At 45.0% G+C, this 60,948-nt stretch overlaps 3 protein-coding genes and 1 long non-coding RNA gene across 4 annotated transcripts; 2 read left to right on the top strand and 2 right to left on the bottom strand.

The window, feature by feature from the left end:
* Positions 1 to 4,031: 4,031 nt before the first annotated feature.
* LOC116515182 (heat shock cognate 71 kDa protein-like) lies at positions 4,032 to 23,015 on the bottom strand. The gene is made up of 9 exons (XM_032227086.1): positions 22,874 to 23,015; positions 17,259 to 17,468; positions 14,327 to 14,532; positions 12,923 to 13,075; positions 9,888 to 10,443; positions 7,580 to 7,782; positions 6,226 to 6,424; positions 5,237 to 5,469; positions 4,032 to 4,581 (listed from the first exon to the last, which is right to left on the bottom strand). The coding sequence occupies exons 2-9, from the start codon at positions 17,461 to 17,463 to the stop codon at positions 4,390 to 4,392; spliced, it is 1,947 nt and encodes a 648-aa protein (XP_032082977.1). The 5' UTR covers positions 17,464 to 17,468; positions 22,874 to 23,015; the 3' UTR covers positions 4,032 to 4,389.
* Positions 23,016 to 28,925: 5,910 nt separating this feature from the next.
* On the bottom strand, positions 28,926 to 30,423 carry LOC116516194. Its single transcript, XR_004256318.1, has 2 exons — positions 30,296 to 30,423; positions 28,926 to 28,969 (listed from the first exon to the last, which is right to left on the bottom strand). It is a non-coding gene; the product is annotated as an uncharacterized LOC116516194 (long non-coding RNA).
* Positions 30,424 to 30,568: 145 nt separating this feature from the next.
* On the top strand, positions 30,569 to 35,912 carry LOC116516193 (interferon-inducible GTPase 5-like). The gene is made up of 2 exons (XM_032228607.1): positions 30,569 to 30,799; positions 33,916 to 35,912. The coding sequence occupies exon 2, from the start codon at positions 33,929 to 33,931 to the stop codon at positions 35,147 to 35,149; it is 1,221 nt and encodes a 406-aa protein (XP_032084498.1). The 5' UTR covers positions 30,569 to 30,799; positions 33,916 to 33,928; the 3' UTR covers positions 35,150 to 35,912.
* Positions 35,913 to 49,058: 13,146 nt separating this feature from the next.
* On the top strand, positions 49,059 to 57,634 carry LOC116515191 (phospholipase A2 inhibitor and Ly6/PLAUR domain-containing protein-like). Its single transcript, XM_032227094.1, has 6 exons — positions 49,059 to 49,081; positions 50,288 to 50,406; positions 52,441 to 52,557; positions 53,509 to 53,667; positions 56,109 to 56,249; positions 57,391 to 57,634. The coding sequence occupies exons 2-6, from the start codon at positions 50,352 to 50,354 to the stop codon at positions 57,603 to 57,605; spliced, it is 687 nt and encodes a 228-aa protein (XP_032082985.1). The 5' UTR covers positions 49,059 to 49,081; positions 50,288 to 50,351; the 3' UTR covers positions 57,606 to 57,634.
* Positions 57,635 to 60,948: the final 3,314 nt, after the last annotated feature.

Raw genomic sequence — 60,948 nt, forward strand, 5'->3', positions numbered from 1 at the left:
TGGAACCTCTTCTGTAGGTGTGTCCTGCTTTCCAGGTCCACTGGTGGAACCTCTTCTAACCGGTTCGGTAGATTTGACAAACCGGTTCTACCGAATAGGTGCGAACTGGTAGGAACCCACCTCTGATGCCACTGATATTATGCCTACGTCTCTAAATTTTCCTGAATGGAAAACAATTATGCAGGCAGAAATATTTTCATCAGCTTTGGCTGTGTGTTTGAAGAAAAAGTTGAAGTAATTCAAATAAGATGAGCAATAAATAATATTAGGACTCCCACTCATTGCCTGATTCTTTTGATTTGATATAGGGAAAAATGTTGTTTTCCATTGTTAGAGATATATATATCAAATGTAGAAACTAGCCATCTCACAGGGATTTGGTTTATCAAGTAGTATATGTTATTTTATTGAGCAGGTGTTTATTTTATTTTCTTCATGCCATCTCAATCCCAAAGAAAACTGTCTGCACAATCATTTTCCTTCTTCCCAGTTTAGTCTTTTAGCCCTGGGAGTTTCTCTAGGGGTCTCCTGAACAAGAAACTTCATGAACACATCTAAAGAGGTGGTCTGACTCAAACGCACACATGCACAAAATGAAGAAACTCCACTCTTAATCACTGAGCAAGTACCATCCTGGCAGTTTGTGCTGCTCTCCGAAATTCACACAGCCTTCCGTTAACATTTTTACTGGGTTATCAAGTAATATAAAATACGAAATTCAAAGCAAATAGGAAAGCATTGGGGAAGGAAAGGGGAGGGAGAGGTGAGGTAAGGTAAGAAAGACAAGCATTGACTTCCGACTCTCTCTGTTCCAATAAAATAAGGCATTAACAACAAATCACAACTTTTTCCTTTTTCCTAGTGGTATCAACAAGCAGTTTCTATAAAGACCTATCAGTCTAATCGGTAAATCTCAAAGGCAAAATTTCATTTTTCTCCATACCAAGCATGAAGTTCAGAAGTGGTTTCCATGTGGAAACAAAAGGATGAACGAAATTCACACAGCTTAACTGATCCACTTAATCAGTTACGTTATATATATTTTTTTCTTGGCTACCTCATGCCTGACATTGGAAAACCAGTCTTTCTGTGGCTAGAAAAATAATCATTTCATATTAATTATTTGGTAAGCATAAGTATAGGTGAAGTGCAGTAGAGGTCTCACGTATCCAGATGCACACGTGCAAAAAAAATGTTCCCGTTTTCCAGATTTGATATCAATTTATTTATTTAGCATATGTATGGTACCTAGAGACATCATGCAATTACTCATGTAGAGATATAGTTTAAATAAATCATATAAACCATATTAAAATCACCCCAATATTTGCGTATGGAATTTCAATGGGATAGGTGCTATAGTGCAGAGGTTTTACAGCCCTAAGCAACATATGGGACCCAGGAATCTGGGTCCTCATTTCACCCACCTCGGAAGGACGGAAGGCCGAGTCAATCTTGAGCCTGGTGAGATTCAAACTGCCAAATTGCAGGCAGCCGGCAGTCAGCAGAAGTAGCCTGCAGTACTGCACTCTAACCACTGCACCACCATGGCAAAATGAAAAATACGTATGGACATCTGATCATGAAAATGGCACTTTTTGCAAGATCCAATCTGGATTAAGTCACTGGGACCAGAGGTTTTGTCTTCCGAGCTTTGACTTGTGTTGAAGCCTCTTCACTAAGAGCCAAGGTGGCGCAGTGGTTAAATGCAGCACTGCAGGCTACTGCTAGATCAGCAGTTCAGCGGTTCAAATCTCACCGGCTCAGGGTTGACTCAGCCTTCCATCCTTCCGAGGTGGGTAAAATGAGGACCCAGATTGTTGGGGGCAATATGCTGACTCTCTGTAAACCGCTTAGAGAGGGCTGAAAGCCCTATAAAGCGGTATATAAGTCTACTGCTATTATTCACACTTCTGGTGAGTCTCCAAAAGCTTGTTAAGAATAAATCTGTGGTCTCGGTGACGAACCAAGACTGGTTCTTGCAGCGTTATCCTGGGACATGTACATTGGCCTTCATTACTGCAGTTTTTGATTTGCAAAGGGCACATCCCTGATTTCTTAAGACGGCCAAAGTACATTTGGCAATAGGAAAGCGGGACTAAAGATGATGAAATTGCAAACGTCGGGACTTTCCTCTGCAACCTCTTCCACAAAGGTTTTGTTACCCGGTTGGTGATTACCAACCATGTGTTGGTGATTACATTTAAAGCCCTACATGGCACTGAACCTGGATATCTGAGAGACTGTCTCCTGCTACACATTTCCCAAAGTCCGATAAGAACTCACAGGTTAGGCCTCCTCCGGGTGCCGTCGGCCGGACAATGCCGACTGGTGACCACTCAGGGGAGGGTTCCACCACAAAACCGCGTTCGACTAAACCGCACTCGATGAAACCACGTAGCTGACGTCAACAGGGCGACAACAGCGCGGTTACAGCACGCTGTAAACGCTAAACCTAAAATTAACCCCTAAACCTAAACCTAACCCCCTAAACCTAATCCTAATCCTAACCCTTAACCTAACCCTAACCCTTAACCGAACCCTTACCTTAAGTTGAATCGGCTTGCTTTCAAAGCGCTATTTAAAGCGCCCTTCTTTCTCCCCGCTGGCTGTTGTCGCCCTGTTGATGACGTCAGTGACGCAGTTTAATCGGGCGCGGTTTTGACGGGTCACGTCAGGGGAGAGCCTTTTCTGTAGCTGCTCCGGCTCTGTGGAACAAGCTACCAACAGAGATCCGGACCCTTCCCACCCTTGCGGCCTTCCCAAAAGCCACCAAAACCTGGCTGTTCCGGCAGGCCTGGGGTTGCTGATTCAAATCAGGTTCAACCCCCAATTAAACCGGATGTATGTTGTTTTTAATACTGTTTGTATTCTCCCGCTGTGTGTTATTTCATTCGTATTTGTAAGCCGCCCCGAGTCCCCCGGGGATTGGGCAGCATATAAACCCATTAAATTGCGAATTACAAATTTTTTTCTTCACTTTGGACACCCATAAATTCTACGTACTCCCCTTTTCTGTAGTGACCATCCAGCAGCTCACATTCAACGCAGGGTCAATGGCTTACAACTATTTCACTTTCGTGAAGTAATCCTCGACTTACAATCGAGCCCCAAATTTCCATCGGCAAGACATTTGAATTTTGCCCCATTTTACCACCTTTCTTGCTGGCCGTTAAATGAATCGCTGATTTAGTTAACTTAATGGGTTGTTAAGTGAATCTGGCTTCCCCACTGACTTTCCTTGTCAGGTCTCAAAAGGTGATCCCATAATCCTAAGACACTACAATCATCATAAATATGAATGTTGCTGATCTGAAAAAGTTGCAAATCCTTCCTTTTCAGTCCCGTGGTTAACTTGGAGCGGCGAAGAAACGAAACTATTACAAGTCAAGAACTGTGTGTAAAGCCATTCCATATATACATAGCTGTTAGCCTTTGCATTTTGTTGTTTGGAGATTCAGTTCTCAGGCCGGAAGAGACCCGTTAAACCAGTGGGATAGAGGTTGCCCATCATGGAATTCTCCCCTTGGACTTCAATAGTACTTAGCTCAGTGTTTCTCAACCTTGGCAACTTGAAGATGTCCGGACTTCAACTTCCAGAATTCCCCAGCCAGCGAATGCTGGCTGGGGAATTCTGGGAGTTGAAGTCCAGACATCTTCAACTTGCCAAGGTTGAGAAACACTGACTTAAGACGTATACACCGCTTTGCAGTCCTCTCTAAGCGGTTTACAGAGTCAGCCTATTGCCCACCATCAATCTGGGTCCTCATTTTACCCACCTCGGAAGGCTGAGTCAATTTGAGCCGATGAGAATCGAACTGCTGGCAGTGGGCAGAGTTTGCCTGCAATACTGCCTTCCAACCACTGCGCCACCACGGCTCTTGTGGCGCCGTCAAGTCCTCCCTTCTAGATAACATCCAACTCTCAAGTGCAATTGCGTCACACCTGCCCTCCCCCCCATTGAACGGCCATTAGCTGTGCACGGCAACTTGCCGTTTTCCAAAGACAAAAACAAACCACAGTGGCACGAATTTGGTGGGTTGACCAAAGTGCAATAATTTATTCACATGAACGTCATTTGGAAGTCTCAATTTGGCAGTCAGGAGAGGGAGAGGAGGAGGAGGTGGAGCTCCGTTAACGGAGTGGTGAAAGAAGACGGGAAGGGGAAGAGAAAGAAGAAAGCAAAGTTGGGAAGCTGTGTGAAGGCACAGAGAGAGGGAGAGACAGACGCACGGACACACAGAGACAATCTGAACAGGCCCGCAGGCAACAGCTGAAATGAAGCAGAACCAAACGATGGTTCTCCTTGGAAAAAGGATGTCTTGCGTTTCTTCTTACGTCTTCGCCCACCCCGTCCCTCTCGCAGGGCCCTTCAGAAGAGGCGGGAGCTTAATCCACCTCCTCGATGGTGGGACCAGAAGAGCCACCCCCGGCGCCTCCAGCTCCGGGGAAGCCCCCTGGCATTCCACCCGGCATGCCACCGGGCATCCCTCCGGCTCCTTGGTACAGCTTGGTGATGATGGGATTGCAAACATTCTGGAGCTCTTTCTGCTGATGCTCGTATTCGTCCTTCTCTGCCATCTGAGGAAGGGAAAAAACGGGACCATTAAATGCAAAGAAGCAGAAAACGACTGTCTCGTTCTAACGTCCAATAAGAAATAAGACTAAAACCTTCAAAACTCAGAAAGACTTTTGCCAATCAATCAAGGGAGTGCATGTACCATATTTTTCGGACTATAAGACGCACCATAAATAAATCAATATATTTATAGGAACGCCTTGAGCAATTTCAACCAAACTTGGTACAAAGATGGCTTTCTGTCTGGAAAAAAATACTGTGGGGGTAAGACACACCTCGTGTGTGTGTGTGTGTCTGTTCCAGCATAATTCTGGAACACCTGGGCTGCTGAAATGAAAAGGAATAAAGTATATATCTAATGTCAAATCACAGTACTTTTGACAGTGATAGTGTGCCTTAATGTGATAGTGTTAGGATACAGCCTGTTGTGCCTTAAGATGGCGTCTACTGTACAGCACAGTGGAGTTGCCATGGTGACAGCTTCACAATACTCCACAAGGGGGCTCCAACCTAATACAGAATTAGCATAAATGGCTGGTATAACTATAAAGTCTGAGATCCTACACTTCTGTGAAGAACCCCCATGGAAGCAATTAAACAGGAAAGATCTGATTTAACCATCACCCCCCCAAGCCTTTCCCTGCTCCCTTCACTCACCTGGTTCCTGTCCAGCCAGGAAATGACCTCATTGCATTTATCCAGGATCTTCTGCTTGTCCTCGGGAGACAACTTGTCCTTCAGCTTCTCGTCTTCTGCTGTGCTCTTCATGTTGAAGGCCAAAGACTCCAAGGAGTTCTTTGCAGCTATCTTCTCCCTCTGGACCTCGTCCTCAGCTTTGTACTGTTCTGCTTCTTGGACCATACGCTCAATCTCCTCTTTGCTAAGACGGCCTGGAGTGGAAAGGAAAAAAAGGAGTTAAATCGGGAGATTGAAGCCACACCAGGCTCGCTGCTGTTCTGACCGAGGTTTCGTCAAACCACAGACTCCTTGTCCAGACAAAACCCGCTTTTATTAAACTAATGTGAATTATTCTCTGTCACTTCCAACAAAGCCCTGGCAAACAGTCTTTTTCAAGGGTGAATTCACCACCACAAACCTTATCAGGCTTGGAGAGCTGCCAAGCCGATATCTCCCAAACGCAACCCAAATACTTGGCAAGGAGTCTCTGAGAGTCACGGATAAATCTTCACACTAATTAAGGGAACTAATTGTCTCCAGCAAACTCCACCCTTTCACTCTTCATTCTCTATGGGAGAAGCCATTCACCGTCCACCTGTGCCTTTACTCTTGAGTTGACCCTTGGTTCCTTAACTGTTCCCTTCTCCTGGCAGCTCTACGCATGCGCACACTGGGAACAGGCTCCAGATGTTCTTCTGCCGCACTGATGTCCGACTCCGAAGGCAGCTGATAACTGTCAGATGGCCTTGGCCCCATCTCTGCCTCGGATGCAGAGCCCTCATCAGAGCCTTCCCCAGAATCCAGAACTGGCCCATGTCCCTCCCCAACCTCCTCACTGTCTGAATCTGCTGCCAGCCATACTGGCGGGCCACAACAGCTGCGTACAACCCTTTCCCAAAGCTGGTACTTTCTGGTTGGGCTGGATTTCAATTTCTCAAACCGATTGGGTCCATGGACCAAAACCCCACCTTTATCGTTGGTGATGGTGATCTTGTTCTCCTTGCCCGTGCTCTTGTCCACCGCGGACACGTTGAGGATACCGTTGGCATCGATGTCAAAGGTCACTTCGATCTGGGGAACGCCCCGAGGAGCAGGCGGGATGCCCGTCAACTCAAACTTGCCCAGCAAATTATTATCTTTGGTCATGGCACGCTCACCCTCGTACACCTGTGGGCACACAAAAGAGCAGGGTAGAAAGTCAAGCTGGAGGCCCTTATTTCCAACGCACAATTGATAAAAGAAAACACCGGAATTTGGCTTTAGGGATGGCCCGAGTCCACCGTACAATCCAGCATCTTGTTTATGGCTTCCTTAACCAAGATGACAAAAATATGGCTCTCTGGATAAGACTCCAATGCTGGGAAAGGTGTGAAGAAAGAGGAAGGGACAGCCAGCAGCCAAGTGGATAGATTTAGCAATAGCACTAAAGACTTATATAACGCTCCATAGTGATTTCCATCCCACTCTAAGCCTATTGCCCCCAACAATCTGGGTCCTCATTTTACCCACCTTGGAAGGATGGAAGGCTGAGTCAACCTTGAGCCTGGTGAGATTCAAACTGTCAAACTGCAGGCAGTCAGCAGAAGTAGCCTGCAGTACTGCACTCTGACCACTGCGCCACCATAGCAATAACACTTAAGACTTATATACTGCTTTTACAGCGCTCTCTAAGCCGTTTACAGAGTTAGCATATTGCCCTGACAATTTGGGTCCTCACTTTACCCAACTTGGAAAGGATGGAAGGCTGAGTCAACCTTGAGCCTGGGCGAGATTCGAACTGCCAAACTGCAGCCAGCCAGCCAGAAGTAGCCTGCAGTGCTGCATTCAAAACACTGCGCCTTCGTTATGCTGACTCTGTAAAGCGCTTGGGGATGATTGGCCCCTCCCATAAGGCATAAAAGAGGAGCGAATGGGCTTTGAGCCTTTGCAGGACGCAATTAGTTCATCTGGTTGGTTCAAGCTGTGAGAAATCCTGACTCTGTGCTAGCAAAACTAATAGGCAATTAGTTCTCTTGGCAGCGTTTCAAGGGAGACAAAGGTGGGTGCTTATCAACATTACCCTGAAAGACTGTGGCAACTCGAGCAGGCATCTGTCGGAATCTTCGCAGACTGTTTTGAGAGTCATTATGGGCTGCGAATGACCATAATTCACAGCCGTATAAATAAAAAAAGAGGGTTTCGGGGACTAAGAGTGTGATTTATGATTTCCCAGGAAGCCTAGATCAGAACAAGTGATCTGTGGTCTTCAGCTTGATAGCAAATCAACCCATATGTTCTTCCACCCTTCCTAGCCCCATTGTGCCACGATCCAACGTTGCTTACCTGAATAAGCACTCCAGGCTGGTTGTCAGAGTAAGTGGTGAAGGTCTGGGTCTGTTTGGTGGGGATGGTGGTGTTTCGCTTAATGAGGGCTGTCATCACCCCCCCTGCGGTCTCAATACCCAGGGAAAGAGGGGTGACGTCCAAAAGTAGAAGATCTTGCACGTTTTCAGACTTGTCCCCGCACAAGATGGCAGCCTGGACAGCTGGAAGAGCAAAGCAGGAAAGTTGGTGAAGATTTAACCCTACATCCCCCTGCAAGAGATAACTTGGATCTTCCTAAGAAGCAACAAATGCAAGACAACTGGATTTTGGTTTTTTTCCTTGAAGATGTCTCGCCTGTCATCCAAGAAGCTTCTCCAGAACTGAAGAATATTAATTAGTAATAATAGATATAACTAAATAAATAATTGATAATGATAATAATGTATACAATGTGTAGTGTTATGCTAATAACTGGATATGAATATTGAATGGTACCCATGAAAGGAAGATTAGAAATCCTTTTGGATTATATACAAAAGTTAATAAAAAATGAATTAAGTTAGATACAGTTAAGTTTTGATTATTAGGGGGAAAATGTTATGATACAGGATAGAGTCAAATAAAGGAGGGATAATGATGACAACCTATATATATGTATGAGTATAATATAAAGCAGTGGTTCCCAAACTCCAGCAGAGCTGGCTGGAGAATTCTGGGAGTTGAAGTCCACAAGTCTTAAAGTTGCCAAGTTTGGGAACCACTGATATAAGGAACTAGATGAAAATTGCCAACAGTGATTCGGAAAGGAGGATTAGAAAAGTCTGTTATTAAATATTATGGATGTTTAGCTAGAATAGGACATAAGGATTCAGTGTTATTGGGAGGATTTTAGAAATATTAAATCAAATGCCAATATGTGGTCATGTATTAAATTTCGGTATATTTTATGATGAAGGACGTCTAAACAATTATAGTCAAACATAAATGGAGGTATAAGAGTAACATGTATAAATATTTGAGTTAAAATACTTGAGTTAATATGAATTATGCTTGATGACTGTGGAAGAGATGCACGAAAACCTTTTGTAACCAACTGATACACTTTCTACAGTATGTATAGATGACAATTTTTTATGGTTTTTTTATGTTTAAAAATAAAAAAATGCAAAAAAAAAAAAAGAACTGAAGAAGCTTCTTGGATAAGAAGCGAAATGTCTTCAAGGAAAAACTAAGTCCAGTTTTTTTTTTTTTTTAAAGCATCTTTGGGGCAACCATGAACTGGATGACTTGAGATTCTCCATAAACATTCAACAAATCACTAGGTTTCTTCTCCATTTATTCCAGGGGTGTCCAATAGCAATAGCAGTTAGACTTATATACCGCTTCATAGGGCTTTCAGCCCTCTCTAAGCGGTTTACAGAGTCAGCATATCGCCCCCAACAATCCGGGTCCTCATTTTACCCACCTCGGAAGGATGGAAGGCTGAGTCAACCTTGAGCCGGTGAGATTAGAACCGCCGAACTGCAGATAACAGTCAGCTGAAGGGGCCTGCAGTACTGCACCCTAACCACTGTGCCACCTCGGCTCCAGCCTTTTGAAACTTTTAACACCTGTGAACTTCAACTCCCGGCATAGCTGGTTGGGGAATTCTGGGAGTTGAAGTCCACACGTCTTAAAATTTGCCAAGGCTGAACCCATTCCCCCTGGTTTACACCATACAACAGGTTTACCTACAATCAATAAAGCATGGCTTAACCAACCATGCCTTCACATATCATGAGCAAGGTCGCCTCCTAAAATGGATGTTTCGCTGAACTCTATTGGTATTCTCCAGCCAAGCGGAAAGGCAACGAACCCATATGCCTAATGTAAACACGGCTCTACTACAATCTTTACAAGGGCCGTTTTTTCTACCTTCTCCATCAATGAGGTCTTTCCACAAAGCTCAGATCTGACTGTCAGATTTCCTAAAAATGTCCTAACTGATTCATGAATATCGAGCCAAGTTTCAATACAAAACTCGTCATTTATTTGGAGCACCATTAGGCAAGGCCTTTTTGCAGTCAGATCTGAGCTTTGCTTGACTTATAGCTGAATTTTACCTCCCCTCAGTCTGTGTCATAAATCACATTCCCCAATGAGGTGCACCCCTCCCAAACCTGCTGCAGTAATCTAGCCGAACATATGCGTGGAATGCACTCCTCCCCCTTCCCTCACCATGACAACTTTAGTTGACAGTAATCTCCTGAAGAATTTGCAGAAGGTCCCCACTTCTTGTGTTTCTTACTCCGCCACCACACCCTGCCGCTTTCTATGACCCCCCTACCTGCTCCATACGCCACCGCTTCGTCTGGGTTGATGCTCTTGTTGAGCTCCCGGCCGTTGAAGAAGTCCTGCAAAAGCTTCTGGATCTTGGGAATGCGGGTGGAGCCCCCCACCAGCACAATGTCGTGGACCTGGGCCTTGTCCAACTTGGCATCCCGCAAGGCCTTCTCCACCGGCTCCAGGGTGCCCCGGAAGAGGTCGGCATTCAGCTCCTCAAAGCGAGCCCGGGTGATGGAAGTGTAGAAGTCAATGCCCTCGTAGAGGGAGTCAATTTCAATGGAAGCCTGGGTGGAGGAGCTGAGCGTGCGCTTGGCCCGCTCGCAAGCTGTGCGCAGCCGCCGGACGGCCCGCTTATTGTCCGTGATGTCCTTCTTGTGCTTGCGCTTGAACTCCGACACGAAGTGGTTCACCATGCGATTGTCAAAATCCTCACCGCCCAGGTGAGTGTCTCCAGCCGTCGATTTCACTTCAAAGATGCCATCCTCAATCGTCAGAATGGACACATCAAAGGTGCCACCGCCCAGGTCAAAAATGAGGACGTTGCGCTCGCCACCCACCTGAAAAAAAAAAAAAAAAGAGAGAGAACCTGATTAATTGAGAACGGGAAACTGATTTTGCAAGGGTATCTGTATCCTATGACAAAGACCACCAATACGAAGTAGATGAAGATTGGCTCAAATGCTAGTGTAGCAGCAGATTTGAGGTTTGTAATCTACTTACGAAAGAGCAGGACTTGAGACCACGAAAGTGAGAGAAACAGGTTTATTGGATGCATCGAGTTCAGCGTGTTCACACACCGAAATCTGAACTGCCTGGGCTCTGCCCAAGATCCTACTTTTATGCCGTGTTCCACACGGTGCATTCTCAAGGCGTTTCCATACACGACACAAGCATGACATTTCAAAAAGCAGAAGTTCATTTGGAATGTTACAGCAAAGGACATAGGAAAAATATAAAAAAGAGAAGTTCCTATTTCGTCTTAAGCTGTCAGCAGCTTTTACCTCTGTTCTATCTCTCACCCACGTCTGGCTTCCTGTGCCCCCACTTTACAGGGTTCTTGCCACACAGTTCAGCCCTATTTGTAATACCTATGAGGAAGTTGGAGAGAAAAGTTCACTGCAGCTAAAAGTCAACTTTTGGACTCCAGGGCACTAGAATGAAAAGCCAAACTAAAATGAATTTATAAGGTCCATTCTATTAAGACCACCTAACCTGGCCAGCCACTGGTGGGTTTACCTGTGCAATCCCTGCTGCATCACTAGAGATAATTTTCTATGCTAGTACTCTGCAGGTATCTTGGTCTGCCTCTTTAGCCGATTCATCTAGCAAATCAGGATCTGGGCTCTCTATAAATTTTTTATTTTATTCTTTTATAAACAATCCCATTTTCAATTAACCAGTGTGTCGTCTGGGTATAAATATTTTCTGCCAACATTAAAACATGCATTCTTATTCATTCTTTAATCTCATTTTAGCTTAATTTCCAATACCTTAAGTATCTGATATTACAACAATCCCATTGTAATTTATTTAACTCTATTAGTTATATTGGCTATTAATACACTTTCTATACTTTAGATAACTTCTACCTATTAATTCTTATGTCTATTCTCTAACCACCGGTAGAAAGATTCCCAAATTGTATAATAATTGGTTTCTTCTTTCTCTTTGATAGAGACAGTGTCAATCTGTTCATTTCTGCACATTCTAATATTTTCCTAATCGCATTCTCCTCTTTGCTTCTCCAATTTTGTGCAAACACCATCCTAGCTACTGTTATAACACTAATAATCAAATATACATTTTCTGCACTATAATTTTCTGGTAAAATCCCCAGCAAAAATATTTCAGGTTTTAAGTCAATTATGTTGTTTTGTTCTCTTTTCCAGCCACGTATTATTTTAGTCCATTATTCTTTTGCTTCTGCGCAGCTCCACCACATATGATGGTATGAGCCCAGTCCCTGGTAGCATTTCCAACATTTAGTTGATTTAGGAAATCAGGATCTGATTAAGGGCAGCATACAAATTAAATAAACATTCCAAGTGCGAATAAACTCATTTTGTCTTTAAAAAACCTCAATTAAAAAACCTCCTGTCATGGCTGAAACATAGCTTGCAGGGAAAACCTCATTCACAGCCCAGACAAGAAGCAATGGTGGGAGGGAATGATTGGACTGTAAGGGGGAATGTGGGGAGGGGGACCAAAAGGAATGCAAGAACGCCCACTGGAAGCTTGCAACTATGTCAACACCTGAAGGTTAACCAGCTGTTCGTCTGCCTCGAAGGAAGCTGATAACTGACATATGGCCTTGCCCCCCTTCTCTGCCTCCGACACAGAGCCCTCGTCCAAGCCTTCCCCAGACTCCAGGACTGGCCCATGTTCCTCCCCAACCTCCTCACTGTCTGAATCTGCTGCCAGCTCAGGCCACAAGTCCTTGAGTGTTTTCATTTTTCTGGTCTTTAACAATAGCAGTTAAGACTTATATACAGCTTCATAGGGCTTTCAGCCCTCTCTAAGCGGTTCACAGAGTCAGCATATCGCCCCCAACAGTCTGGGTCCTCATTTCACCCACCTCGGAAGGATGGAAGGCTGAGTCAACCCTGAGCCGGTGAGATTAGAACCGCTGAACTGCAGATAACAGTCAGCTGAAGTGGCCTGCAGTACTGCACCCTAACCACTGTGCCACCTCGGCTCCTGATAACTGGCATACAGTCTTTGACTGTAATAAACTCGATCTGATTTGAATTATGCTGTTTGGCGCGGGAACATTTTCGAATTGGTTTTGATACTTCCTTGTCCATGCCAGCTGAGTATATTGTACACCCGGAACACGAAAACTGCCCCAAATGAGTCTTTTATTTGCCAAATGAATTGCGTGGGATGGTTGACAACTCCAAAAAAAACCCCATCGAATCAGTTTCAAAAAGGGATCGAGAAGTTCTTAGGAGATCTTCCGAGATCTCCAGAAGTTTCTTTCTGGACTCTTATATAAAAGTCAACCGATCGCATGGAGGAACAACACTGTATCCCTACCTTTTTATCCAGCCCATAGGCAATGGCTGCTGCCGTCGGTTCGTTGATGATGCGAAGAACATTGAGGCCCGAGATGGTGCCGGCGTCTTTGGTGGCTTGCCGCTGAGAGTCATTGAAATAGGCTGGGACCGTGATTACCGCATTGTTAATTGTCTAGGATGGAGGGAAGGGGAGATCAGGTCAGCAAAAAGCAAGGTGGTGCCTCTCCCATGTCACTTCAGACAAAGAAACCAACAGAATCTCACTATTAACGTCTCCATCCCACAAGCTGTTCCTACTTGCAAGCATTACCGTATTTTTCAGAGTATAAGACGCATCAAGATTTTGAAGAGGCAAATTAAAAAAAAAAGTTTTTGCAGACCTCCTGAAAATGGGCCCGTTCTCCCCCCCCCCCCTGCAAAAGAAGCTTGGAGGAGCTTGGAGAGTGCTTCTGGGGGGTGCCCCCCCTCCCAAAACAAGCAAAAACCACCAGTATTTTCGCGAAAACGGGCCCATTTTTTGTCAAAAAAGGGGAATGCATAGCCTTTAAGAGGCTTATGCTGGGGGCAAAATTGAGAAGAAAAAAAAAGAGAGAACCCAGCCTGTTTTTCAGTCATTTCTGCCCTCCCCAGCCCCCAAGAGCACTCTGCAAGCCTCCTAAAGGCTCTGCATGGCCATTTTGGTGAAAGGGGGCGGGGTTTCGGGAGGCAAGAAATGCTGTATTCAGTGTATAAGACGCACCCAGATTTTCAGCCTCTTTTTTGAGGGGAAAAAGGTGCGTCTTATACTCTGAAAAATACAGCAAATCTCCAATTGGAACCTCCCCCTCTTCTCTTAAGTTAAAAACATGATTCAAGAGGTGGCCTCTTTATCCTCCAAAACCCCCTGCTTCTTCCTAGCCCTTCCTGGGATAGAATGTAATTTGCAACACGCCAGAGGTCAGTTCTCTTGTCTTTGAACTGATAAAATTCCATTTTTTTTAAATCAGGAGAGGCAGAGTATAGAGGCAGTCCTCAACTTACGTCCACAATTGCTAAGCAAGACGGCGGTTAAGTGAATTTTGCCCCATTTCACAATCTCTCTGGCACGGTTGTTAAGTGAACCACTGCCGTCGTTAAGCAAATCTTTGGTTTCCCCAGGAAGAACTTGTAGGAAGACTGCAAAAGGCGATCACATGGCCCTGGGATACTGCAAATGTCATCAATATGAGCCTGAACTTTGATTACTTGGGAGAGGTTGCAACGGTCGCAAGTGTGAAAAATGGTCATAAATCGCAATTTTTTTCACTAGTGTCTGAACAGTCACTAAATGAACTGTTGTAGTTACAGGGCTACCTGTATACTGAATTAATGTCTCCTCTACTTCATTTCTCCTGCGTGCCAGATACACCCATGGCTTGAGACGGCTGCCCTTGTATCCACTCACCTTGCCCAGGTAAGCCTCTGCAATCTCCTTCATCTTGGTCAGCACCATTGAGGAGACCTCTTCAGGGTAGAAGGACTTCATCTCGCCCTTATATTCTACTTGGACTTTGGGGCGACCCCCATCATTGATGACGTGGAAAGGCCAGTGCTTCATGTCGCTGTGCACAACCGGATCGTCGAAACGTCGGCCAATTAGGCGCTTGGCATCTGAGAACGGGGGAGATCATTCAATACACTGAAGGACTTTTATCAGAAAGACATATAAGGTCAAGGTTCCCCTCGCACATATATGTGCTAGTCGTTCCCGACTCTAGGGGGCGGTGCTCATCTCAGTTTCAAAGCCGAAGAGCCAGCGCTATCCGGAGACGTCTCCGTGGTCATGTGGCCGGCAGGACTAAACACCAAAGCCCCACGGAACCAACAAGCCCACTCCCATCAACACGGACAGGGCAAGCCACTAAAGAGCGAACGTCACTCACTTCTAGCACTGATGATGTTACCTAGTTGGGCAATAAAACATCGGCAAAAAAAACAAGCTGAGCACCAAGGACCCAACAGTTTAACCCTGAGTTACAAATATGTTCTTATCTTAATAAACTCTCAGTAACTTTTTGATAACAGCGGCAGAGGACAGCTAATTTCCAGGGTTAAGTTCTGTGCAGAAGTTTCCCAGCTGAAAGCCCAATAGGAAAGTTTTTTTTTTATTATTAAAGCCTGGCACAAGGACTTCATGCCCTGTGGTCACAAAGCTGCAAGACGTGACCTTGGATGGGTGGGCAGGTGTTTTCTGGGATGGGAACAGAACGTCCCAAGACTTTCACTGATAAGATAAGCTTTGCAGCCAAAGATTCCTTCCCTCCTTTACTCAGCAAACAGGTCAGCTCTGAAAGAGCTCAGAACTTCGCTTTACGGAGAAATTAAATCTGCCACTTCTTGATTTACAATGTCTGTCACATTGCCACCCCGCTGGCATGGTAAGATAGCTTTTTCGATTCCAAGTATCTTGTTTGCTTTTCACTGCTTAATCAATCTGGTGAGGGCTAAGCCATAAAAAAACCAGGCTTAAGACACAAATTTGGAACTTGCCCATGCCTGCTAGAAAAGATGGACCATGGGCCGGGTAATATTCGAGAGACTGGCAATTTGAGGTAGGCTATTTGTCTCTGCTTCGGGCAACCTAGCAGTTTGAAAGCATGTAGAAAAATGCAAGTAGAAGATAACAGTGTTCCCAACAAGCCTTGATTGCCCAAGTCAACTCCCAACACTGATAGGGCAATCTACTAGTATATAAAAACGAGAGCAAATCCCACTCCTTTTCTAGCACTGATGATGATTGAGTGTATGAAGTGATCTTTTAATCTGTTTTTATTCTCTCTATTTTAATTTTTGAAATGTATTTCTGTAAGCCGCCCGGAGTCCTTCGGGATTGGGCGGCCTATAAATTTATTAAACAGTTAAACAGATGACACGGAGTATGGTAAGGGAACGTCTCCAAGAAAACCACCAACCTCAGAGAGCAGCAAGACGCCCCCGTTTATGAGAGATTTGGGTATCATCTTGTTTTGGTATGCGGTGGGCACCCCAGTGGCTAGAATGCTGTATTGCAGGCTAACTCTGCTCACTGCCAGCAGTTCGATCCTGACCAGCTCAAGGTTGACTCAGCTTTCCAAGGTCAGGGTAAAAAGGAGGACCCAGGTAGTTGGGAGCAATATGCCAAATATTGGCATATTGCGTATAAATAAAACACTTAAAGAGAATGCGGTAAAGCAGGGGTCTCCAACCTTGGCAACTTTAAGACTTGTGGACTTCAGCTCAATTCTGGAAGTTGAAGCCCACAAGTCTTAAATTTGCCAAGGTTGGAGACCCCTGCTGGAAAGCACTGCAAAGTGCTGTTGCTATTTATGCTTTTAACTCTGTTTGCTTGCATTAGCAATAAAGCTTAAAAGTTCTTCATTCACTGCTTTGAATCCAAAAGAACCAATTTCCTGGACACCCAATCACTGTCTTGACCCTTGGCAAAAGACGCTTAATCCTTTCAAGACATTCTCATTACTTCTATAGCCATTTGCCAACTATTACTATTATAGCTTTGTTGATTAGCCTATAGGCCATATCAAAGCACACGGTTCAAACATCTATCACCAAATTAAAATCCTATACAAACAATTTAAATAAAGAGTAGGGTAAAACACAATAGTTATATACGATAAGATAACAATGTAATTTAATACATAAATATGTAAAAGAGAATAAAATGACATAAAATTATATTTCGGTGTCACCCTTACAAACTACCTGTCAACTCTCCCATGTTGTCATGGGGACAGAATGAGTGGGACTGCTGGAATGGGATCTCAGATTACAGCTGCTGGGTTGGGGAGGGGTGTATCTATTGGGTAACATGATTTATGACACAGAATGATGGGAGGCAAGTAAGAAGCAAATAAAACAAAGCAAAGATTTGGCTGTGAACAAATCTTGCCCGATGAAGCTATCAATAAATCACTGGTTTTCGTATTAAAATATTGGCTCGGTTATTATGAATCAATTACAGCATCGTTTGGAAACTTGACACTACCCCAATCAGGCCCACGTATGCAGATCTCAACCGAACCGTTTTGTTGGAAGTCCTGTGCTGTGTTAAATGTTATTGTCAGGTTCTGGTTGCATATAAATTAAGTTGTTTTGATATGGGGGTCCTTTGTTTGGTCTATAGACCAACGTTATCCGTCTCTCACCCCCTCATACAAGCAACAATCAAATCGGAGGTGAGCCAGGTCTTCTAACTCTGCCGCTCCGCAGAGATGCTCATCCTTTGCCAAACTAAGTGGCACCCAAATTTTTTTGATTCTCATCTCCCCATAATTTCTTACACCTATGGCCTCGAACCCTGGTAGTCCCGGCAGAACCAGGCCCAATTTCCCCTCTCTTACCAAAGACGGTGTTGGTGGGATTCATGGCCACTTGGTTCTTGGCAGCATCACCAATGAGGCGCTCCGTGTCCGTGAAAGCCACGTAGCTGGGCGTGGTGCGGTTGCCCTGGTCGTTGGCGATGATCTCCACCTTGCCATGCTGGAAAACGCCTACGCAGGAGTAGGTGGTCCCCAAATCAATGCCGACAGCTGGACCCTTGGACATTTTGCCTGCAAAAAAAAAAAAGAGGCACGTGACAGGTTAAAAACACAGAGGATGGGGTTCTCAAAGAGAGGATTCAAAAGAGCACCATGGCCTAGAGGTGGAGCTCTCGCCTCACAATCCAGAGGTTGTGAGTTCAATCCTAGGTAGAGGCAGATATTTCTCTCTCTGGGCACATTGAGAATATGGCTGAAAAAAACAAACTCCGCATCGGCAACAGGAAGGGCATCTGGCCAGTAAGCACACAGCTCCATTCAGTTACCCAGAACCCACTCCACAAGGGATTACAGAGTCATTAAAAGAATAGGATGAGTTCTCAAGAGAGCATTCTCATGTCTCAGCCTTCCTATTTGCAATTTGCAAACTTGGAAGGTTGGTTAGGCGCGATTTCGACATGCTCTGCCAAGCCCTTGTTTCACAATTGGCTTTCTTGGAAGAAAAAAAAAGAAGTTTCTGTACCTTTCCATGAAATTTTAGTAGTTGACTGGTGTTTTCTAGGTAGAAAGTAATATTCACTTAGCGTCAAGGTTGTTCTGTGGCTTGGGTTTTATAAAGACTTCTTTTGGTAAGCTATCTTTTTCTTCTAGAAACAGGAATGCCTGGCCCCCCAAAAATTATAAGAGCCAAGGTGGCGCAGTGGTTAAATGCAGCACTGCAGGCTACTGCTAGATCAGCAGGTCAGCGGTTCAAATCTCACCGGCTCAGGGTTGACTCAGCCTTCCATCCTTCCGAGGTGGGTAAAATGAGGACCCAGATTGTTGGGGGCAATATGCTGACTCTCTGTAAACCGCTTAGAGAGGCCTGAAAGGCCTATGAAGCGGTATATAAGTCTACTGCTATTGCTATTATCACGAAGATTTGGAAAGAGCAGGAAGTGTATCTTTACAAAGATTCTCTTTTGAACAAGATAAAATAGTCCTTTTTTTTTTTGTAATTTAGGCCAAAGTTCCAGATTAAGGGTTCATTTATATGGGGAAAAATAGTTCCCATTTATGTTTATCTAGGGAGCTCTCGTGGGACACGGCGGCTCAGTGGCTAAGACACTGAACTTGTCGATCAGAAAGGTCGACGGTTCGAATCCCTAGCGCTGTGTAACGGAGTGAGCTCCCGTTACTTGTCCCAGCTTCTGCCAACCTAGCAGTTCAAAAGCAGGTAAAAAAATAGGAACCACCTTTGTTGGGAAGGGAACAACGTTCCGTGCGTCTTTGGCATTTAGTCATGCCGGCCACAGGACCATGGATACATCCTCGGACAGCGCTGGCTCTTCGGCTTTAAAACGGAGAAAAGCACTGCCCCCTAGAGTCAGGAATGACTAGCACATATGTGCAAGGGAAACCTTTACAGGAAGCTATCATTCCAGGATAAACAATAGGCTAAGAAACTCAGTCAAGATGCAAATGGGCCAAAGTCTCCAAGATGAGGGGTAAGATATGGATTAAATCTCTCAAGCCTTTTAAAAAGCAGCCATTCAATTCTCCCATTTTCTCCTTAAATTGCAATATGACTCCATGTTTAGCTACGGTGCAGCAAATGTATTGCATGCCCAAAGTATTTTTATTGGCTGGGGCCCCCTGCAGGAAATATTAGGAAGGGCATATATTAGTCCTCGGCTTACTAACTATACTGGCGATGGAGCTAAAAAAAAAATTGGAAATCCTAAATAACGCTTTTCATTTTAACTGTGCAAGAGTTTAAAACAGCCAAAGAATTCTGCACATGCTCACAATCCGGTGTCTTTCCAAATATGCTGGATTTTGGAAGTGAATTGTAGACACAGACGCCTAGCCGTCCTTAAAATTATTCCTGCATGCCGCCACGTTTTAAAACAGCAAACGCAGGACATGCTTTTTAAGAATGCGATGGAAGAAAAATGCAATTGCCCAAACTTGTTAAAGGCGAAGCTACAGATGTGGTTCTTTAGAGCGTGATTGTTAATTGGAAGAATCTTTAAAGTCAGATGTTGTATCGTTGGAAGGGTTGGGGGGGCCCTGCCTTTCCAAAAAACACAGCTGCCAAACTGGAAAATAACAGAAGACGTTTTTAGCAATGGTAAAGATCTAACTTGTAGGTTTCCAAGCCATGTTCATGTTCCTCTGGGCGGGAGAGACGGTTTTAAAAAAATGCTGTTGGGTTACGCAAGATAAGATATGGGGGAGGGAAAAAAAAAACCTCAGCTTTGCCAGGGACTGCACTTAAAAAAAAAAAAAAAGACTTACGCCACTGAACTTGGCGTCAGCCTCTCCCCACCAAACCCGTTTCTCGAACAGGAAAGATTTTTCTAGAACTCCACCAGTGGACTGGCTTGGGGAATGCATGCTGCAGCAATTCTGATCAGCTACAGAAGCCCCAGCAAGATTAGGCAGATCATTCTACAACTTATCTGACCTACCCTGGACTCCCAGCCCCCCTGCTTCGAAAGGAAAAATAACCCCATTAATAATTCTGAAAACTAGACAATCCCACCCCTTAAAGGGGCTTTATAAAGAAAAAAAAGGCAATTGGACTTTCTTGTTTTTTTTTCCTTTTGAAAATATTTTCTCATCAAAGCTATTTCTTCTTCAGTTCTTGGATAAGAAGCGAAAAACCTTTTCAAAAGGAGAAAAAAACCCATTAATGATTCTGAAAACTAGACAATCCCACCCCCTAAAGGGGCTTTAAAAAGAAAAAAAAGGCAATTGGACTTTCTTGGAGTTTCCCCCCACTCTTTTGAAAATATCTTCTCATCAAAGCAATTTCTTCTTCAGTTCTTGGGATAAGAAGCGGAAAAACCTTTTTCAAAAACCGAAGGAGAGTCCAGTTGATTTTTGGGAAAAAAAAAGAACACCTTTAGGACAAACCATGTTCTGAGAATGTCCAGACATTCAACCCAACTTTCTTGTATTGCTGGCAAGTTTCTGGAAAGAGACCTATAGATCTCTTGGTAGATCTTTCATAAACAGCCCCCAAACTAGATGGAAAGGCTTACAGAAATAGCCAACAGGGTCAAATCTCCTGACCCATTTTTCTAAACTTTTTAACTCAATTTCGGGACTTAGCCTTGTGTTTGTATTTCCATAACAGAGCCTAAACTGGGAAAGCCCTAAAGAACGAGACTAGGATAACAGGAACGACAAGGCCGAGATTATAAGATATGAACAGAGAAATGTAAGAGGAAAGTAAGATTCGATCACTGAACATCGATGGATATAAATTCTCCCCTTCATAAATTACAAAGCTACTATCTGGATATAATAGCACTACAAGAAAGGCATATAAAAGACCACCAAAAACAGGTATTGGAGCCACCACCCCCACCAAATTAGGGAAATTATTTGTATCATTGGCACAATAAAAAAAAGAGAGGTAGCATTGTATACAATACAGGCCAAACAAATTTATAGAGATAGAGAGGGTAGGATTTTGATTGTGGAAATAATATTACGGCAAATCAAAAGCGGGTCCTTTTAGTAGAAATCTACACCCCTAATGGGGGACAGGAAGAGTTTTACAACAAACTGCATAATATTATCTGAGACATAGAATGTGACAATCTCTGTATGCTAGTTAATTTTAATGTGATACTAACCCACAATGCTCCAAACCAACAAGCTTGCTTCCAAAATAAAACCTTACAATTAAGTTCTGAAAACTTAATCCCTGTAAGGAGGAGATCATAACCTCACCCCAAATCTTGTAACCTTATTTTAGAAAGAAGTTAGGTCCCAAAGAACAGCCCAGAGGTTTTCTTTTCCATTGAGTCACTTATCCCAGTGGAAAATATTTCTTTTTCTGGCTTAAGTGCGTCATAAAAATAACTTTTAAATCATACAGAAACAATGAAGGCAAACGCCTGCCGTTCAGGCTCTGAGCTTTTAAAAACAAACAAACACGGTCTTAAGTTTCAAAAGAGAGGCAAGATTTTAAGCCAGGGATCCCCAAACTTGACAACTTTTAAGACTTGTGGACTTCAACTCCCAGAATTCTCCAGCCAGCAGCTGACTGGAGAATTCTGGGAGTTGAAGTCCACAAGTCTTAAAAGTTGCCAAGTTTGAATCAAGACCTCTGCTTTAAGCTAAGCCGATGGCATTGAGAGGATAAGAAAATTAGTAAAAAATGAATAAAAATCCAATCCCCCCCCCACAAGACAAATGGCACAATCTAACCCCTCTGCATATTTACTGATGAATTAAAATATTGGTTTCAAGCAGTTCCAGGCAAGTGTCATTTTTATTCCCACCCGGGGCTGATCATTCTGAATCAACCCCTAATAAATATATATATAAATATATGACTCTGGGTTGGAATTATTCTGGGCAATTAACCAAGATGTTTGAACCCAAAATGACTTAAAAGGAGAGGGGGGGGGAGGAGAGAGAAAGGGAGGGGGATTGTAGTTCAGACTTGATCCAATAAGCTTGGATACCAGCCCCTTTTTTGGAGGGGGGGGGGAGAAAAGCTTCCCAACGGACAGAGACCAGACCTTCTGGATGCTTCCTCTGCATTCCTCTGCCAAAGGGTTAAAGACTGCAAACAACTAAACTGCGTGCAAAAAAGGGAGGGGAGAAAAAAATGCACTTTTGCAAATTAACCGTCCCTTCCCCTAAGGCTGCAAGTCCCTTCTTTTTTCCCCGATGGGTGGGTAGGAATCTGGGGGGGGGGGTAGCCTATGTGGCACCCCCTCCCCACACTTTTCAAAGTCTCTCTTCTCGGGGAACAAACAGGCTGTCTTTAGCATTCCCACGACGTATCCAAAAAAAGCAATCGGGGAGTTTTCCGCGAAAAGTGTTTTTAAGGATCACACGCGTCCGAGAGTCACCCGTCCCCACGTTACGCGTCTCCCACAACGATGCTTAAAGCCCAGCCTAATCGGTAGAGGGGACACCACAGTCCCCTCTTATTTATTTTTTGCCCCCCAACGCAACAGCCCTTCGATTCCTCAAGACCCGCAGGAAACGCGCGGGCCAACCTTCGCTAAACTCCACCTCGCCCGCATTCACACGACACGCTTCTCCCGGACCAGTCCGCTTTTTTTTTTGTTTTAACCGTTAAGGGAGAGGTCCCAAGCAAACGGGGCTTGGCTTCCACCCCGGGAACGCCCAACTTGTGCAAAGCAAAAAAAAAAAAAAAAGGAGAATCAGACGGTCCGATTTAATGCACAACGGAGCTGGCGCGTCGTGGGAACGCGATCCCGGCAGCCAAAAGCGGAGCGGGCGATTCCGGCGGGCCAGTAAGTTAACCCGCGCGCAAAAGGCTTTTTGCACGGGCAGGGAAAAAGCCGAAACCTTGCAAAGAAAAAAAAAAAAAGAGGGGAGCAAAATACCCCGCGCCGTGCACGACTCTTGCACGGTTCTTGGGGGTGCAATGCAATGCAATGCCGAAGCCTCTACAATTTTACTCCCCTAGCAAAAACTTGCACGCCCAAGTTATCAAGTACCTTTGGCTCGTTGCAATCGTTGCTCTCGCCGAATCTCCGAAGCGCTTGGCGCCTGCCTTGTGCTCGTCCACCCGCCGGGCAAAATAACAATCCTTCCGTGCGCTCCTTGGACACGCTTCCTTCTAATCCTCTGAACCCGACGGCCCGCCTCTTGCACGACTTTATAGGCAAGGAGTCCCGCTCCCACCCCGCCCCTTCTAGTACATTCTCCCCCGTCCTCCTCCTCCCATCCTCCTCCTCCTCCCCCCCCCCCCGCACTTTACAGAACCTTCTCGACTTTGGCTGCTTCCCTCGTCCAATCCGGGTTCGCCTCTGGCGGCGGGTGCTTTGCAAAAAAAGGCGCGTTCCCGCGGCCGCCGCCGCCGCTTTCCCCGGGCCGGAACGGGCGCGCGCCTCGTCTGGAACGTTCAAGAAAGGTTTGGGGAAAGCGGCGGGGCGCGCTCCCGCGTTTCCCTTGCACGCGCGCGGGAGGAGAGGAGATTTGGGGGGGGGGGAGGAAGGGGGGGCGATACAAAACCTGCTCGTCGTCTCCAAATAAAGCTTCGCCGCTGGAAACATTTCAACCCCCCCCCCCCCGTCTCCCTCCCTGGGGGCCCCTCTGACTTCACTTTCTAATTTTATTCGGGTGCGGAGAAGAAGGGGGAAGGTTGCAAAAGGAGGTCGAGGGCAGGGGAAGCGTGTATAGAAGGGCAAACGGTGGCGCCTGCGTGTTCACACGACCCCTTTTGACCCGGACCCAAGAGAAACGGGGCAGAAAGCCTAAGCTGCTTGGTTGGGGTTTATCTTTGCAAAGGTTTTTTTTTTGGGGGGGGGGTGAAGCCAGCCTTTTATACCGCTTTGCAGAGGCTCTCTTAAGCGGTTGACAGAGTCAGCATATAGCAGACAATCTGCCCCCCCCCATTTTACCGACTTCAGAAAGATGGAAGGCTGAGTCAAACCTTGAGTAGGTCAGGATCGAACTGCTGGCAGTGGGCAGAGTTAGCCTGCAGTACTGCATTCTAACCACTGCGGCGGTCATAAATGCACTAGCACTTAGACTTATATACCACTTTACAGCCCTCTCTAAGCGGTTGACGGAGTCAGCATATGGCCGACAATCTGGGTCTTCGTTTTACTGACCTCGGAAGGATGGAAGGCTATGTCAATCTTGAATAGGCCAGGATCGAACGCCTGGCAGTGGGCAGAGTCAGCCTGCAGCACTGCATTCTTAGACTTATATACCGCTTTACAGCCCTCTCTTAATCAGTTTACAGAGTCAACATATTGCCCCCAACAATCTGGGCCCCATTGTGCTGAGCTCAGGATGGAAGGCTATGTCAATCTTGAGTAGGTCAGGATCGAACTCCTGGCAGTGAGCAGAGTTAGCCTGCAGTACTGCATTCTAGCCATTGCGCCGTCACACACACTTAGACCTATATACCGCTTTACAGCCCTCTCTAAGCAGCTTTACAGAGCAGTGGTGCAGTGGTTAGAAGTATGGCGACCTAACTCTGCTTGCAGTCTGGAGTTCGATCCTGACCAGCTCAAGATTTAACTCCATTTTCCTTCCTTCTGAGGTCAATAAAATGAGGATCCAGAGGGTTGGAAGTGATATCCTGACTCTAATCCGCTTAGAGAGGGCTGTAAAGCACTGTAAAGTGGTATATAAGTGCTATTGCTATCATCTTTCTCGAACCTGACCACGTTAAGACAAGCGGACTTCGGACAGCGCTGAACTCAATGGCCTTGAAACAGAGATGAGCACCGTCCCCAATAATCGCCAACGAGCAGCGCAGTAAAATCCACAGGGACCCCTCTACCATTTACCCCCCCCCCCACATCTACTCTTCTACAGCAGGGGTGTCAAACCCGAGGGCCGAATCCGGACCTCGGGTGCTTAAATCTGGCCCATAGGGCCCGCATGGAAAATAGCAAAGGAAAGGCCCTTGGTGTTTCTGGCAGGCAAAATGAGACATGGCCGCCATCCGCCTCCCCCCCCCGCCCCGTGTCCCATTTTCAGTCTGGACGGCCTCCTGTGCACTTGACTGGCCACAGCAGGGTGCGGGGTGCGTGCACTGCCCCCTCATGCCGTTTTTGGCCTGGATGCCTCTTGCAGCAGTTTGCCAGCCAAAAGCAGGTGCGGGGGGAGGCCACATGCATTTTGGAAGGGTGGGGGACTGCACGCACCCCCTGTGCCCTGTTTTGGCTGGCAGGGGGCTGCAGGAGGCATCCATCCTGTCTCTCTCTCCTCCCCCCCCCCCCCAGCTTTCCACGGCCGTCCCATGGATGAGAACCACAATGCTGATCCGGGCCTCAAAGAAATCCAGTTTGACACACCCCTGTTCTACACTTGTTGGCTTTTGTTCCAAGGATGGAAACTTCCAAGGGCCAAACTGCATCATTCACACCGCTAAAAAAAGGGAGCAGCTGAAATTGGCAGCTGTTCTTTGGAGAAGCCGGCTAACTGAGGCCCCGGTTTGGCACATGAGCCCCTCTTCTGCAAAAAGCTCGGATCTGGCCTCCTGTTTACAAAAAAGCAACATTTTTGGACCTGCTGGATGTGATTTTACTCAAATCTTGCTCGCGGGTTTAAACATCTAAAGCCTGCATTGCACAGAGCATCCCAAAGATGCTGGCCGTTTAGAAAATGGCCGGTGAAAGCCAGTGTCCTCAGTTAACCCCTCTCGACCTTTTCAGCCTGTGGAAGCCGATCTCGGCTGGGAAAACTTTATAGCTCTCTGGAGAGATTCCCTCTTGTTCTTTCAAAAGCGGCGAAAGCTTTAGTAATAGCACTTAGACATATACCACTTTACAGCCCTCTCTAAGCAGTTTACAGAGTCAGCCTATTGCCCCCAACAATCTGTGTCCTCATTTTATGCACCTCAGAAGGACGGAAGGATGAGTCAACCTTGAGCCCAGTCAGGATCAAACGTCTGGCAGCGGGCAGAGTTAGCCTGCAATAGCAAGCAGCAGAACTTAGATTTATATGCCACGTCATGGTGCTTTACAACCCTCTAAGCGGTTTACAGAGTCAGCCTATTGCCCCCAACAATCTGGAGTCATTTTACCAGAGTGGGTGAGATTTGAACTGCCAAATTGCAGGCAGCCGGCAGTCAGCAGAAGTAGCCTGCAGTACTGCACTCTAACCACTGCGCCACCGTGGCTTGTAATCGGAGAGTTGTCCTCACTGGATCCAGGGGAGGAAGAAGACAAAACCAAGTAAGAATTCATATCGTCCTCACTTAAGGTCCAAAATTGGGACTGAGTTGCTAAGCAAGAGATCACATCAGCCTGACAGAATTACGTCCTCACTTCTCTTTGTGGTGGTTTATTGAGATGACGTGTGACCATGATGTATGGGATGGCCAGGCTGAGCCTGAGGGAGGTATCAAATGTGTCTGGAGTCCCTTTGCACCCAAACACACTTCTGAAACTTTAAATAAGTCAACCCTGTCCCCGACATCGCTTTTAGGAGCCAAGGTGGCGCAGTGGTTAAATGCAGCACTGCAGGCTACTTCAGCTGACTGCAGTTCTGCAGTTCAGCGGTTCAAATCTCACTGGCTCAAGGTTGACTCAGCCTTCCATCCTTCCGAGGTGGGTGAAATGAGGACCCGGATTGTTGTTGGGGACGATATGCTGACTCTGTAAACCGCTTAGAGAGGGCTGAAAGCCCTATGAAGCGGTATATAAGTCTAACTGCTATTGCTATTTTAGATTGTAAGAGGGGCTTTTGCAGTTTTTAGGTGGGAAGTTTTCTTTATGACAAGTTCAATAAAGTGTGCTAAAATATATGCCACCCCCCCAAATTGCAATTCTTGGGTGGTGCTTTGAAACCCATGTTGCGAGTATTACAAAGCCCATCCCGTGTAGCCCTCAGTTTTTAACAGTTCTGCCAGTCTAATTTTTGAACCCTCCTATGCTACCATCTCTTACAATACTAGACAACACAGTATCAACAGTAGAGATCTTCAGGTTTCTGGGTTCTATCATATCTCAAGACTTAAAATGGGCTTCTAACCTCAAGAACATCATCAAAAACAGAGGACAAAGAATGTTCTTTCTGCACCATGTCAGGAAGCTCAAACTTGCCCAAGGAGCTGCTGATTCTGTTCTACAGAGGAATTATTGAGTCTGGCACCTCCATAACTGTCTGGCTTGGCTCTGCAACCCAACAAGGCAGAGACTTCAACGGATAATTATCCTTCCAAAGTTTTATTTCTTTTCAAACAAACATTTCATCATTCCTCAATCAGTAAGACATCGGAGTACAATTTTTTGTGTGTCAAAATAGTTCTAGTTTACCACCAAATTCTTGTCTAGCCTAATGTATACCCCTCCCTCCCTCCCCCTCCCCCAACCCCCCTCCTCCTCCCCCCCCCCACTTCCCGGAACCCCGTACACGGTATGGATTTTTAACAAACACAGTCTAAAATCTATTGAGAAAAAAGAAATAAAGAAATTAATGACATCTCTACATTGATCTTAGCTTCTTCTTGCTGAGCTAAGTTTAAACAATTTAAATCATTTCTGATCTTAAGCATAGGCTAACTGGAATTTCTTGGTCCCGTATTTATTTTGTATATAGTCAATCCATTTTTTCCAGTCTCGTTTATATCTCTCATTTGAGTGATCTTTAAGATATGCCGATATTTTAGCCATCTCGGCTAAGTTTGTGACTTTCAATGTCCATTCTTGAGTTGTAGGCAGACTTCAACGGATAATTAGAAGTGCAGAAAAAACAATTTGCTACCAACCTGCCTTCCATTCAGGACCTGTACACTGCACGAGTCAAAAAGAAGGTCATGAAAATAAGACTCCTCACATCCTGGACATAAATTGTTTCAACTCCTACCCTCAAAATGACACTATAGAGCACTGCACACCAAGACAACTAGATACAAGGACAGTTTTTCTCCCGAACGCCATCCCTCTGCTAAACAAATAATTCCCTCACCACTGTCAAACTATTCACTAAGGCTGCATTGCTATTATTCTTCTCTTCCTTCCTATTATCTATCTCCTCCCACTTATGACTGTAACTTTGCTGCTTGTATCTCTACGATCTACATTGTTTTATTTGTTTCCTAGTATGGTTTGATCGATTATTAGTAACCTGTGACTATCACTAAGTGTTGTATCTTATGATTCTTGATGAATGTATTTTATTTTTCTTTTATGTACACTGAGAGTCCATGCACCGAAGACAAATTCCTTGTGTGTCCAATCACACTTGGCCAATAAAGAATTTTACTCTATGGACAACCAGCCTGGTACGATTTAAAGATGCAACCACGTTGCACGCTCACTTCGGAATAACAACAACTCACTTTTGCAGCGATGCGCAGCGTCGCACGCGCTATATTGAGATGCTCGCCTAGAATCAGCCGCTGGGAACAAGCTAAGCCCCGTTGAGCTGTCGCTCCCCGCGGGCCAGCCAATAGGAGCGCGAATTAGCGTCCCGCCTCCCAACGAACGTTCCCGAGTAGGCTTCACGTACGCAGCGTCAGGAGAGGCTGCTCGCCCCGCCCCTTCGTTTTGGCGTGAGTTGCTTTGTAGCGCAAAGCAATTGGTTACCATAGAGACAGGAAGGGGGCGGGCTCTTTGGGCTGCAGGGCTGGGCCGAGCTTCTTCAACCTGGCGCCCTCCAAGTTCATTTGAGTTACCATAAAAAGAAGTTGCGTTAAATTCCGGAACCATATCGCGCCGCCCGTCTCGAAGCCAGCCAAGTTGCGGGGAAGGGAGGGACGGGGTTCCAAAGCAGCCCTTTTCACGTGCAAACTCAAAACAGCCGCATTCCCACGACGTTTGAACTTGGGTTCGCTGATTGCTGCCTTGCCAGGGGGGGGGGGCAAGTTTGGTTACCTTGCGAATGATGATTTCCCCGGAGATTCACCCGAGCATTCGTCGGCTTCGGCATCACGTGTGCACGCGTGTCAATAATCCGTGTCTGAAGACGTAACAACGGGAGCGCCGATCTTGCATGCAAATGAACGAGCAAAGGGGGAGGGGGGGGGAAAGAGGCTTCAAAAAAGATTTCCAAAAAATTGTAAAAAAAATATATCAGGTTTTTTTTGGGGGGGTAGCGCGTTCTCCCCGTCTTCATTTAAACTGCTTCTCCTGGAGAAGGAGAGAAGAAAGGAGGGAAGAAAGGAGGGAAGGAAGGAGAGAAGAAAGGAGGGAAGGAAGGAGGAAATGTAGGAGAGAAGGAAGGGGGAAGGAAGGAGGAAAGGAAAGGGGAAAGGAAGGAGAGAAGGAGAAAAGAAAGGAGGGAAGGAGGGAAGGAAGGAAGGAGGGAAGGAGAGAAGGGGAAGGAGGGAGGGAAGGAAGGAGGGAAGGAAGGGGACTAGGAGAGAAGAAACGAGGGAAGGAAAGAGAGAGGGAGGGAAGAAGAAGTAGGACCGTTGTAAGATAAGATGGATCTATGGGATGTTAAGAAAGCAATCTTCAAGTATATTGTCAACTGTAGGGAAAAATTGTTATAAATACATATTATTAATAACAGTTATGAGATCATATAATTGTGAATGTATATATGAATTTGATAAAATATATATATATATATATAACAATATTAAAAAAATAAAAATAAATAAATAAACTGCTTCTCCTGGAAGACCCCATATCCGCAGGATTGCAAGTCTTGGGGAAGGGTTGGTAACCCTGAGAACCCCAAATGTCAAGGAAACGTCAATCACAGCCATTCTCCAGGGGGATTTCTTAGCCCAGCCTGCCCCACAAGCCTCCTGTAGGGGAAAAAGGGGAGCAGCCCGCATCCTTTTCATCCGTGAAGATAGCGGACTCTTAAAATGCAATAAAAGCATGTAAAAATACAGAGAGGGAGGTTTTTTTTGGGGGGGGATGAATTTCTATAGACAAAATAATTAGATTTTTTTTTTTGGGGGGGGAGAATCTCCATAGAATAAACAGATTTTGGGGGGGAAGAATCTCCATAGACCAGTGTTTCTCAATCTTGGCGACTTTAAGTCCTGTGGACTTCAACTCCCAGAATCCCCCAGCCAGCATAGCTGGCTGGGGGATTCTGGGAGTTGAAGTCCACAGGACTTAAAGTCGCCAAGGTTGAGAAACACTGCCATAGACAATTAGAATAAGCAGATTTTGGGGGGAAGAATCCCCATAGACAGTTTGAATAAGCAGATTTTTTCGGGAGGGTGGGAGGGAAATCCCCATAGACAGAATAAGCAGATTTTTTTTGGGGGGGGGGAGAATCTCCATAGAATAAACAGATTTTTGGGGGGAGAATCTCCATAGACAGAATAAGCAGATTTTTGGGGGGAGAATCTGCATGGACAGTTAGAATAAGCAGATTTTTTTTGGGGGGGGGAGTGGAGGATCACCATAGACAGTTAGAAAAAGCATATTTTTTGTGGGGTGGGGATGCGAGCAACCTTGGAAGCCAGCGCGGCGTTTGCCAAGTTCTCTCACCTGGTGCGTGGATCCTTTAAAAGCGCGCATCGCCTTTGCCAAAAGGGAAGATCGACCCGAATCGAATGAAACCAACATTTCGCGAGTTTTCGAAATGGTCTGCAAACCCCTCTCCCCCCCCCAGGACGAAGAAACGGAGCCCCTCCAGATTTAACCCCAACTTGACTCCGTTTAGGATGCCGTGCAAGGTTGCGCCTTTGGGGGATCGCGGAAAGCAACTCCTCTTTTCCGCCCCGGCAGCGGCTCCGCCTTCTTCGGGGACCAGCAGTTTCTCTTTCTTTTCCCGGGTATCCGAGCTAAAGGCCGCCCATTTCCAGCTCCGTTTCACGGCAAGGAAGAAATCCCCTCCGATCCAGAAAGCTTGGCCTTTCCGAGGAGACCGAGGAGCCCCGAAAGATCGCGCGCATCTCCTTCACTCGCGGCCCCTGCAAGACCGGTTTTGGCCGGTTGGAAGGATCCTTTGCGAGACCATTGGCGGGCTCGGAACCTCCCAGCCGGCAACAGGTTAGCCCTCCGCTTAACAACCGTTCGTTTAATGACCGTTTCAGAGGGACAGAGGCGCCGAAAAAGGGGGACTCACAAGAGGGCTCCTCCTTGGTGCTCTCTGAGCTTGCTCGTTTTCTTGCAAACTTTGCATTATATGTAGAATAGAATAGAATTCTTCGTTGGCTACAACACACAAGGAATTTGTTTCTGGTTGCCTGGGAAGCAACAAAGTTATATTCCTAAGAAGTTAAGGAGGTGGGTAATAAGGAAGAGGAGGATAAGGGTGGGAATGCTGCCTTTTTAAAAGATAGTTTGACAGTGTTGTGGGAATTAGATGTTTAGCAGAGTGATGGGTGTATGTGTGTGTGTGTGAAACAGGCCTTATGTCTAGTTGTTCTGGTATAGCAACGATGGCTAATCTTTATGCCATTGCGTGCCAAAAGCGGTTGGGAGCGGGGTGTGTGTGTGTGTGTGTGTGCTTGCATGTGCATGCCCACACCCATAATTCTATGCACCCACCCCCTGCGCATGCACACACAACCCTCCCCGTGTTCCCCCATGCTTTTGGCACGGTGGACCCATTTTTCGCTCTCCCCAGCCTTCCCCACTTCCCTCGGAAGCCCACTGGAGACCGAAAATAGCCCGTTTCCTGTCTTCTGGTGGGCCCAGAAGGCCCGAAAATCAGCCGTCCGGAGCTGAGCTCGCGTGCCCACCGATATGGCTCCATGTGCCATCTGTGGCAGGCGTGCCATTGGTTCCCCATCGATGCCTTACAGCGTCCTTTGGAGCAGGGGTCTCCAACCATGGCAACTTTAAGCCTGGCTTAAAGTTGCCCAGAGACCCCTGGTTTAGAGAGGGTAGAAGTTGAAACCATTCATGTCCAGGATGCGAAGGGTCTGTAGATACTTTCATAGCTCTCTTTCTGTCTCATGCTGAATGCAGGTCCCCCATGGAAGGCAGATACGGAACATCATCCTGGCTAATAAGGAGTGGGGTTTAATGTCAGTTTGTATTTTTGGTGGCTTGCCACCAAATGTTGGTGCCGGTGACCTTAGCGATTCTACGGTTGGAATCTTTTACCGATGACTTTTTGGCAGCTTCTCAATTGAGGTGTGGTGTGTACTTGATTGTTGGTCTGAAATGAACCTTGGAATTAATCTATGTTGATCTGGGTGCTGGTTACCAGTGGAGAGGTGAGGGAGTCTTTTTCGTTTGGGCTGGTTGATGGTCTCTTATGCATAGATTCTTGATGAAACTGCCAACGAGCCAACAGCCAAGAGCCCAACCGAAGAGCCTCTGAGACAGGGCAAAGTAACTAGAAAATAGATGATAGATTAACAGAGTTGGAAGGGACCTTGTAGGTCATCTAGTCCAACCCCCGGCCCAAGCAGGAGACCCAACACCATTTCTGACAAATGCCAGTCCAATCTCTTCCTGAAAGCCTCCACTGATGAAGCTCCCACAACTTCTGAAGGCAACTTCTGTTCCATGGGTTGATTGCTCTCCCTGTCAGAGAGTTCCTCCTTATTTCTAGGTTGAATCTCTCCTTGGTCAGTTTCCATCCATTATTCCTTGTCTGGCCTTCAGGTGCTTTGGAAAATAGCTTGACCCCTTCGTCTCTGGGGCAGCCTCTCAAATATTGGAAGACTGTTATCCTGCCTCCCCTGGTCCTTCTCTAGACTAGCCATGCCCAGCTCCTGCAACCGTTCATTGTATGTTTTAGCCTCCGGTCCCCTAATCATCTTTGTTGCTCTTCTCTGCACTCTTTCTAGAGTCTCCACTTCTTTTTTTAATAGTGTGGTGACCACATTATATGAGTGTTATGTGCTTTCTGGGGCAGGAGAGGCTGGGCTGTCATGGATGAGTGCAGAGACAGTTGCCAGTGATTTGCTGCTGATGATTTTTCAGTTCATGTTTTCTAAAATTGTCGTGTGCACCATGTTCTTTTGCTGGGATTGGCGTTTTTGTGCCTCGGTGCCCTCTTGGTTTGGGTTGTTCTTTCAGCGTAAGAAAAAAAAATAGCACAACCACTTCCTTCTCTTGTTGCTTTTTCTAGGGAGACCATGGGTGTGCCCGGTGAACAGGGCTGCGGATTCTAAACTGAGTAGCCGTAGGAGGAAAATGTCTGTGGGTTTAAGAGCTGGTGGAATCTGAACCAAAGCTTCAGTCACTTAGAGAAAAAGTGGGTGGAAATATGCAGGCCTGGAAGAAAAACAAAAGTTTGATGAGCAGAAATGCACTCTGATGCAGTGTGGACATTAGGATCAAATACAGTGTTGTGTTAGGAAGAGATTTTTTTTTTTAAAGAGTTAAATTGAGTTTTACGCAAATTTATTTGTAAGGCGTAGAGACGTGCTTTCAAATCAGCAGGGCGTGACTAAAGCTGCCTGGCAGAGGGAGCCGTTGCCTATCCTACACTTTGCCAAACATATTGTATATATAGAAAGAAGACCTTTTCATTCACCTAGTGGTGAAGATGCTCTCCTCCCACTCAGAAGATTGAGAGTTCAATCCTAGGTAGCGAAGAAAGAAAAAAGAAAGAAAAATCTGCTGTGAACACCATGTAGGTGTCAGGAAGGGCATCTGGCTAGTAAATGCTCAGCTCCGTCCCGACTCTATCCCAGGGGTGGGATTAATTTTTTTTAGCAAGGGGTTCTCTGCCCAGTTGCTGGGTGGCCGTAGACATGGCGCATGTGGCCTAGTTGGCTTCCTGCACCATGGTGGGGGCAGAGGCGTTTTTGTCCTCCCCGGGCTTCTCAAGCCTCCAGGAGGGCGAAAACAGCCTCCCCAGGTTCCTGAAGCCCCCTGGAGGCTGGAAACAAGCCCTTCTCCTGAACTTCTGGTAGGCTTGTTTTTCACTCTCCTTGATCCTCCGCAGGTGCCCTGCACTTACCTGTATCCAAAATAGGCCATGTGAAGATCCTGGAAGGGGTGGGGTGGGGTTCAGGGCCAGCCAGGAGTGGGATTTGGGGGTTCTCCGAACTGCACGGAATCTTAGCTGGAGGATCTCCCGAACCCCTGCAAACCTCCAGCAGTCCCCCCCCGCCTATCCTAAATAGGAACTACAAGGGGGTTGTTGTAATTTTAAATAGCTTGTACAGAAAGCAACTTAATTTCCCTATTTTCTTCTACAGCTGTGCTTCTACCATGGACATCAAGGAGGTGGACCTCAGAGAGATGGCTTCTGTCATCCAGTCAAAAGTCGTCCTGGAGGTGTCCTCTCAAGTCCAGTCGCTCCTGGATTCTCTAGAAACCACCACCCTGGACATCGCAGTGACCGGCGAAGGTGGGGCTGGCAAGTCTACCTTCATCAACGCCATGTTGGGGATCCGTGACGATGACTTCGGTGCGGCCAAAACTGGTGTGGTTGAGACTACGGCTTCGCCCACCCCTTACCTTCACCCTCATCTGCCGAATGTCCGGCTATGGGACCTGCCAGGTATTGGTACTCCTTCCTTCCAAGCCAAAAAATATCTCCAGCGGGTGAGATTTGAGAGATACGATTTCTTCATCATCGTAACGTCCGAGCGTTTCCGAGAGAATCACGCTGAGCTGGCTCGGGCTGTGGCTGCCATGGGCAAACGCTTCTACTTCGTCCATTCCAAGATAGACCAGGATCTGTGGGCTACCCAACAGCGAAGGCCGAGCTCGTTCCAGGAAGCTCAGGTGCTGCAGGAAATAGAGTCGGACTGTTCCCGTCAGCTCAAGCAGGAAGGCTTGGAGAACCCCAAGGTCTTCTTGATCTCCAGCTTCCATTTGCATAGGTTTGACTTCCACCGCTTAAAGGACACTCTGGCTGAAGAGCTGGAAGGGCACAAGAGACACACCCTGCTGCTTTCCTTTCCATCCGTCACCGCTGCAGCTGTGCAGAAGAAGAAGAGCTCGCTGCGCTGGCACATCTGGAAGAAGGCGCTGCTGGCGTGTTTCATTTCAGCCCTGCCCGGCCACCCGTTCTACCTCAACGTCCCCATGCTCATGAAGACGCTCAAGAACTACCAGCAGCATTTTGGCTTGGATGATGCATCTTTGGAGACCTTGGCCGCCACGGTCTCCAAGCCCTCTTACGAGTTGAAAAACCAAGTGCGTTCAAAATTTGTGGGGGGCCTTTCGGAAGAGGCTATCCAGACAGTTTTGAGGCAGTCTGCAATCTGTGGGCAGGTGGCGGCCACAGCGCTGAATAGCCAATTCCCCTTTTTCAACAACTTGGTAGCAGGGGCCGTCTCGTTTGTGGCCGCCTATTATTTGCTGCACACAGCTCTGGATAGTTTTGCCGAAGATGCGCAGAGGGTCTTGGAAAGAGCGTATGGCTTGGAGACAGTGGTTCAGGGCTCCATTGGCTGTCCTTCATTGGGCTTCACCTGTGAATGAAGACGATGAAGAACACCAGCCAAAATTCCTTGGAGATGGACAAATCGGGTTATTTTTTTCCCCTTCTCTTTTCTGCATTAGTATTGCTTCTTGTTTTCTCCAATTGGTCAAACTGGCCAGGAGAACTTAGCCAAGGTTGCTGTCTGCCTATTCCCTGTCATGGCGAAGCTGTGGCACGCGTGCCGGAAGTCGCACTCAGAACCATCTCTCCAGGCACACCGGCAGTCCACCTGTTGCTCTTCCAGGTTGTGGCACGCACATTGCACGCCTGCCAGCTGGTTCTCAAAAAACAGCTCCCGAGCACCCATGCGCGCGCCGTGAAGCTGAGATTCTGGGTTTCTGGCGCACACATGCGTGCCAGCCAGGTAGTCTTTGCCTGCGCATGTGCGCCAGGAACCGGAAACTCAGCTGAGTGGCATGTGCACGGAACTGCTCTTCCAGTTTACTGTGCCCCTGCGCATGCGCGCCGCGGAGCTGCTCTTCCGGATTCTGGTGCTCTCCTGTGCGCATGAGTGGGCTCCCATTTCAGCACTCGGTGCCGAAAAGATTTGCCAACACTGGCCTATCCTGTGAAGAGAACCCTTCTCTCCCCCCCCCAAAGGTTATTGAGATTAGTCTTCAGATGGTGACCCTACATAACTGGGAAGATTCTTTGCATTTCTTTAGATGTAGCAGACTTGATTATTGGGAGGCATTTTACTGCTTTTCATATAATAAATTGTATAGTGGCAACCTTTTGAAATGATAAATGCTCTGGAATCTCTTCATGTCTCAGTGGGTCATTCATTTATTTTATACATACATTTATAGACCATTCTTATCAGTGGTGGGATTCAAATAATTTAACAACTGGTTCTCTGCCCTAATGACCAGCTGGCTAAGCATGGCTCAGTGGTCATGTGGGCATGGCCAACTCAACGTCACTCAGATCGATGGGCGCTTCGCCTTAGCTGTTACAATGTAATGAGGGTTAACTGGAGAGGCAGTTTCTGTAAGCAGGGCAATAAAGATTAGGCTAGAAACAACACCAGAACATTTCCTTCCTGCCTTCCTTACAGGATTAGCCCTGTAAAGTGGGTAAAAAACAAAAGGAGATTTCTTCTAACCACTGGTTCTCCAAACTGCGTAGAAAGTTACCCACCGGTTCTCCCGAATAGGTGTGAACTGGCTGAATTCCACCACTGATTCTTATGATCCTTACCTCCTTGCCTTCTTTCAGCAGAACTGTAATAAAAACCATCCATGCCGGAGTTCTTAAACAAGCAAGCCATCCTTTGAGGAAGGTAAAGGTTCCCCTCGCACATATGAGCTAGTCGTTTCCGACTGTAGGGGGTGGTGCTCATCTCCTTTTTAAAGCCAAAAAGCCAGCACTGTCCGAAGACGTCTCCGTGGTCATGTGGCCGGCATGACTAAATGCCGAAGGTGCACGGAACGCTGTTAACCTTCCCATCAAAGGTGGTTCCTATTTTCCTACTTGCGTTTTTACATCCTTTCGAACTGCTAGGTTGGCAGAAGCTGAGACAAGCCACGGGAGCTCGCTCTGTTATACGGCACTAGGGATTCAAACCACCGAACTGCCGACCTTTCTGATCGACAAGCTCAGCATCTTAGCCACTGAGCTACCGCGCCCCTACCGTGACTTTGAGGAAGACATTCACACAATGGCTATTTGCCCGAATGGCTTAAAAGCAAATCACCATGGAGTAATTGTGGAAGTTAAAGTAACAGAGAAGTAACAGATTAACAGAGTCGGAAGGGACCTTTGCAGATCATCTAGTCCAACCCGTTGCCCAAGCAGGAGATCCTGCATCTGCCTCTACCTAGGATGGGACTCACAACTTCCTGATTGTGAGACAAGAGCTCCACCTTTAGGCCACCGCAACTGTTAATGAAGTGTGCATATTTGCAGACAACATATACACTGTTTTTTTATTGAAAAGCTTTAATAAGTTTTACAAATGTTTCCACTTCCCTCCCTCCACCCCAATCCTGCCCCCCCTCCAGCCCTCCCTCGCCCCCACTTCCCAGAGCAAAATATAGGGTATAAACATTTAACAATCATACACTAACATAAACTAACTATAACATCCTGCCTTCCTCTTGTACTTTAACTCCCCTTTTATTAAACTGAATTTAGATAAACTATAACATAGCAATAGTAGCAATAGCAGTAGACTTATATACCGCTTCATAGGGCTTTCAGCCCTCTCTAAGCGGTTTACAGAGAGTCAGCATATTGCCCCCAACAATCCGGGTCCTCATTTTACCCACCTCGGAAGGATGGAAGGCTGAGTCAACCCTGAGCCGGTGAGATTTGAACCGCTGAACTGCTGATCTAGCAGTAGCCTGCAGTGCTGCATTTAACCACTGCGCCACCTCGGCAAGGAATGAACATTCCTTGTTCATTCATAAGCTAATTGAAATTTCTTAGTCCAATATTTATTTTGAATGTAGTCAATCCATCTTCTCCATTCCAAGTAGAGCCGAGGTGGCGCAGTAGTTAGGGTGCAGTACTGCAGGCCACTTCAGCGGACTGCTATCTGCAGTTCAGCAGTTCAGCGGTTCAAATCTCACCGGCTCAAGGTTGACCCATCCTTCCATCCTTCCGAGGTGGGTGAAATGAGGACCCAGACTGTGGGGGCGATATGCTGACTCTGTAAACCGCTTAGAGAGGGCTGAAAGCCCTATGAAGTGGTATATAAGTCTGCTATTGCTATTGCTAACTTGTATTTCTCATCTGAATAATCTTTCAAATATGCTGAGATTTTAGCCATCTCTGCTAAATTTACTACTTTTAGCGTCCTTTCTTGAATAATAGGCAATTCTTCCTTCTTCCAGCAATCTTGCTGCCATTATTAAATTCAAAATCAAATTAGTCTCTATAACTGTACAGTCTGTAATTATACCTAGCAAAAACAACTGAGGAGTGGACTTTATCCACCATACATGATAATACATAGCATCATCACAATCACATCTCCAATTATAAATTCAGATACATACAAGCTAACTGTTTAGGATCTAATTACCATCTACAAAACATCATAAAAATTATCTCACAAGTTTTAAGTTTGCCTAAATTTTACATTTCTTACCCAAATCTTTTCCCATGTTTCCATCATTATTAAACAAAGTTATTAATTACCTTTAACATATACACTGTTTTGATGTACTTTTATGTTCAAATGCCAATTTTTAAATTTCTGAATTCAGGAGTTTTTCTAATGTGGGCTGATGAGGGAAGAATTTCTCAGGGAAGGCAGAATGTGCCTACAAAACATGAAAGGTTACGACAATCAGAGGAAAAATGATTGTAGTCTTGAACAATATTTCAGTGCAGGTAGTCCTGGATTACAACAATTTCGGCAAGACAATTGTTAAGTGACTTTGTCGCGCTTTATGATTTTTGCACAGTTCTTTAAACAAATCACTGCGGTTGTTAAGTGAATCTTGTGGTCATTAAATGAATCTGGCTCCCCTCATTGACGTGGCTTGTTGGAAGCCAGTCGGGAAGGTTACAAATGGGTATCACCTGACCCAGGAACAGTGCAATTGTCGTAAATATATGCCAGTTGCTACGTGCCCAAATTTTGATTGTGTGGTCATGGGTAAGTGGCAACGGTCATAAGTGTGAAAAACGAGCATGTCCCTTTTTTCAGTGCCGTTGTATTTTGAAATGGTGATTAAACAAATAGTTGTTAAGTTGAGACTGCATATATCTCATTTTAATGCACTTTTGTACTTAACAAAAATATACATATAAATGAATATTCCAAAGCTTCCGGTAAAAAAAAAAAGTAGCAATAGCAGTTAGACTTATATACCGCTTCATAGGGCTTTCAGCCCTCTCTAAGCGGTTTACAGAGTCAGCATATTGCCCCCAACAACAATCCGGGTCCTCATTTTACCCACCTCGGAAGGATGGAAGGCTGAGTCAACCTTGAGCCGGTGAGATTTGAACAGCCGAACTGCTGAACTGCAGTCAGCTGAAGTAGCCTGCAGTGCTGCATTTAACCACTGCGCCACCTCGGCTCTTAACTTTAATACTTAAAAGTATTGTTCCCTTCAGCTTCCACTAGATGGCAGACCAGATTTTCTGTTTTTTTTCTCCGGTATATAACATGGAATTATCCCAAGAGGGGTGTAGCAGTTACCGATCAACCAAGTCAAACCAAGATTAAAACTGGATCTTCAAAGAAGTTTAAGAATGTTATTTCTAACCAAAAGGAAGCTATTCATTCAGGAGGAGCATTATGTTAGGTAAGCTCCCCATTGGGAGAGCGAGTGCCTTCAGAGAAGCGTTGTGAGAGTTGTGTTGGAGAACACACAAACCAGCATACAGAGACACTGCAGTTTAAATAGGCTTTGACTTTCGTGGAAATAGAGGTATCAGAGTCCATCAAACAGCCAAGTCATACACGGATAAGACAGTCAGTCATCAATGTCTTTCAGTTAAGGGATAATCCAAATAACATAGTCCAGTATCATATAATCAGTTCGGCATTCAAAGTTTGCTAGCAGTTGCAAAAACTTAAAATAGCTCAATAGTTCTAACAGCCAGCTTCCAAAACACTCAGTTCAGATCAGTCCAGCATCTAACAAACAGAGCTAACAGTCATTCTGGCTCCCTCTTATGGCCGATTGAGGAAAACAGCAACCAATCACATTTTACAGTATGATTTAAAGAAACAGATATAACATTGCTATATGATTTATATATTGCCAACCCAACCGTTAGAATTATATTCCTAACACATTAAAAGGGCCTCAAATGATATTGAAATGCCGCCAATTGTCTTACTTGAAGAAAATGTGAGGAATTCTGATTTTGGATGAATTCACCATTGAGGTATAATGCTGGCAGGGTTCCTTCCTAAAGTAAGGTGACCAGATTTTCAGACTGGTAAAGAGGGACACCTTTGACCGGGGGGGGGGGGGGGGCTTGATTAAAATTTTTATACGGAGCAACAAAAAATTTCATATAACGCAAAAATAGTATTGTAATACTTTTTTTTATTTCAACATAACTAAAATTTACAAATATAAATTGTAACTGTTGCCAAACATCAAAATTTTGATCACGTGACCATGAGGATGCTGCAACGGTTGCTAAGTGTGAAAATGGTCGCTAAGTGTGAAAAATGGTCATCAGTCACTTTTTTCAATGCCATTGTAACTTTGGTCACTAAACCCATTATACAACCTTTCTTGCCACAGTTCTTAAGTGAATAACTGCAGCTGATAAGTTAGTAACGTAAGTGAATCTGGTTTCCCCATTTGACTTTGTCAAAAGGTCACAAAAAGCAATTACATGACCCCAGGACACTGAAACCATCATAAGTACGAATCTGTTGCCATACATCAAAATTTTGAACACGTGACCATGAGGATGCTGCAACGGTTGCTAAGTGTGAAAATGGTCGCTAAGTGTGAAAAATGGTCATCAGTCACTTTTTTCAATGCCATTGTAACTTTGGACACTATACCACCTTTCTTGCCACAGTTCTTAAGTGAATAACTGCAGCTGGTATTTTGTATTTTGGATAGAATATTTTTTTAAATAGTCTAAGACAATTTAAAAAAAGAATCCACACAGAATAAATTGAAGTAAAACATTTCAAACTATTCCACACAGAATAAATTTAAGTAAAACTATTTTTAAAAATTCTATGCACAATATATTTCAAAGTATTGTGCATAGAATTTTTAAAAATGGTTTCACTTCAATTTATTTTGGATAGAATCTTTTTTTAAATAGTCTAAGACAATTTAAAAAAAAGAATCCACACAGAATAAATCTATTTTAAAAAATCCTATGCACAATAAATAAAATATTATTTTAAAATACATTAAAAAAATAAAAGAAAAAAACCCGGCTCACTTACCAGCAGGCAGACACTCCAAGTCAATCCAGAATGATGTAGATGTTAATACAAAGAACTGAGCAAATTAAAATGGTGAAATTATTAGTCCCAGGGAAATATTTTTCAAAGAAACTTTGCCACCATTTTTTCCACACAAGCCGATCTCCAACCTCCGTGCCCCTCCCCTCCGGAAAATCCAGGAAGGAACACTCGCAACTTCTCTAGCCAAGTATTTCCTGGAGCTCTATGGTACTGGGTCATCTTTTCTTATAAAATGAGGTAAAAGGGCAGGGGGGGGGTCCGTTTTGTTGCTTTAGCGTTTTAATATCTTCAATGAAAGTACTGAGACAGAGAGAGGGTTTAGACAGAGTGTCTTTTGTCTTGCCCTGTTTAGGATTTCTTAAGCAAATCCACTGGGCTTTCAACATGAAGCCAGAAAATCGGGACTTTTTTAAAATGCCCCGGGACACGGGACAAATTGTTAGAAATCGTGACTGTCCCGCCGAAATCGGGATGTCCGGTCACCTTATCCTAAAGTTTCAACACCAAAAACCGGGAATAAAAGCTGCCCTCATCCAGTGGTTTGAGAAACCTCTCGAATAAAGTAAGGAAAAAAATAATTCCTTTATAAACAACAGGAAGAATAGATTGGAGTTAAAACCTGGAAATGTATGACGAAACCATATCTGCTTATGAAGATGCACCTGAATGGCTTTTGAATATGGCCTTCAAATTTCTCAGAAAATTGTTACCAAACAAAGTTTTATTAAGACAGAAGAGGGAATTCATCAAATGCATGACAAGAAGCCCACACCACTAATATTCCATTCAAATCATTTGGAAATGAAATCAAATATAGTTTTGGGCCTATCCCCCCTTATTATTTCCGGAGTGGCGTTTAGAGATCTGCAAGGGAATGCAAAATAAGTCAACATATTAACCGCAAACCAAGCCCTGTTCCTTTTTTTTTTCATGCATTGCAGTTCCCATTCTGACCAACACACACACACACACACACACACACACACACACAAACACACACACACACCTAGACAATCCAAGATCCAGTCATGTTTGCTGTTGAAAATGTCTCTTTCCCACTTCGAAAAGGAATATAAATCCCTTCCCAGTTGCTCACAACCTTGTAGTTGTGATTGTCCGATTTCCATTGTCCGGGTTGGTTGGTTTTTTGGAAGGAGTCGGCCCATTTACCACATTCAACTGTTGAATAAGAGGCATACGGGTGAAGGTAGCTTAATCATTAACCTGCGAACAGGTGGGGCAGAAAACAAATGTGCCCGTGTAGCTGGAAACTTCAGGAAGGATTCATAAAAACAAGGGATTAGCTGACTCTGCTTGGAAAAAGTTGGACGAATTGCTATCCAGATGGCCTCCTTCCCTCCATAAGAACATTAACTTAAGAGACTGGGCTGAGGATTCGGCCATTACTGAGGGATGATTGTAATGCAATGAATAGTTCCTTTCATCTTCCAGCCCTTGTCCATCCTCGGCAACTTTAACATTTGTGGACTTCAACTCCCAGAATTCCTCAGCCAACCATGGTCATTAAGTGAATCCAGCTACCCATATTGACTTGACTGTGTCAGAGGTCGGCTGGGAAGGTCACAGACGGTGATTGCTTTACCCTGCGGTGTTTCAGCTGTCAAAAAGACATGTCGGTTGCCAAGCCGGCTGGGGAATGCTGGGAGTTGAAGTCCGCAGGTCTTAAAAGTTGCCAACGTTGAAGACCTTTGCTGTAAAATGTAAACATAGACTAAGATTTAGCCTTGGAGAGGGAGCCAAGGATGAAGGTACATGTCTCTCTTTAGCAAGGAGTAATCTGTCTCTCTATACAGAAAGACAGATCATTCCTTGCTAAAAAGAGACATCTGTCGGTCTCCCTCCCTCCCTCCCTCTCTCCCATCTCTATAACCTAACTATCACTTATTTATCTCTGTCTGTCTGTTTGTCTGTCTGTCTTTCTGCCTGCCTGCCTGCCTGCCTGCCTCTGTCTGTCTGTCTGTCTGTCTATCTATCTATCTATCTATCTATCTATCTATCTATCTATCTCTATCTATCTATCTATCTATCTATCTATCTATCTATCTATCTATCTATCTATCATCTATATCATCTATCTATATCTATATCTATTTCTTTCGATCTACAGTATTTCTATCTGTCTGTCTGTCTATCATCTATCTATCTATCTATCTATCTATCTATCTATCTATCTATCTATCTATCTATCTATCATCTATCTATCATCTATCTATCATCTATATCATCTATATCTGTCTATCTATCTTTCTATCTACAGTATCTGTATCTATCTATCTATCTATCTATCTATCTATCTATCTATCTATCTATCTAACATCTATCATCTATATCATCTATCTATATATGTCTATCTATTTCTTTCGATCTACAGTATCTCTATCTGTCTGTCTGTCTATCATCTATCTATCTATCTATCTATCTATCTATCTATCTATCTATATCTGTCTATCTATTTCTTTCGATCTACAGTATATCTATCTATCTATCTATCTATCTATCTATCTATCTATCTATCTATCTATCTATCATCTACCTACCTACCTACCTACCTACCTATCTGTCTCTATATATCCTTCCATCATCCATCCATCCATCCATCCAGACTCCCTAACATTTCTGGGCAACTTCCAATTATTTTAAAAAAAGAACAAGACAAAACCAGAAAAAAAAAAATCTTGAGTGGTCTGAAGATAAGCATCTAAACAGAAAATCCATCATCCTGACCCAATAGCTTCCTGAAAATCACCAAGTCACAGCCATCTGAATTTCCCTGCTACAGTTTTCTGAGCGTTGGCAATTTTAAGACATGGACTTCAACTACCGGAACTCCCCAACTGACTTCACCAGCTGGGGAATCCTTGAAGTCCAAATGTGTTAGGACAGGGGTGTCAAACTTGGGGCCTGGATTCGGCCCGCGGAGTGCTTAGATCTGGCCTGCGGGGCCGCCCTGGAAATAGTCAAGAACCAGCCCGCAGTGCCTCTGCCAGCAAAAACGGAGCTCGCGAGGGCCGCGTGAGGCCTTCCTCAGCTTTGTTCTTGCTGGCAGAAGGTTACAAGAGGCCATCCTATCTGAAAATGGAGCTCACGAGGACCACACGTGGTCCCCCCGAGCTCCATTTTCACTGGCAGAGAGTTGCAGGAGGCTGTCCCAGCTGAAACCGGAGCTCTGGAGTCTGTTTTCACTGGCAGAGCATTCCAGCCGGCACAGGCGTGCCCCCCCCCAACACAAATGATGTCATGCTGGCCACACCCTCCGGACCCCTTCGAAGCCAAACACAACCCTGATGCAGCCCTCAATGAAACCGAGTTTGACACCTCTGTGTTAGAGTTACCAAGGCTGAGAAACCCTGCTCCAGATAGTTTTCGGATAACCAAACTGTACCTTTCTAACCTTTGGATGAACAGACAATTTATTCCTCATGCATGTCCAGAGACTAAAATAAAGAAAAGACAAGATCCACCTGGATTTTTAGAAGGAGTTGGTCAACCTCTGATGTAATCAAAGTCTTGCTTGGCAACAATGGCTATCCAAATTCTCCTGGGAAATCACAGATGAGTGGGATAGTCACATTTTTTTTCCTATAACCTATCCTCCATATCCTGAATAGCAGAAAATGTGATTATAAGGGTTGGGAAAAAGGAACACGAGATTAATCTCGTGGCTAATAATAAAAATATTATAAATAAATCAATAGAAGTAATTCATGACTGCCAAGTTTCTGTTCCATTTGGGCGTTTAAGATGATTTATAACTGCCTTTCATGTCACTCTTATCAGGGTAAAACAACAGTACTTCCCATATATGGCAGAGGACTTCTCAATCTTTCTGGGGCAAAGGATGAGCTTCATCTAACATTCCGTTGGGGGAGAAAGAAGTTAGAATTTGGAACGTCCAAATGAGTCCTGTCTCTATATTGCAGGATTTTTCAATACATAGCTGTGTGGAAGCATCACACGTGACAGAAGCAGCTGTAAGAACCTCAAAAAGCAGGGAAACCGACAAAGTTGTCCATGTGGCCTTCTTTAAGATGACCTCACTTCCAGCTAGAAGTTGGAAAGAGCAGACGAGGAGGCCTTGATTTCCTTCCTGGGGAAGTCATCAGAACTTTTCACCCTTCAGAGATTCACCAAGCCCTAAAGGAACTCGAATTGCCAAAATCAAATTCACAGGACATACAGCCCTCAAAGAAATAATCTTTCTTTCTTTCTTTCTTTCTTTCTTTCTTTCTTTCTCTTTCTTTTATTTTTACACACACAAAATACACACAAACAAAACTTAGACATAAACTACACTTACAGTGGAACTTTCCATTGCTTCTGATAGCAGTTTCAATTCTCCTTATGTTATTTCCCCTTCTCATATATTTCATTTGTGTTTCATCATTTTAACCCTCTTATTTTACTTATCCATTTGATTTACCTCTAATAAGTTTCATCTCTCTTGGGTGCATATATGTACAAGGTAATCCTCCTTAACTTCTATTTTTGGCCTTTATTGGCTTCTTTCCTCCATCCACCTATACCATTTCCCCCATATCTGATAATATTCTGTATCTCGTGAGGGTGATCTGGCTGCGGCATCTGTCACCCCCATTGATCGCCAGGGTTGATTCGGCTGATCTGGCTGGCTAGGCAGGTGTCCCCTTCTTCCCTCACCGCTCCATGTGCGTCCCTCCCGAAGCTGCACACTCGGTGGAAGAAGACGACCATCCCAGATAGAAGGAGTGTACCAATTTCCGGTCAAGGGTATACTGTCAGCGTTCCAAGTCTCATGTAGAATTAAATCAGAGTCCAAGGCAAAACGATCCTTAAAGTTCCAATTTAATAAAGCAGACATCTTAGCACATCTGTTTTAATCCCAATTCTGGAAATGACATCAGAATCCCACCCAGTTAAAAGTTCATGATCTTGTCCCCACACTCACAAATCCATCACATGGTCCAATCTTCTTCTTCCATGCTGGCGTCTCCACCCAGCTGCTTCCGGTCAGGTATAAAAGTGCAGAGACAAAAGATGACCTTGAGCTTCTAGAAAGAATGAAAACAATACATTCCACAATCCTATTCCTTTCTATTCCCCCCTCCCATCAACTATACTAATGAAACAGCATAATGAAATAAGAGAAAGTGTGGCAGGCCAAAATTCTAAAAAGAATATAACTGCGCTCCCCTGCTAGAATCACCAAACAAGCTGAAGGAAATTTCTAATGAACCAGTAGAACCACTTGCCTCCAGAAGTTGTGAATTCTCCAACACTGGAAGTATTTAAGAAGAGATTGGATAACTATTTATCTGAAATGATGTAGGGCTGTTTTCCTGCCTGAGCAGAGGGTTGGACTAGAAGACCTCCAAGGTCCCTTCCAACTCTGTTATTCTATTCTATATTCTGCTCGTACAATGACCTGGTTTATGCTGGGAAATCTAGGAGAACCCAGTATCAGAGACAAACTCTGAGGTGAGGAACATTCATTACAGGTATTTGTTGACTTAAAGCCTTTTGTTAATGGCCTTTTGAAATTACATCGCCACTGGAAAAAAGTGACTTATGACTGATTTTCACACTTATGACCATTGCGGCATCCCTGTGGTCACATCATCAAAATTCAGATGGTTGGCATTTGACATGTATTGATGTTGGTTTCAGTGTCCCATGGTCATACGTTCTACATGGGGCTACCCTTGAAAAGCGTTCGGAGACTACAGCTAGTCCAGAATGCAGCCGCGCGAGTGATTTTGGGTGTACCGAGATATACCCGTATTACACCTGTCCTCCGCGAGCTACACTGGCTGCCAATTGGTCTCCGAATTCAAGGTGTTGGTTATTACCTTTAAAGCCCTACATGGCTTAGGACCAGCCTATCTGCGAGACTGCCTACTGCCATACACCTCCCAACGGCCGATAAGATCCCACAGGGTGGGCCTCCTTCGGATACCGTCATCCGGACAGTGTCAGCTGGCGGGCCCCCGGAGGAGAGCCTTCTCTGTGGCTGCTCCGACCCTGTGGAATCAGCTACCCCCAGAGGTCCGGACCTTACCCACTCTCATGACCTTCAGGAAAGCCGTTAAAACCTGGCTGTTCTGGCAGGTCTGGGGCTGTTGACTTTAGTATTAAGGTCCAGCCCCGATTAGAGCGTATGTGTGTTGTGAATTTTAAACTATTTTTTTTACTTATTTTGCTTTTCTTTTTTTCTTCTTTCGTTGTAAGCCGCCCGGAGTTCTCCGGGATTGGGCGGCCTATAAATTTAATAAATGAATGAAATGAATGAATCATCTTTTGCGAATGTCTGGCAAGCAAAATCACTGGGGAAGCTGTTACTAACTTAATATGTGATTCACTTGACAACTGTGGCAAGAAAGGCCATAAAATGGGGCAAGATTCATTCAGCGACTATCTCAGTTAGCAGTGGCAATTGTGGGGTCAGTTATGGTTGTTAAGTCAAGAACTTCCTGTACAATAGCAAAACTGCAATAGATGGGACCAGTAGTCTCACTTCATAAGCTTGCTCAGAGGTAAGATTGGAACTTGGAGATGTATATATTTCTATAGATAGATGCTCAGGGCTGCCATTGTTAGTCTTCTGCTGGAATATGGGTGGGGTTTTTTTGTATCTATAATCAGACTAACTTAGCAAGAATTGTGTTTTGTTAGTTTTCAAGTTTCAGTAATGGTCTGGGTGAATCTTGGCCCACGCTAAGATTATAGTTGGGTTTGTAGCAGGCTGGATCACAATCTCATTTCAGCCTAGTTCCAAATTTTGTGTGAACTTGGATGGCCATGAAGTTTGTTGTTAGTTGCGAAGTCCTGTCCAACCCATCGCAACCCCATGGACAACATTCCTCCAGGCCTTCCTGTCCTCTACCATCCTCTGGAGTCCATTTAAGCTCACGCTGACTGCTTCAGAGACTCCATCCAGCCACCTGATTCTCTGCCGTTCCTTTCTTCTTTTTCCCTCCATCGTTCCCAGCATGAGGCTCTTCTCCAGGGAGTCCTTCCTTCTCATTAGGTGGCCAAAGTACTTGAGTTCCCTCTTCAGGATTTGGCCTTTTCAAGAGCAGTCAGGGTTGATCTCCTCTAGAACTGACCGGTTGGATGGCCTTGCAGTCCAAGGGACTCGCAGGAGTCTTCTCCAGCACCAGAGTTCAAAGGCCTCCATTCTTTGGCGCCTTTCTTATGGTCCAACTTTCACAGCCATACATTGCAATTGTGAAAACCATAGCTTGGCCGGGTGATGTCTCTGTTTTTCAATATGCTGTCTAGATTTGCTATAGCTTTCCTTCCCCAGGAGCAAGCATCTTTTAATTGCTTGGCTGCAGTTCCCATCTGCGGTGATCTTGGAGCCCAGGAAAACCAAATCTGTCACTACCTTCATTTCTTCCCCATCTATTTGCCGGGAAGTGAGAGGACCGGATGCCACGATGTTAGTTTTCTTAATCTTGAGTTTCTAGTCAACTTTTGCACTCTTCTTCTTCACCTTTAGCATCTTTAGTTCCTCTTCACTTGGAGAAAGCTACAGAGATGCTTTCCCCAAACACCATCACTCTACTTTCTACATCACAACCCAAGGATACTTCTAGGAAGCAGTAACTATTGTTTTGCAAGAATCCAATCCGGATCGGTTACCGGGTACCAGAGGCTTAGTCTGCTGAGGTTTCGGACTTGTGCTGAAGCCCATTCTCAGAGAACTTCTCTCTCACCAGAATGTGTGAGAGGCTCCAGTTCGAGTCCAAAAGCTTGGAAAAACGAAACCTCTGGTCCTGGTGACCAACCCAGTATGGATCCTGCAACGTTATCTTGAGACACGTATATTTCCCTTCACTCTTAAGAATCATCGTTTTGTTTGGAAGTGGCAAAGTCTAACCCCATTTGAATGCTACCAGGAACTATTTTGGCATGTCATTAGCTAATGAATAATTTCCCTACGCAAATCCATCATCAGGTCTATAAAAAGGGAAAAGAGAGGGGTTGGATTTGAAAGGATCGCATCTGCCGGATTTCAGATCTGTAGGTAAGTTGCGATGAATTTCTCTCTCTTTCAGCACAGAGGGTGGTCATCCACTCTCTTGTATTATTACTTTTCTCTCCTTGTGTCTGTTTTCCACATCCAGATTAGCACTAGCAATAGCAGTAGACTTATATACCGCTTCATAGGGCTTTCAGCCCTCTCTAAGCGGTTTACAGAGAGTCAGCATATTGCCCCCAACAATCTGGGTCCTCATTTTACCTACCTCGGAAGGATGGAAGGCTGAGTCAACCCTGAGCCGGTGAGATTTGAACCGCGGAACTGCTGATCTAGCAGTAGCCTGCAGTGCTGCATTTAACCACTGCACCACTACTTCAAAAGCTGCCAAATTATTTTGTAGGTGGATTTCTGAATCTGTTAGAGGCAGATTTCTAAATTTACTCGTGTGGGATTTTCAAACCTGAACTGGTCCAGGGCTAAATAAATGAGGGAAGAGAGTGAAAAGTGAATTCAGTGGGTTTGCATATTTCTCGCAGAAACAATAGAAAATGTAATGCTGGTTACATGCTGGGAAAGAATGGACAGACAACTTATTTAAAATATGTGGAAATTCCCCACCCTTCTTTATTGAAAGTTCCTGGAGCTCAGCACTCACAATTGGACTTTTTAAAACCTGGAAGCTCACGTTGACATTTTGCGCTAACCAGAAATGATTCAGCCAGAAATAGCAGTAGACTTATATACCGCTTCATAGGGCTTTCAGCCCTCTCTAAGCGGTTTACAGAGTGAAGTCAGCATATTGCCCCCAACAATCTGGGTCCTCATTTTACCCACCTCGGAAGGATGGAAGGCTGAGTCAACCCTGAGCCGGTGGGATTTGAACCGCTGAACTGCTGATCTAGCAGTAGCCTGCAGTGCTGCATTTAACCACTGCGCCACCTCGGCTCCTACCGAAATTATTTACCATGTGGCAAAGCAGGCAGATAATAAATTTTAGAAATAAATACATCTTCCAATCATACAAATAGCACTCATCTGCCCATTGCCAACCCTGACTTCTATTCTCCCAGTGATTGTGAAATCCTGTGGCACATTTTAAAGGTCACCGTTTTAATTCAAGGATGACTTAGTTATCACTCCTCTTGAACGTCTTCGTTTTAAAACCAACAGAAAGCAAAATCATACTTCTTTGTAAGATGAAAGGCCTGTTTTGAAGCCAAAGGATGAAATATGTGTTTTTTCACACAACAGAAACCATCCCCTCGTTGGAGTGGCTGCTGAATTCAGTTCTGTTTATTCTTCACCCCAAGAAATCATGAAGGGAGATTTCGTCCTCTGCCTTATTTTTATTCTCCTCCCTTGGGTCCACGGTGAGTCCTTTCAACCCTGAATTTTTGGGTTTGTGCTAGGCATGTGAATTCCTCGGCAGAGGGTTACAAATGGATTATATAGGCCTTAAGTAAATGCAATTCTAGCTTACGCCCTTTGTTTAGGGATCGTTTGAAGTTTCACAGGCACTGAAAAAAAATGTGATTTATACATCCAGTCCTTACACCTGTTCTGACCGAGGCTTCCTAAGAGCATGAAGCAAACTCCTTGTCCTGAAAAAGAAAACCCTTTTATTAATTGACTGTGAATTCTGCTCATTCACATCCAGCAAAGTCTTTTAAGGGAGGATTTACGGTCACAGACCTTATCGGGCTTGGAGAGCTGCCAGGCCGAGATCTGCAAAACTTGGCAAGGAGTCTCGGAGAGTCACAAATCAATTAAGCGAACTAATTGTCTTCTGCAAACTCCACTCCCCCTTCGCTCTTCTTTTATTTCCTCTGGGAGGGGCCATTCATCGTCCACCTTCACTCCCAAGTCGACCCCTGTTCTTTAGCTGTTCCCTTCGTCTGGCAACTCTGCACATGCGCACACTGGGAACAGGCTCCAGCTCTTCATATGCCCTACTGATCTCCAACTCTGAAGGCAGCTGATAACTGTCAGACGGCTCTGGCCCCCTTTCTGCCTCATCAGAACCTTCCCCAGACTCCAGGACTGGCCCATGTTCCTCCCCAACCCTCCTCACTGTCTGAATCTGCTGGCCGCTGGTGGGCCATAACAGCACCTACGGTTGCCCCAGCCTCCCCACAGTCACACAAATTTTGGGTGCACGTATTTTGCAAACGTTGCAGCCTTCCAGGGTAAAGTGATGCCCATTTGTGACCTTCCAAGGTGACTTCCGACAAGTGGTCAATAGGGGTTGTTGGGTTGACTGAATGGCCAGGTGATTCCCTTAACAACGGCAGTGGTTTGTCTAAGGACCGTGGCTAAAAGGGGGTGGGGGGAACGGCCACAATTTGTTTAATAACCGTCTTGCTTAGCAGTGGGAATTCTGGTTCTAATTGGGGTCGCAACAAGGGTGAGTTGTTGCCGGTTTTACTGCCATGCCCCTGCGCTGGTCAATGTAAATTGTCTGTGCACGCACAGTCACTATAAATCAAAAGGGCGGTGGCCCAGCAGGGGCAAGGGAAACCGGTTTGGGGGGGGGGGAACGTGGCAGGCCTGGGTTGCTGCCGGTTTTGCGAACCAGGCCTGAATTCCACTACTGTTTCAGCCGAACCAGGCCGAACCGGGAGCAACCCACCTCTGGTTCATAAGTAGAGGATTATCTGTGCCGTTCTTTTGTCCCTTGCTGTAGAACCGTCAGCTCATAATATAGGCAAACCCCAGGAGAGGAAGGAGGAAGCAAAAATTAGTGCGTGGAAGTTTTTCAGAGCTGCCTTCTTGAGTGGGCATTTCCAATTCAACAGATTAGCAGATTCGGAGAATTGGAAGGGACCTTGTAGGTCATGGAGTCCAACTCCCCCCTGCCCAAGCAGGAGATCCTACACCATTTATAGGTATAGGTATAGGTGCTTTATTTGTATGCCACCCTTTTCCCTGGGGGGACTCAGGGCGGCTCACAGCTCAGAGGGAAGGGAGGACAAACCAGATTAAACACATAAGACAATACATCGTTAAAAGCACAACATTCATACAATTCGGGCGGGGTTGAGGTCTTTAGCCCCAGGCCTGTCGGGACAGCCAGGTTTTAAGGGCTATGCGGAAGGTCTGGAGGGTGGTGAGGGTACGAATCTCCACGGGGAGTTCGTTCCATAGGGTCGGAGCTGCCACCGAGAAGGCTCTCCTCCGCGTGGTTGCCAGTCGACACTGACCGGCTGATGGAACTCGGAGGAAGCCTAATCTATGACAGATGGCAGTCCAAGCTCTTCTTGAAAACTTTCAGGGGTCCAAAGATCAAGGCGTCCTTGCATCTGGAGATGAGAAGCATCACATTCCCCCCACCCCAAAATAACTCTCTCTCTCTCTCTCTCTCTCTCTCCCTCTCCCTCTCGCTCTCCCCCCCTCTCTCTCTGCAGGAGCGGTAAATACAATCAATATGACCTGTGTTTCATGTCCTCTTGGAAGCCCCAAATGTGGACTTAATTGCACAAGTCCTGCAGCCTGCGTTGCTTTGACAGAAAGCAATACATTGGGTAAGAGTACTGAATCTCATTGGATGCCATGCGCATAGTGGTTAAGCTGCAGTAGTTAAGGTGCTGGCCTAGAAACTGGGAGTCTGTAAGTTCTAGCTCTGCCTCTGGGCTAATCACCAGGAGACTGTGAATTCTAGACCCTCCTTAGGCATGAAAGCTGGTTGGGTGACTTTGGGCCAATCACCAGGAGACTGTGAGTTCTAGTCCCTCCCTAGGCATGAAAGCTGGTTGGGTGACTTTGGGCCAATCACCAGGAGACTGTGAGTTCTAGTCCCTCCCTAGGCATGAAAGCTGGTTGGGTGACTTTGGGCCAATCACCAGGAGACTGTGAGTTCTAGTCCCTCCTCAGGCATGAAAGCTGGTTGGGTGACTTTGGGCCAATCACCAGGAGACTGTGAGTTCTAGTCCCTCCCTAGGCATGAAAGCTGGTTGGGTGACTTTGGGCCAATCACCAGGAGACTGAGTTCTAGTCCCTCCTTAGGCATGAAAGCTGGTTGGGTGACTTTGGGCCAATCACCAGGAGACTGTGAGTTCTAGTCCCACTTTAGGCATGAAAGCTGGTTGGGTGACTTTGGGCCAATCACCAGGAGACAGTGAGTTCTAGTCCCACTTAGGCATGAAAGCTGGTTGGGCGACTTTGGGCCAATCACCAACAGATGATGATCTAATCCTGAGTTAGGCATGACAGTCCGCTAGTAGACTTTGGGCCTATTGCCCTTGTTTAGCCCAATTCACAGGGTTGTTGTTGCGGGGAAAATAGGAGAAGGAAGGAGTATGTATTGTACGCTCACTGCCCAGAGTTATTTATAAAGTAATAAAGTCAGGATAAAACTCAAATAAATGGATAATACTCAGTAGAATCTTCAGCTAAGAAGAGCTGAGGTGTTCTTCTATCAAAGCTAATGGGATAGCTCTGTTCTTCTCTATCTGTTTTTCATTCATTCTTCCCAGGTGGAAATGTCAAACCCAGTGGATCATACCAAGGATGCATTGACCCAAAGGATTGTAGACCTCTGGCCTTCACCTTGACCACAGCTGCTGGACGTTACATCCAAAGCAATATGGCCTGTTGCTCAAAACCTCTGTGCAATGAAGGGTTAACTCTAACTGGTTGGTATTTCCTGGGCTTTGTTTAAAAGAGAAAACTATAACATAAGAATGCTATTCCTTTATGTAATCCTATTTAAAATATACATTGACAAGGAGGGGAAAAACAGAGAGCTTCTCAAGAAAGAGAAATCAAGTTTACAAAGCCTCTAAATTAATATTTGGAACAGATCAAAAGTAGTCTTATTAAAGCCACACAATCACTGACTTTCTATAGCAGGGATGGCTAACCTTTTCGGCACCGAGTGCATGCGCGCGCCCATCTGGCGTGCAACCTGGAAGAGGAGCTTCCCAGGGGGCGTGCACTCGCTGGAAAATGAACTTTCGGTTTCCGGCACACGCATGCACTCCGCCCAGCTAGTCTTCCGGTTACTGGCGCAAATGCTCCCTGACAATCAGTTGGCTGGCGCAAATGCTCATGCCAGAAAACGGAAGACCAGCTCTTCAGTTTCCGGCACTGCCGCACGCTCGAAGGCCAGCTGATCGTCACACGCATGCGCACCAGAAACCCAGAAGAGGAATGGGCAACACTGCCCGTGCCAAGCGACATGAACACTTTGGGCACTCGTGCCATAGATTTGCCATCACGGTTCTACAGGGAAAAGTAAACATCAGAAACGATGAAGATTTCTGTTACGCAGCTTCCAAGCAAATCAAAAGTCTAGTATTTCTATTCTATTCTATTCTATTCTACTCTACTCTACTCTACTCTACTCTACTCTACTCTACTCTATACTCTACTTTCTACTCTTCTCTACTGTACTCTATATTCTATTCTATTCTATTCTATTCTATTCTATTCTATTCTATTCCACTCCACTCCACTCCACTCCATTCTGCTTTTACTCTACTCTACTGTACTCTATATTCTATTCTATTCTATTCTATTCTATTCTATTCTATTCTATTCTATTCTACTCTACTCTACTCTACTCTACTCTACTCTACTCCACTCTGCTCCACTCAGCTCCACTCAGCTCCACTCAGCTCCACTCCACTCCACATTCTATTCTATTCTATTCTATTCTATTCTATTTTACTCTACTCTACTCTACTCTACTCTACTCTACTCTACTCTACTCTACTCTACTCTACTCTACTCTACTTTACAGTCTACTCTACTCCACTCTACTCCACTCCACATTCTACATTCTACATTCTACATTCTACATTCTACATTCTACATTCTACATTCTACATTCTACATTCTACATTCTACATTCTACTCTATTCTATTCTACTCTACTCTACTCTACTCTACTCTACTCTACTCTACTTTACATTCTACTCTACTCTACTCCACTCTACTCTACTCTACTCTACTCTACTCTACTCTACATTCTACATTCTACATTCTACATTCTACATTCTACATTCTACATTCTACATTCTACATTCTATTCTATTCTATTCTACTCTACTCTACTCTACATTCTACTCTACTCTACTCCACTCTACTCTACTCTACTTTACATTCTACTCTACTCTACTCTACTCTACTCTACTCTACTCTACTCTACTCTACTCTACTCTACTCCACTCCACTCCACTCCACTCCACTCCACTCCACTCCACTCCACTCCACTCCCCTCCCCTCCCCTCCACTCTACATTCTACATTCTACATTCTACATTCTACATTCTACATTCTACATTCTACATTCTACATTCTATTCTATTCTATTCTATTCTATTCTATTCTATTCTATTCTATTCTATTCTATTCTATTCTATTCTATTCTATTCTATTCTATTCTATTGGCTCATTCCTGACTAAATATTTACCTCTGTCTTAGGGACAATGGATTGTTGAAGAAAATGATCACTCGATGCTCTATCCTGGATTTGTCTAGATTCTTGTCATTACAGCCTTAAATCAGAAGCATAGGAACTTCTCCCAAAGATAGTGGGGCCTTAAGACAATGAGGACAGAGGAACTATCATTTTTAACTGTACAACGCAACACTTTTTGTGCCCAACTTCTAAGGAGGACAACTCTACCCTGGCTCTTGACCCAGAGGCCCAATGCATATCTGTTAGAAATTCTGCTGATGGACCAATGTTTAAACTGGGACAAAAAAGGGAGAAATTTAGAATGGAACCAGCCAACGCCCACTCAAAGTAGCCTATTCAGAGTTGGATGGATCTTCATTAAAAAAAAAAACCTTTACAAGTCAATGGAAAACTGGTTAAAATACAATAAGTGTAAGGGAAGGCCTATATTTTTGTAGCCAATAGTTGACTTAGTGGTGGTATAGGATGCCTCATGTTGCCTAAGGGTAGTATTGAGAGTATCAAAAGATTCAAAACGGTACCTGGCTTCAAGATCAAAACTAAGAGTGTTGTGTGATCATGGCAGCAATCCTGATTTTTTGCCATTGAATGTACACCCAAGAGATATATTCCTTCCCACATGGATGCTAAGAAATCTATCTTGCTTTACAGTTCCCCCAGTTGGTACGTTGGAAAACGGGGTGTTTTGCCCAGCCTGTGAAATCTACAATCAAAAGTCGTGTGAAAGCAAAAGTCAAATTGCCTGCAAAGGAATTGAGGAGAAATGTATTACGCTCGCAGGAGACTCTATCGGTATTTCTTCAATTATTTCATCACCCATCCACCCCTTTCCCAATATACTGGCTAAAACCACATCACAATCAGGGGTGGGATTGAAAAAGTTTAGCCACCGATTCTCTGCCTGGTTGATGAGTGGGTGTGGCCATGGAGGCGTGGCCTAGTCAGCTTCCTGCACCATGGCGGGGGGGCTGCCTTCCCCCGGGTTACGGAGGCCCCTACAGAAGCCAGAAATGGGCCCTGGTACTTCCGGTAGGCCCATTTTTCACCCTCCCCAGGCTGTGAAGGCTTTCCGTGAGCCTCTGGGAGGGCGGAAATACCCGAATCCCACCCCTGACCATGATCTTAAAGCATGATTGGCTCAGGAATTCTGGGAGTTAAGGTCTATAACGCAATCCTAAGTTGCATTAACAGAGGGATACAATCAAGCTCTTGAGGTACTAATACCGCTCTACAAAGCCTTAGTAAGACCAGACTTAGATGATTGCAACTGATTTTGTTCACCACGCTATAAAAAAGATGTTGAGACTCTAGAAAGTGTGCGGAGAAGAGCAACCAGGATGATTAGGGGGGCTGGAGGCTAAAACATATGAAGAACGGTTGCAGGAACCAGGCTAGGCTAGAGAAGAGAAGGACCAGGGGAGACATGATAGCAGTCTTCCAGTATTTGGGGGGTCAAGCTATTCTCCAAAGCACCTGAAAGCCAGGCAAAGAATAATGGATGGAAACTGATCAGGGAGAGATTCAACCTAGACATAAGGAGGAACTTTCTGACAGTGAGAATCATCAATCCATGGAGCAGATGTTGCCTTCGGAAGTTGTGGGAGCTTCATCCCTGGAGGCTTTCAAGAAGAGACTGGACTGTCATTTGTCAGAAATGGTGTAGGATCTCCTGCTTGGGTGGGGGCTTGGATGACCAACAAGGTCCTCTCCAACTCTGTTAATCTGTAAAAGGGCCATCGTTCCGCACACCCTGCTGAAGGGTAAAATAAAAGAATCTACTTAGGAAGTTCTGTGTTGTTTGATTCTCACATGCAAGACAAATACTCCAGAGTTGAACCTGTATGTGTGAACTAGATCCAATTCCACAATTCCCCATGCAAAAGTGATCCCCGTGTTTGCACAAATGTAGCTCTGCTTATTTCTCTCGTTGCAGATAAGTCTCCGAATCAATCCTTCGCCATCAAGGGCTGTGCAACCGAGAGTGCCTGCAGCTTGCAACAGAATGACCTGGTGCCATTTGGAGGGAAGATATATAAGCTGAGTGCGAAAGCAGCTTGCACCGTCAGCGGTGTGTGGTGTGTGATTTCTTCCTCAGGCCTCATTTTTTCATCCCTTGCTGGAGTCCTCTTCTTCCAGAGCCTCTTGTGAAGTCACCTGGTTCTTCCTCTGTACTTGATAAAAAGGCCAACGTCTGGATGGTCTCCAGAATTGCAAATAAAATTTTCAAGTTCTTTTAATCCATGAGGTCTAGTGGTCTTTTTCCAGTCTCTCTGACACCACATTTTCACTCCTCTCTTTTTCTTACAAATTCATTTTCTCATTCTCCCTACCCTTCGTTGGTTTAGCAAAGTGTCTATTGGATTATTGGAAATGATTGTTGTTCTTGTTGTTAGTTACAAAGTTGTGTCCGACCCATCGCAACCCCATGGACAATGTTCCTCCAGGGCTTCCTGTCCTCTACCATCCTCTGGAGTCCATTTAAGCTCATGCAGACTGCTTCGATGACTCCATCCAGTCACCTCATTCTCTGTCGTCCCCTTCTTCTTTTGCCCTCCATCGTTCCCAGCATGAGGCTCTTCTCCAGGGAGTCCTTCCTTCTCATTAGGTGGCCAAAGGATTTGAGTTTCCTCTTCAGGATCTGGCCTTCTAAAGAGCAGCCATGGTTGATCTCCTCTAGGACTGACCAGTTTGATCACCTTGCAGTCTAAGGGACTTGCACGAATCTTCTCTATAATACTTAAGGAAAAATACACAGGATTTCTGGCATGGATCTCAAATCATCTGAATACGATTATTCTCCAATCCTCAAGGACTAACTGTACAAGACTGGAGAATAATCAATCACTTGGCAACCTTCAAAGTTATGATGGCCCTACCATGGATAAAACCTTTAGAAAGGTTTTCTAGCTGAGGGGCAACGTACAAATAAAATAAGATAAGTATTTTTAAATTGAGGTTTCCTCTTCAGAATTTAATCGATTAACGTGCCAAGCTAGATATGGGGTGGGATTAATATGTTATACAACCATCAAAATCTAATTTGATCTGGAGAGACTTTTAATCCTGGGATAATTTCAGCCAGTTGTGTCATATGAGCACTAAACCTCACTCCACAAAGGAGCAATTTTCAATGTTACCCTGTCAATTTTCCAAGAAAGAAGAAATTTAGGAAATCATATGGAACATAATTTGAGGAGCCTACGAAGATCCTTACCATCTCCTCTTATGATAATACTTTCTGGAGAAGACTGAATTAAATTTGGTGGAAGGAATAGAGTGGAATAGAGTAAAGAGCCGAGGTGGCGCAGTGGTTAAATGCAGCACTGCAGGCTACTTCAGCTGACTGCAGTTCTGCAGTTCAGCTGTTCAAATCTCACCGGCTCAGGGTTGACTCAACCTTCCATCCTTCTGAGGTGGGTAAAATGAGGACCCAGATTGTTGTTGGGGGCAATATGCTGACTGTAAACCGCTTAGAGAGGGCTGAAAGCCCTATGAAGCTGTATATAAGTCTATCTGCTATTGCTATTGCTATTGCTAAAGTAGAGTAGAGTAGAGTAGAGTAGAGTAGAGTAAAGTAGAGTAGAATATTCTTTATTGCCCAAACAACAAACAAGTAATACGATCATAAGATGCAAATAGGAGAAGGTAGTAGAAACGATGAGAATGATAATAGTAATAAAGCCATATTATATGGGTAAATATCCTTAAACATAAGAAGACAGTACTGTGGGAATTAGGTATTCTGCAGCATAATGGCAAGAGTGGGGAAAACTGTCTTTGGGTCTAGTTGCTTTGGCATACAATGCCTTATAGTGGCATCCCGAGGGGAGGGGTTGACACAGTCTATGTCCAACATGTGGCCTATTAGTCTAAAGATATCCTCTCAGTCACTCAGTGATCAAAAAAGTCATCATTGCACTTTCTGGAAATTACCCAATGACCAAATATGCCAGGAATATGTAAGAGTTCCTTAATCAAAAACTACATTTGAGGAAGGAGCGGTGACACCATCATTTCCTCTTGAGGTTTGAAGTTTATCCGTTGAAAACATTCAAATCTGGTCACTTTTCAATTTTTGAGCATTTTGACTTTGTCCTCATATAAGGCCTCCCAAGAGAGGTGGATTTCTAAAGGATTTAATGGTGGACTCTCACCCATTTCTTCCCCTTTCAAAGGGCAAGTGTTATAACTCATAATAGCAATAGCAATAGCAGTTAGACTTATATACCACTTCATAGGGCTTTCAGCCCTCTCTAAGCAGTTTACAGAGTCAGCATATTGCCCCCAACAACAATCTGAGTCCTCATACTCAGCAGTAGCCCCGGCCCTTTGGAACGAGCTCCCCGTGGAGATTCGTACTCTCTCCACCGTCCAAGCCTTCCGCATAGCCTTGAAGAACTGGCTCGCCCGTCAGGCCTGGGGATAAGGATAGTTACCCCTCCCGAATGATGAATGTATGTTGCCTACCATTTTATTACATGTCTTCTATCTTGATGTTTGTGTTCCCCCCTTCCCAGTTTTATGTGAGCCGCCCTGAGTCCCCTCAGGGAAAAGGGCGGCCTACAAATTCTAATAAAACTCAAAAACTCAAAACTCAAACTCATTTTACCCACCTCGGAAGGATGGAAGGCTGAGTCAACCTTGAGCCGGTGAGATTTGAACCACCGAACTGCAGCTAACAGTCAGCTGAAGTGGCCTGCAGTACTGCACTCTAACCACTGCGCCACCTCAGCTCTTCCCAAGTGACAGCTTACCTACACAAACCACACAATTAGTTCCTTCTTGGCATGGGTGCAGCAGAGTCAAGTTGGTTATGGAATGAGGTTGGTTTTGAGTAGCAGGAAGGAAACCCAAGACCTAATTCTCGGGACCAATCAGCTGCTCATACTGTCAAGATATATCTAGGTTTAAGGCTGGGGATCTGGAGTCAAAGATGAGTGATGCAGGAATCCCAAGTTGGCGTCAGATGGGTACAACTTGGTTCTGGAACTTGCTTTATGACCAGAGAAGACAGACACAGACTTCAACGGATAATTAGAACGGCAGAAAAAAACAATTGCTACCAACCTGCCTTCCATTGAGGACCTGTATACTTCATGAGTCAAAAAGAAAGCTGTGAAAATAGCAATAGCAGTAGACTTATATACCGCTTCATAGGGCTTTCAGCCCTCTCTAAGCGGTTTACAGAGAGTCAGCATATTGCCCCCAACAATCTGGGTCCTCATTTTACCCACCTTGGAAGGATGGAAGGCTGAGTCAACCCTGAGCCGGTGAGATTTGAACCGCTGAACTGCTGATCTAGCAGTAGCCTGCAGTGCTGCATTTAACCACTGCGCCACCTTGGCTCTACAGATATCTACAGACCCTTCACATCCTGGACATAAATGGTTTCAACTTCTACCCTCAAAACAATGGTATAGGGAACTGCACGTCAGAACAAGGAGACACAAGGACAGTTTTTTTCCTGAATGCCATCACTCTGCTAAACAAC

This window comes from Thamnophis elegans, chromosome 12 (assembly GCF_009769535.1).
Source record: "Thamnophis elegans isolate rThaEle1 chromosome 12, rThaEle1.pri, whole genome shotgun sequence".
Classification (NCBI taxonomy): domain Eukaryota; kingdom Metazoa; phylum Chordata; class Lepidosauria; order Squamata; family Colubridae; genus Thamnophis; species Thamnophis elegans.

Excerpts from the sequence above, each read along its gene's own strand:
- LOC116515182 (XM_032227086.1), bottom strand. The coding sequence starts at position 17,463 with ATGTCCAAGGGTCCAGCTGTCGGCATTGATTTGGGGACCACCTACTCC. Across the intron at positions 10,444-12,922 it reads CCTATGGGCTGGATAAAAAG|GTGGGTGGCGAGCGCAACGT; the intron begins GTAGGGATACAG and ends TTTTTTTTTCAG. Across the intron at positions 6,425-7,579 it reads AGCCTGGAGTGCTTATTCAG|GTGTACGAGGGTGAGCGTGC; the intron begins GTAAGCAACGTT and ends GTGTGCCCACAG.
- LOC116516193 (XM_032228607.1), top strand. The coding sequence starts at position 33,929 with ATGGACATCAAGGAGGTGGACCTCAGAGAGATGGCTTCTGTCATCCAG.
- LOC116515191 (XM_032227094.1), top strand. The coding sequence starts at position 50,352 with ATGAAGGGAGATTTCGTCCTCTGCCTTATTTTTATTCTCCTCCCTTGG. Across the intron at positions 52,558-53,508 it reads GACAGAAAGCAATACATTGG|GTGGAAATGTCAAACCCAGT; the intron begins GTAAGAGTACTG and ends CATTCTTCCCAG. Across the intron at positions 56,250-57,390 it reads GCTCGCAGGAGACTCTATCG|ATAAGTCTCCGAATCAATCC; the intron begins GTATTTCTTCAA and ends CTCTCGTTGCAG.